This window comes from Ascidia mentula, chromosome 7 (assembly GCF_947561715.1).
Source record: "Ascidia mentula chromosome 7, kaAscMent1.1, whole genome shotgun sequence".
In the NCBI taxonomy this organism is placed as follows: Eukaryota; Metazoa; Chordata; class Ascidiacea; order Phlebobranchia; family Ascidiidae; genus Ascidia; species Ascidia mentula.
Window position 1 is genome coordinate 15793282 of NC_138572.1, and position 72089 is coordinate 15865370.

The 72089-nt window shown below is 38.6% G+C and overlaps 4 protein-coding genes and 1 long non-coding RNA gene across 7 annotated transcripts; 1 reads left to right on the forward strand and 4 right to left on the reverse strand.

Annotated features, from left to right (window-relative positions):
- Positions 1–30453: 30453 nt before the first annotated feature.
- On the reverse strand, positions 30454–32681 carry LOC145909074 (uncharacterized). Its single transcript, XM_082996395.1, has 5 exons — positions 32633–32681; positions 32479–32563; positions 31670–31743; positions 31421–31562; positions 30454–30720 (listed from the first exon to the last, which is right to left on the reverse strand). Exons 2-5 carry the CDS (start codon positions 32487–32489, stop codon positions 30576–30578), a joined length of 372 nt encoding a protein of 123 aa, XP_082852521.1. The 5' UTR covers positions 32490–32563; positions 32633–32681; the 3' UTR covers positions 30454–30575.
- A 2583-nt stretch (positions 32682–35264) lies between these two features.
- On the forward strand, positions 35265–35807 carry LOC145909672 (uncharacterized). The gene has a single exon (XM_082997027.1). It carries the CDS (start codon positions 35265–35267, stop codon positions 35805–35807), a length of 543 nt encoding a protein of 180 aa, XP_082853153.1.
- A 7115-nt stretch (positions 35808–42922) lies between these two features.
- On the reverse strand, positions 42923–50425 carry LOC145908043 (atlastin-2-like). Of its 3 annotated transcripts, none has more exons than XM_082995211.1 (11): positions 50278–50425; positions 50039–50223; positions 49685–49837; positions 49214–49369; positions 48899–48955; positions 48606–48840; positions 48368–48546; positions 48193–48264; positions 43759–43900; positions 43145–43695; positions 42923–43070 (listed from the first exon to the last, which is right to left on the reverse strand). In XM_082995211.1, exons 1-11 carry the CDS (start codon positions 50282–50284, stop codon positions 43038–43040), a joined length of 1770 nt encoding a protein of 589 aa, XP_082851337.1. In that variant the 5' UTR covers positions 50285–50425; the 3' UTR covers positions 42923–43037. The 3 variants fall into 3 exon arrangements, with proteins under 3 accessions (XP_082851337.1, XP_082851336.1, XP_082851338.1); XM_082995210.1 differs by lacking the exons at positions 48193–48264; positions 48368–48546; positions 48606–48840; ... (3 more) ...; positions 50039–50223; positions 50278–50425 and adding exons at positions 43961–44032; positions 44136–44314; positions 44374–44608; ... (3 more) ...; positions 45836–46020; positions 46075–47478; XM_082995212.1 differs by lacking the exons at positions 42923–43070; positions 43145–43695; positions 43759–43900 and adding an exon at positions 46081–48133.
- A 3407-nt stretch (positions 50426–53832) lies between these two features.
- Positions 53833–54666, reverse strand: LOC145907888 (uncharacterized). The gene is made up of 3 exons (XR_014402903.1): positions 54544–54666; positions 54247–54379; positions 53833–53946 (listed from the first exon to the last, which is right to left on the reverse strand). It is a non-coding gene; the product is annotated as an uncharacterized LOC145907888 (long non-coding RNA).
- Positions 54667–55364: 698 nt separating this feature from the next.
- On the reverse strand, positions 55365–60544 carry LOC145907887 (lysosomal dipeptide transporter MFSD1-like). Its single transcript, XM_082994987.1, has 13 exons — positions 60342–60544; positions 60011–60107; positions 59544–59671; positions 58885–59045; positions 57820–57913; positions 57380–57590; positions 57260–57316; positions 56958–57114; positions 56522–56619; positions 56334–56446; positions 56128–56221; positions 55995–56072; positions 55365–55774 (listed from the first exon to the last, which is right to left on the reverse strand). Exons 1-13 carry the CDS (start codon positions 60487–60489, stop codon positions 55720–55722), a joined length of 1491 nt encoding a protein of 496 aa, XP_082851113.1. The 5' UTR covers positions 60490–60544; the 3' UTR covers positions 55365–55719.
- Between the last annotated feature and the right edge of the window lie 11545 nt (positions 60545–72089).

Below are 72089 nucleotides of genomic sequence, written 5' to 3' on the forward strand. Positions count from 1 at the left end.
TCCAAATCTTTACTTCAACATCCTTTGTGTGTCTATTGTTGTTGTTTGTGACGTGAATATTGATAACAATGATGATTATGAAAGTAATATGCAGAAATAATTTGTGTCACACTGTCACTTTCGTTGGTACTGTTAGGGCCAATACATTATACTTTTCTGTCCAGTGTTTGTTTTATCCAATTTGTAAAGCAATAACGTTTAGTAGTCAAAATGATTTATTGTGAAACAAGTGTAAAGCTGCAAACATATCACTGCCGAAACAGATGTAAACTGAAATGAATTTTCTCCTGCTAATCAATACAAATGCACGTCTGAAAAAGGAACAAACTAATTTTAAACACTGGTTTAAAATTAGCGAAGGCACAATTACAATAATACAACTAACACAAATTCTTATCCTCAGATTACAGTACTACATTCAAATGTTGCACTATCATTTCAGGAAATAAAATATCACATACATCTGTTTTGCATATACATATATATATCGAAGAGCAGTTAAACACACACATTAGTATGTTTTTTTTCACATTCATTTAAAAGCTTTGGTACAAATCCTGCATTATAATTCCCATTTCCTTCAATGCTTTCATGTTACTAGTTGGCCTGAACTACTTGTGGAAAAGCTGTTCTTGAAGTTACAGCAGGTATTTTTCACTACACATAAATTGCAAAAATTATCGAATATTCTGCATCAGGAACACACTTCCATTTAAATTTTCTGCTGAACCTTCCTTCTTATATTTGTAGTTGACCATCTATTGCTTGACCACCTGAAAATAAACCTTGTGGTTTTAACGGTGCCCATGCCATTTTATTTCTTGTGTATATTGTTTATACATAGTTGTTTAGTAGCCAAAATACACATGATTTTTTTCCAATATTGGTGTATAGTATAAAAACTAGGATACTATGGATTAAAAAGCCCTCCAATTTTTACTTAACCTTGTTTATGTACCAACAAAGCTCACTTCAATGCACACTTACTAATGAGTGAAATATAGCTGGTGGCTTCCTAAAACATATTTTTTACATCATTTGGCTCATAGCCATCATTAAAAAAATTTAATTAATCTAAGACTCAAAATTGATCAAATCCGTGCAACAGTAAAATCATATTTGCCTCCAGTATCAAAATATACAACAAAAACTACCAATAAAACAAAATATTTCCACAGGATGATCGTTCACAAATTAGTGACCTATCACAATCCCACCTGGAAATAAACCAAGGCCACATTTATGCCAGGCTGAATACCAATTGTAGTTCGCAAAAAATATCAAGCCTTAATTAAAGAAGAATACATGCACAGTAAATTTATTTTATGAGGTACTGATATCAAATTTAGTTTACAACTTTTAGCAACAGAATTACCACAATTTTCTAAGCTTGTTTGTTCTTGTCCATACAGGCCCAAAACAGCTCAGCTCGATGCTTAAGGAAGAACAAACATAATGCAGCTCCAAACAACGTTTCCATCACAAACTATTGTCAAAATTCATGGTGACCTACATATTACAAAGGTTAAATAATAAGAAAAATTACCTGACTGTTCTGCAATATTGACATCACTAAGACTTTCGCATATGTAAGCATTGGGATACTGTAAAAAAACATCATTGCATTTACAGCTAATTAGCAACCCAAGTGGATAGATGGTTATGGTTTTATGATTCAAATTTGGGCTGCAACTCTCTATTTGCAGACTGTTGGTCTGTGAGACACATTATTGGCCCCTTGTTTGACCATACGTGGGCTGAAAGAGTAGCAAAAATGCTTTTTTTCAATTGTAATAAAAAATACACTCAGTTGCAATGTAGTGTCAATCCCAACTCTTTTCAGCACAATAACAATAAAAGTAGATACAACATATATACCTGGAATCCTTCTTCCATATGGCAGTTTAAGCTACCTAGGACTTTTCCAGGAAGTTGTTTTATATTTTCCAATGAAAATATTAGTGCCCTATCACGAGGTGAAACAGTCGGTACAGGTTTATATATGAGAATACCATGTATATTTTTACATTCCTGGTTCATGTAAAAATATACATATACTTGCCAGTTCCACGTTATATCTGTTATTTTAATTTAAGGTTTGAATTACCTGAATTAATTCATCGCCAATATTATTGCATTACACATCCACAGATATGACCGTTGACCATTAGTAAAATAGAACACGAAACGGTGATAGCGTCCAACAATAGAGCGATAGATTCTATTTTCCCGCTTTAAATCGCTAATTGTGTCATCTAACGAGCGCTATCTAACGACTAATTGTCTGCATTACACTTTTATGTAAAACTATGTCATTAGGTTTTTGATGTATAGCAGGACCTTTCGCCAATAGCTGTATTATACCTGCTTGTACCCTACCCATTTTTTTAATGGCAAAGGCTCACAAGAACATGAATCCATGGGATTATTCTTGCCTTTGGTTATTGTATTACCTCCATTTTTTTTTTATTGTTTTTTGCTTGCTTATGTGTTGTAAGCCATGGTTGTTGCAACCTATATGCCAAATGTTGTTAACTTAACGTTGATTAATTAACCATTGATAACGAAATCCTATTTGACTAATTCATTTGACATAAGGACATAAGGTTCTAACCGTTGCGTTCCTGACCTGCTTTGAATTGCAAACCTGATACTAAGAATACGCGATTATATTGAGGAGTATATCGAATCGAAACTACAAGTTACAAAAACGAGATAAACGCATAGCTGAAATTGAGACTAAGACTGAGCTTGGGTTAGTTGAGAAAGCATGCACATAGGTACACTAAAATACAAGTCAGTTCGAAATTACCATGACAAAAGCTATTATGTTATCTGATGGACAGCAGCCTATTCTCTTTTCATTAGATGAACCAGGGATATTATCAGATCTAACAGATACAGATGTATCTGCAATTATTCACTGGTGGGTTTAGGCACCTCCAATAGAATTGGCCTCTGCACAACGTGGGCACAACCGCTGGATGCTGACTTGGCGTCAGGTGGGTGGCGGCGTTTCCTCGAACTTTTGGCCAAGCTGGGGAGGGTATCGGAGGCACGAGATTGGGGCACCATGGGGGCCGGGTCATTGGATGCCACACCAATGGTTCATTATCGTCCTCTCAAATCCTAAAGTGAAGGTCATCCTCCTCATTAGCCTGATCAGAGTCGAAGGGGTGTTGGCGCAAGGGTCTTGCCAGTTTGACGATAGAGGTACTAAATTCCTACAAGTTCACCTGTAAAAGAGAAAGCTACAGTTTAAATCAACGTGCCTATGTTTTACAATTAGAGTCATATTATGATCGTTATTGTGTAACCGAATTTAGCTTGTCTCTAACCCGGCTAAGTCACACGACCAAGGTGGCTACTTTTGTAATAAAATTGAAACGCTAATAGGTATAAAATAGTATAGGTACGAATAAAACAACGGTTGTTCTATCACAAAAAGGACTTTTCGCTGCTCATAGCGTTCTACAACAATTCTTCACGTCACAACAAAAACAGTCTTTTCACAATGCCACCATCGGAGAACTGCCGGCTTTTTTGCTAATCATTTCTGCCACCAGCATTTAAACTAAACCAGTCACCGTTTGCCACGCAAGAGTGACTGCTCGGGCGTACAAAAACGAGTAAAAATCAAAGTACTTACAAATACAACATAAAAGGTGAGTGCGACAAAAAAACAAAGAAAAACATGTGAGTGAAAGTGAAAATACATGAAGAAAAGCGTGCAAAACAAAACGAACAAAGACGTTTGCAATTGCATGTTTGGAAACTAATATACCATTGATGGCCATGAAATTTTATGTTCAGCGTGTTCACTACATGTAACAGGTTACGACCGGATTGTCGCCTTTGGGCCTTGCACAGCAGCAGCACCGCGGTCTTTATTCCAGCAAGTAGGCCTGAGTTTTGGTCGTTGGCAGTTACACCTTTACAATAAATAAAAACAATTAAAGAACACATATCCTGAACTTCCCTAAACACACAGCGGTTACATTTAACTTTTAATATGTAGCGTGGGAATATTGTTGACTGTTTGTCATAGTTCATTGATTCACTTTTGGTGGTACCAGGTATGAAATTAAAATTTTTAAGTTGTGCATACAAAGATTCGAACCCATCGCACACCGGACGATTTTTAAAACAACACCGCCCTTGGTGAGGGTGACTGTCTGGATGTACAGAGGAGGTCCTTCTTCCAGATCCTGAATACAGACCACATGTTGTTGTTGAGTATCCCAGGTGTGTTTTATCCTCTCGTTGTTAAAGAGAGGCACACCCATGGTGTCTCTAACATGAAGACTTCGATGAGATGCCCAACGAGACTAGTATTATCTGTGTCGCTGGTTCGACGACGACAAAGTTGAAACTTGAATTTGAGTGCTCGTCAGATCATCAGACCTGAAAAAGGATAAAAACTAATCAGCAAGAGAATGTATGAGGAGCTAATGGATCAACCGACCGGCTCAACGTTTCTTACGAATTGCTGCGCTGATTACGCAAACTTGTGCTGTTTGGATTTCTGGTGGTCTTACTGCTGGGTCATCTATTTTTACTTATGTTTGCATACTCTGAACAGTTAAATAACATATTTGTATTTTTGTCAAGGCAGTGCAAAAATATACATTTAATACCAATTGTGATAGTTTGGCAACTCGGAGTGAGTAAGGATGACTTCACCCTTTGAATGCCGAAGTACGCTTTTTACGCTTCTTTTGTATTTTGGTCTCTATTATTTTTGTGATTCTAATCACCGTTCAGTTTTGTATGTCAACCATTATTCTCTTGTCAAGACTCACCTTGTAATCAAATTGTTATCATTGTTACTACGAATAGAAGACAAAAGTGAACTTATGTTGTTATGCAACATAAACAATGCAGTGCTTCTCTGTTCACTGGCCATTTTGTAAATTGCATGAAGTGGTTATTTCTTTCAAAAAGTCCTGTTTAAAGGTAATACTACTGCCTCTGCTGTGTGATGTACCAGGCCAGCACACAAGACAAAAGATTCAACAAATTATTTCTTCATTTTTTCATCGTTTCTATTATAAGAGCGTCACAACGAACAACAATTGACTTTGTGTTTAAACAACTAATGCGTATAATACGTGGTTAGTAACTGTTATCTTCAAAAATAATGTGACGGCAAAATTTTATTGGTTGAATGTCACGCGCAGGCCAACGCTATCGGTCTGTCTATACCGGGTCTTCGTTGGTACCAACGTCGGGTACGACGAGTCCAAAATTCACAACCGCACCCCAGTCTAGTCTCTTGGTTTTTAGTGAATATATTGTGCAGTGAAAGAACAACAAATCAGTACGCTAAATCGTTCACAGATTCGGGATAACAATCATACAGGGCATGGTCGAGATTTCTGAAGTTCACAGTACCACGTTTCTAAAGGCACTGTGAAGTTTAGCACGCCTTGTAGGGCAAAGAAATGCGTGCGATGATTTGATGCCAATGTGCACATTTACACAAGTAACATAAAAAGGTGCCAACTTTCTGTCCAAGAAGCCATTAAAATAACGTACAATGAAGATTGCAATGGATACACAAACACAACATCATAAGCACGAGCACAACCCGAACACGAGATAAGTTTTCACGCATGAGTCCAAGTAAACCCACAGAAATCATACTCCGTTCTGTCCGTTACATTTCGACCCAAAATAATAACCACATAATTATTTACAATCAATAAAACGGCAGAACGAACACTAAACATCACCACACGCAAGTTATGCTGCCTCCAGAAGACGGATTTTACGTACATCGCGTTTAAACACACCACGCGCAGTACGAACACACACTCTGCGAACAGATCCTTCCTTGTCTTTTGAAGACCTCTTCAATTATTCCTTTTGGCCAATCACCGCGTGGTGTCTGGTTGTCAACAATCAAAACTAAATGCCCAATAGCAAGGTTTCGCGAAGGATGCATCCACTTCTGACGCACCTGAAGCAAAGGCATATATTCGCGCATCCAGCGCTCCTATAACCGAGCTCTACAGATTTATCCATCGTTTCGCCAACCGACTTGTCCTCGCTTGACCTGAAGTGGATACGACTGACGTTGACGGCATGTTGACTTTCTCCAAGGCAGACGTAAAATCATTCCAACCAATCGGTTTTGCAGTCAGGCGCCGAGGACGCACAGCAGAGTGCACCAAATCCTCAATGTGACTGCCGTTGATTACGCGCCCTTCAATTAAAAGCTCGCCGGTTGGTGACAAAGTCCATCATCCGTATTGCTTTGTGTGGTGGAATCGACAAGTTTTTTTTTTATCAGGTATTTCTCGGTCGGACGTTCAGGTTTATTTTCGTCCTGCTTTGTACGAAACGTAACTTTTTCTTCCAGCGGAATGGACTCCGTCAAAATATCTTGGCCAACTCATAAATTTCTTTAGTGACCATAGTGCATGTGGCTTGGTGTTGCGCACAGTTTACACGATGTGTGAACGAAGCAAACCCGACCGCAGTAAAAAATTCTCCAAATTGGGTAAATCTTTCAATGTGACACCAGGAAAAATAGCGCTTTCTTGCCCAACGTGCTGCGAGGTTTAGGGTTTAAAAACAGTGCAAGACTCTGTATTTTGTGCTGCGTAAAGAGGCAATTTGACTCCATGATCAATAAGCGGCGATGATAAATAAACATACAAGGTGACGTTTGAAACCTCCTTCACTTTCCAAGAAGTCTGGTCGTTTCGATCGAACTTTTTCTTAAACATCCACCTCTCGCGAAGCGTCAAAAAACGCTAATAACTTATTGCGCGTCAAACACTTGGAAATTATTCGGACTCGAGTGAAAATAACGTGCATCTCAGGACAGATTTTCCAGAGAATACCCAAAACCCGCATTAGTACGAAATCTTTCACTTTTAGCAGAAATAACCTTGCATCGCTTCCACCACTTCTAAAACATTTGTTTCAATGGTCTGCTATATAGATACGAATTTACACATCACACACTTACCTGTCTGCGCTCTTCTGAAATCTCCGGTGAATATGAATCACACTTATTCTCCTCATCTTGACCCAAGGCTTCGTCGCTGGCAAGGTAAGAAAAGTTACTCCGGTTCTGCTTCAGAAATATTATCTCCACCGTCCATTATCGAACTGAAAAAAGAAACAAACACAATTTGTAGTGTGTGTGTCCTAGTTTCCATTATTAACAAAATAGTTTTACAGCATTTGTTGCAATTTCCAATGCCTTTCTCTCTTTCTTGTTTCAAAACTTTGTTGTGTTTTACTTTTAACAAATAAATACGTTACTTAAACAACTTCAGTTTCAGAAATAAAGACAAAACTTATACTATTATGGAAAAAAAAAACTGAATTGCTCCAGCTTGTTTCAAAATGCTATATGTACTTAAAATAAATTTCATCAAATTTACAAATACCATTGCAAAACATTGGCTATACTTTCATGGTCGTCGTCTACAATTACTTCAGCTAAAGTAAGTTCTTCATTGCTGCTCTCTGAAATGCAAGTAGATTTAATACCTAAATTTGATGCACAGACATATCAAAAAGTTTAGTACGATGGGATGATTATTTTGTTTCATGTGTAATAATAAAATCTACATGGATAAAATGTCAGCACGGACCTGATCGAAATGGAAACTCCGAAAGCGGTAAAGATAAAATTTTGTATTTAGTTGTAAGATCATCCTAATCCCTGCAAAAAAAATTGTGTGTTCAAAGCACCAAGAAAAGGAATTGCAGAAATTAAATCAAGTGCAGTCATAAGATGTCTGCTAGCTGCAAGTAATAAAAACATTGTTAAAAGGTTGTGATACAAAATTTCCTTTCCCGATGAAAGCGATCATTCTGGCCATGTTTTGGGTAAAGTATGTAAATTTTAATATTTATTGAAAAAAATATTGCATCTTGATACGTGTTACAGGGAACTGTTTTTTTACAACCAGTTCATAAAAGGCTAATCGAGATGAATTGGTATCTGAAGGTGTCCATTCTGTTGATGAAATCATACGGCATCTCAAATGTTATGTGCTTCATGAACTCTTTAAAAACAATGATAGACCAGCACCAACAAACAGGCGATTTTTTCCAACCGAAAAGGACATTCAGTCGCATTATTGAAAAGCTTTTACAAGGCAAAGACTTTCAAAAATTGAACGCAGGGCCTAGTGGATGAACGGCCTGCGTTTGTTTGGCAGGAGTAAAACCGAAATTCAAAAGCCTCAATGACACTTTTGGTTTCCACCGGAATGTCTCTGTGCACGGCAAGTAATGCCAGCAAGGTCAGGCGATCTTCAGGCATCGTGTTGCGCAAAAAATTGTCTTTGTACCTTTAAGAGCTGTCTTTACATTAGAAAAATCCCACCGTCTGCACTCAGATAACCATTTTCTGTACCAATGTTGGACTTCCCAAGGTCCTGAACGTGCATAGCCATGAATTCTGTGATGTTCAACTCGTTACGAATGTTGATAGTTTCTCACTTGTTTTTGCAACGAAACGACTGTTTTAACTGAAGATGAAAACCTTGCGCAAAGTTCATCATGCATGGATTTCATGAATGGAACATAAATATGTCTCTGGTGCCGCGTGGTCCGAATTTCGTTTTGCGGCAGGTGGTACAGACAGATTAATACCGTGCTCATTCCGAATCTTCGTCAGTTCAACAAACCTTTTGTTGTATTGAACACTTGCGTTTTGGAGCATATCTTACATTGTATCTTTTACGATACCGACCAGCTACCAAGTTGTTACGTTCACGTGTTCACGTAACATGGTCCATGTTACGTATATCATGAACATTGATCACAAATAGCCAAATTACGTCATTAAACTTCGGGACCTCTCAAATTTGGACTGTACTGCGGTAAAATAGGAAAGCGCATTCGTCGGTGACCTCATTTCCCAATTTACGGTAGAACTATGCTTTGCAAACATCGCACGCTATTTTCGTTGTTCTGTTTGATTGATAAGTGGTTGGTCACTTCTTGACCACTTTTCATGTCCGCACGAGATCTCACGCGATTTTTTGCTGAAGGTTCGCTTCTCACGTAATTGAGATGGGCTGTTGTCCATCAAGATAAGAATAGCTTTTGTCGTCGTAATTTCGAGCCGACTTTTTTCGTTGTCGTAACTTAGAACTGACTTGTATTTTTGTGTATATATGTGCATGCTTTCTAGACTAACCCAGTCACGCTTACTCTCAGCATCTGTCTAATTTAACATTCAATATAATCGCATATCCTTAGTCAGGTCAAAGGTTAGAACTCACGAGTGGCCTTATGCCAAATGAAATAGTCAAATAGGATTCTGTTATTAAGGGTTAATCAATCTTGTTAATATCCAACGTCTAGTTAACAACATTTGGCATATAGGTCGCAACACAAGTCAAGTAACCGCTAACATGGTCCATGTTACGTATATCATGAACATTGATCACAAATAGCCAAATTACGTCATTTAAGTTCGGTACCTCTCAAATTCGGACTGTACTGCGGTAAAATAGGGATGCGCATTCGTCGGTGACGTCATTTCCCAATTTATGGTAGAACTATACTTTTGCAAATGTCCCACGCCATTCTCACGCGATGTTCGTTGTTTTGTTTGATTGACATGTGCTCATTTCGCTGACCAACCCTTATGCTTGCACGCGATCTATTCTACTGACCAGCCTTTAAGCTCGCACGCTTTGTGTTCGCACAAGATCTGTACGCGAACCGTACAGTCATTGTTTGCAGAGGGTTCGCTTTTCACGTAATTGTCGTAATGCATCAATTGTTCTGGTTTGTCCATCAGATAAGTAACTTCTCTTTCGTCGTCGTAATTTCGAACCGACTTTTTCGTTATGGTAACTTAGAACTGACTTGTAATAACACTCAGTCCCAGTCTCAGTATCTGTCTACTTCAACTATGCGTTGTTTGTAATCAGTCTCGTGATCACATAACTTGTCGTTTCGATTCGATATACTCAACAATATAATCGCGTATCCTTAGACTAAAAGGTCAGGAACACAACGGTTAGAACTATTAAGGGTCAATCAATCTTGTTAATATCCAACGTCAAGTTAACACATATAGGTCGCAACACCGCCCTTCATTCGAGCATTACTTTTTTCACTGCAACTGTTTGTTGTGCTTGTACAATAACTTTAGATTGGAGAGCAACTTGACGGGGTAAAACACTACAAAATAATAAATAAAATTTATTGAAAGAATGAGAATTTACCAAATAACTGTTTTATAGTGCAAAAAAAACAGCTAATCTTTCTAGGATTTAATTTTGTAGCCAGAATGCTTGGTAGGAAGTAGTAAACTTCGGTTTAAGTTCAAAATCGTTTTGCAATGTCACTAATTCTTCCTCGAGGATTCCACATTCAGATACATCACTAAATGGGCTAACGATCCAATCCGGAATTTCCAATTCAAATATATCCTTGAATCTCACTTGCATCCTTATAATACGTGTCAACATCCGATACGTCGTTGTCATAAGTTTTAAAATTGGAAAAATTCTCGTCTTGATACTTTTAACGAGTAAAAACGCGCAAGGCAGTTTCGCTTGCAAAGCCATCTTACTTTGGTGTATAGTAGTAAACGCTCGAATGTCTTACATTTTGATTGCAAATAAACGTGAATTAAGAGCATGGGCTTTGATTTTATTAACTGCTTTAATGACAGTCCTCAAAGATAGATCGAGTCGCGCACTCATAGCTTTTGCCACCAAATGCTGTCGATGAATTCCGCAATGAATTGTAATCACATTGGTCAATGGAATTTCGTCATGTTCAAAAAAATCCTTAGCAACTGTGTCCAAAACCTCCTTTACCGATGGTAGAATCCATCGTCACTTTTGTGTGAAGTGTTTGTAAACATAGAGACCGCGTTTTTTTTCTTTTTAAATGTGTCCCAAAGTGATTGAAAGTATGTTTTATCTTTGTTAGTTTTATCTGGATGAACTGTAGTCTAATGTTCTGCAAGCCTAAAGTTGAGATTTTGTATCGATTGTCCGATTTTACCGCTGTTTCCTAAGACCCAGTAATTGGGAAATGCAGTACTTGGAATGTGGAAACTCTGTACACAAAACGGAATTATAGTTTTATATGGTTTGTTGACAGGAAATGGTAAAAAGTATTTTAAATTGAATTGTATTTTCCTGTAAGATGTTTTGCAGTTCAAGTATTGAAGCTATCCAGAATTCGAGTGAAACATGTATGGTTCCTTTATTTGTGTAACATTAAAATATGCTCACTGTCTTTCCCATTACAAAAAAGATTTATGCTTGATTTGTGTGTGCAGCCAAATTTATTTTCGCAAGTCTACATAGTTTCATATTTGTTTCTTTCCATGCAATAAAACATTGGTATTTCATTTTGTCAATCACAAAAGCTGTCCTGTCCTGCAAGTAATAGTCATTACAAAGCCACACAGTACAAGAAATAAGATGCTGAAAATCAGAACAGATATCACTAGTAACACAACTGGAAATGGAATAATTATGATAGCAGATTGTGCTGTTGGCTGTCTATAGCTTGTCACTGCATCAGTTCCAAACCACTTAAGAATACAGAATCTCTTCTGATAATGAAGAAATCAATTTATGTACAAAATTATCAAACATATTCATTAAACCTGTTAAAAAATATTAAGTCTTTTCCAGCCTAATTTTGCTCCCATAGCAAAAGTTTGCTCACCAAAGTTTAAAATGTACATTTTCGAAGCAACTTACCACTGTTATTTACATAACTACATTTTCTGCAGCACAAACGTTCCACAAACTAGCACTTTACACCATCTCCAGTGAGAATATTTGCAGTTATAGTTGGTTTTACAGGTAGTTTACTTTGCCTGGACTCGAGGACGCGGGGATTTAAGCGGGGTTTCTGCATTCCACCCCCGGAGCTGGTATAAATCCATATTGAAGATAGTTAGTACTGTAGTGTCTACACTTTCGTTTTGCCGCCATCCTTTTATATTGCAATGGCAAACTCTTGATACATTGTGACATACATAAAATTCGTTGTGACGTTCGAATCAATAACTTCTAGTTCAGCACGTGACAAGGCCCTTTTTGGAATTAATCACTTGTGCCAGTGATTCCCAACCTTTTGGTGGTTGCGTACCACTTGGAGGTAAAACAATTTTGACGCGTCCAACTATCGAAAATTTTGAGATCACTTACAATTTTTTTACCTGTGCTTGAGGTGAAGCGGAGTTCGAACTCATTTTTCTACAAAAACACCAAACAATAAATCTCTCATCTTGCATGTATACGGACGCCACGTTGCGTTAAGTTCCAAGAGAGAGAGAGAAAAAGGACTTCCCTTTAAGTGTGCTAAACAAACTTTTTCCTCCATTGGTGTTCGCAACGTCTGTCATCGATAGGCTTCGCTGCCATTACTTTGTCGAGAAACGACGGCCTTTTTGGACTTGTTGGTATTGCCAATAACTCCTCTCTCTTCGGGCTTTTCTTCTTAGGGAGGATACTTTCTTCGTCCGAAGTTAAATCCTCGAATATTGGGAGGCGGCGCTTCAAGGGCGCGCCACCTTTCCCTCTTCGCGGACTATCCGCGGTATGGCATTGAGCACACATCAGCTGGTTGCCGTGAATACAACGTGGTGCCGTGTCACAGTTAAACACGCCGTTTCCATGTTGTTGGCTGTCGGCTACTGTCTCGTTTGCCATCTCGTCTTCCTCGCTGTCTGATGTTTCTGCAGCGAGTTGGTCTACAAAATCACGGATATAGTCCGCAATTAGGCACAGGTCTTCATCTATCGGTAGACCATCTTCTATTTCCTGTGCCATGTCCTTGGCGAGTTGGATGACGATATCGTCGGTTACTGTGCCTAGTACCTTTTTCTCTGGCCCTGTTCTTGGAGACTCTGCCGTCTCGGGCCATTGCGCCTCCACAAATCGCCTCTCCATTGGAGCCTTGTCTTGAAGTGTTGACAGGCGGGTAATATTGTCCGACAGGTTCGTCGTGATGAAACAGCAGGTGGCTTTGTTATCCTGCCGGTCCCCGTGGGTCTTGGCGCTCCAGTTATTATGAAACATAAACTTGATCGCGGAGATCAGCTTATCATCGTTGAATAGAGCTGACCCCGCGTCGTCTATTTTCAACACTTTGTGTTTAAACCGGAGCGCCATTTGGCCCACCCCCGCGCTGTCGTTCGTCATGACTGACGCTATCTCTGGTGGGAAGAGGAATTTGCCCAGCAGTGTCTTGCCTTTGCCTGCTTCCCCGTGAAGCACTATGTGGGGAGCCAGAGTTATTCCATCTTCCTCTGTGTTTCTTGCTTCTAGTGCCGCTTGCACGAGTATGAGCATCAATTCCTTGTGCGTCAATTTCACGCCGTTCCAGCGTATGTTCTTCGCCTGTGCGACTATTTCCTTGATAATTTTGACGCCTTCGTCCACCTTCCACGGCTTGCATTTGGTCGCCATCTTCCTGAAGGCTTTTTTCATTCGCCGAGACTGCACCCCGAACACTGCGGTCTGATAGGCTCGTTTCGCCAGTAGTTCGGGGTATGAGAAGTCTCGCGCGAAAAGGGCGGCCTTGAAACCGTTCATCGACGGTTTGGTGTCGAACTTCTTGGCCACCTCCTCTGCTATCTGGGCGTAGTGGCCCTTCTGCCCGTTGGCATATTTGGTCTTCTTCGCTTCCGCTTCGAGCTCGGGAGGCACCTCGTTCTGCATGTTTTTGTACATGTACTGTATGTACGATGCGAGATCTTTTACTGCAGCTAGGTACGAGATGCTGATCCCGAGCTCTCTTAGTCGTTTGGCGACGGTCTTTTTGGGCACGGGGTTCCCCGTTCTGGAATTCCCGGAGCTCTTTGACATATAGAGCCCATGCCGATGATACTGGGCCGAATTCCCTTTCTCTTGTGGCCCGATATATATCGTAGCCGTCGGGGTCTGCCATGTCCCGGACTTGCCAGTGTCCGTGGTGAAAGCCCATTTTCGCCCTTTTGGCTGGACACTGGCACTCTCGTTCGTAATTTCTTTGTTCGGTCTGGATGATGTCATCCCGGAACTGCTTGCGTTTCCGCATACTGTCGCACTTGGTGTCGGTTGGGCACACATTTTTAAAATAGTTATCTACTATTAAGTCAAGATCTGATTGAAGCATCTATAAAGGAATACAAGTTTTTTGGCACGGCACAACATATATTAATAATTGAACGTCAACATAACGATAATAAACCACAAGCTGTGCCTAACGAGGCAATGACAATTCGATGTCCACTTCCATAGTGTACGGTATAGCAATGAAATTAGCTGTCTTGCTGGCGTAATCATCGTCTTCACTGGTATATACTTCTGCTCTGAGGTCTTTCTTGATGCTTTCTTGGTACACATGCATTTGTGACCACATCTGCTTGCATATAGGTACTAACGCGTGTATGTCGAACCACGGCGTCTCAAAATAATTCTGTACTGTTGTTGCTTCGTTGTTGGTATCACTCTCGCTGATTCTGTGTGTATCCCTTTGCAGGAATTGGATCGGTATCTTTGTCACGCTGTCACCCAGTTGGTACCGTACTGCTGAATGATTTGACATGAGTGGCATCTGCCAGTTATATTGGCCTGCACACGTGTTCTTGGTGGTTCCCCTATCGAACCGCTCTCCTCCTCCGGTGATGGTATCTTTGTCCCAAGCTATGTCCAGGTATAGTAGTGGTGTTGACCTTCCTGTATCCTCTTGTCTGTTTATAGCTGCACAAGGCCACATGTTTAAGTGCCAGTTTTTGAAGCGTATCATCTCGTAGTTGGTGAATGTAGTCTTGAGGCTTGCTAGGTCTGTGATCCCTGTGTCTCTTCCCCTGTCTGTGTAATACCTCCAGTTGAGGTATGCTGGTGCTATTGTTCGTAGGAGGCTCATCTGCCTCATCACCATTTGGCTGCTTACTATCATGCTTGCCGGCTGGACTGGGAGAGTGAAGCCTTCTATCTCCCCAGTGTTGTTCCATGGTACCCATGGGTGGAATGAGAGAGTATTGGAAGTTGTTAATGAACCTACTTCTGTGCCATAGTTGGCATACATCATATGGGGTCTTCCAACTGTCATGGTCGGGTTCCTGCCCCCTCCTCCTCCGGAGCCTATTGGTGCTATTTCATTGGAACGCATTCTCTTTGCTGGAGGTCCCCCATCTCCGCCACCTTCTTCATCTATATCGTTTAGCCATTCGTCATCATCGGACATGTTCATCATGTCTAGTTGGCTTGTTGGTGGTGTTGTCCTGGGGCTTGTCCTCTTACGATTCATTGTCGGTAACGTGGAGGACTGTCCAGTGTTAGACCCAGCTCCCTTAGATCGTCGATTCTGGTTGACCTTTGCAATCCTTGCGAAGTTCTTGGGTGTAGGGGACATTGAAGGTAATATCTTCTCTTTACCGCGGAATATAGCACGAACAATGCCAGCACTAGGCCCGCTGATATCACTAATACGTCTAACCAAAGAACTATCTACACTATTAAACTTGTAATAGGCTTCTGGGCCGAGCTTTTCGTACTCCAAGTCGTGGTCTCTACAGGCTTCGTCCAATTCATTGACCGGCTCTCCAACAGTATTTCCTGGTCCACAATGTGGATATCCCGGTAATGTTAATCCTCCTGTTGCTATCTTCTTGGTTGACCTGAATCTCATATCTGATCTATTTTTCATTAGCACCTGCCTTATATACCTGGTCTGGACACAGGCACAGCTTTTACTTCTCCCTCCTTACGCTGTGCCTCCTACCTATACTGTGCCAGGTGATTAGTATAGGCTGTGCCGTGCTAATTCGATTTTATTGTTTACTTCATAGTAGCTAGTTTGACCCTACAAACTCCTTTATGTGCCCTTGTGCCTGTGCCTATGACGTCACAATTGCTGCCGAAGGCGATGCGGCTCCGCCGCGCCAGCGAAGCTGGCATCAGCATTGTGACGTCATAGGCACAGGCACAAGGGCACATCAAGGAGTTTGTAGGGTAAAACTAGCTACTATGAAGTAAACAATAAAAAGGAATTGGCACAACACAGCCTTACTATTCACCTGGCACAGTATAGGTAGGCGGCACAGCAGAAGGAGGGAAGAAAATATGCTGTGCCGGTGTCAAGACCAGGTATATAAGGCAGGTGCAAATGAGAAATAGAACAGATATGAGACTGAAGTCAACACAGAAGTTGGCTACTGGAGGGATTACCTTACCTGGATATCCGCACTGTGGACCTGGGAATACTGTAGGAGAGCCAGTAAATGAATTGGACGCTGCCTGTAGAGACCACGACATCGCATATGAAAAGCTCGGACCAGAAGCCTATTGGAAGTTTAATAGTGCAGATCGTGCTTTGGTTGGACGTCTTGGTGATATCAGCGGGCCTAGTTCTAGCCTTGTGCGTGCTATATTCAACAGTAAAGAGAAGGTATTCCCTTCGATGTCCCCCACCCCAAAGAACTTCGCACGGATTGCAAAGGTCAACCAGAATAGACGATCTCAGAGATCTGGGGCTAACACTGGACAGTCCTCCACGTTACCGAGTATGAACAGGAAAAGAACCAGTCCGAGGACAACACCTCCAACTAGTCAACTTGACATGTTACAAATGTCCGATGAAGACGATGGTTGGATGAATGATTTCGACGATGAAGAAGGTGGGGGAGACGAACCCCCAGCAAAAAGATTAAGATCCGGGGATACACCGCAAGGCTCCGGAGGCGGAGGGGGAAGAAACCCAACAATCACAGTAGGAAGGCCGCGATTCACACACCGCACAGCCCACATTAAAGGTGTCAGACGTGGCATAATGATGTTCGGAAACTACGGGACAGAGGTGGGAGCTCTAACTTCAGCGTCAGTGCTATCATTCCATCCATGGGTACCGTGGAATAACACGGGCGAAATAGAGGGATACACCTTACCTGTGCAACCAGCATCAATGATTGTAAGCAGCCAGATGATCATGAGGCAAATGAGCTTGCTGAGAACAATAGCACCATCCTACTTGAACTGGCGCTACTACACCGATAGAGGGCTGGACACAGACATCACAGACTTGGCAACCCTGAAAACAAACTTCACGAATTACGAAATGATCCGGTTCAAGAATTGGCATATGAACATGTGGCCGTGTGCAGCAATCAACAGGCAAGAGGACTCAGGCAGGACAACACCGTTGCTATACATTGATATCGCCTGGGACAAAGACACAATTACCGGAGGGGGGGAGCGGTTCGATCGAGGCAACAGTAAAAACACGGTGGCCGGGCAGTTCAACTACCAGATGCCGCTGATGTCCAACCACTCAGCACAGAGGTATCAACTCGGAGACAGTATTACGAAGATACCTATACAATTCCTCCAGAGAGACCAACATCGGATCAGTGAAAGTGATACGAATAACACAGGCACAACCGTACAGAACTATTTTGAAACTCCTTGGTTTGATATCCACTCACTGAGCCACGCACCGATCTGTAAACAAATGTGGACGCAGATGCACATGTACCAGGAGAGTATAAAGAAAGACCTACGTGCAGAAGTCTATACGAAGAACACAGAGAATTATGCCAGCAAGACCAGCAATTTTATTGCAATTCCATATACTATGGCGGTGGATATTGAGATGTCGCTACCACGCTAGGCACAGCCTGTTATTTATTATTGCATTAGCGTTGTGTTGATATTATGTTGTGTTGAATTTATAATATATGTTGTGCCAGTGCCAAAACTTGTATTCGTTTATAGATGCTTCAAGCAGATTTAGATCAAATAGTTGATAATTATTTCAAACCTGACAAAAATGATACGAAATGCGACGCAATGCGAAAGCGGATGCAGTTCCGATGGGATATCCAAGACTCAGAAAGAAGAAACTTCGAAAGAGAGTGTAGGCGACCCGCAAAAAGTGGGCCTTCACCACAGAAACTGGGAAGCCAGGGGTGTGGCAGAGCCCCCATGCAACTATTTACATAAGGCCCCAGGAGAAGGGCAACAGCGCCAACATTCATCGGGATGGGCTCTTCATCTCAAAGAGCTCCGGGAGTTCGAAAACTGGGAACCCCGTTCCAAAGAAAACAGTATCCAAACGGTTAAGAGATCTAGGCATCAACATCACATACTTGGGCACGGTGAAAGACCTAGCAGCGTACATCCAATACATGTACAAACACCTGTCCAACGAGATACCACCCGAGCTAGCAGCAGAGGTGAAGAAGACGAAATTCGCCAACGGCCAAAAAGGGCATTACGCCGAAATCGCAGACGAAGTCGCCAAAACGTTCGAGGGCAAACCGTCTATGAATGCATTCAAGGCGAAGCTCTTCGAACGAGATTTCTCCTATCCGGAGCTTCTGGCCAAGCGGGCATATCAAACAGCGGTGTTCGGGCGACAATCGAGAAAGATGAAGAAGGCGTTCAGAAAGATGGCAACCAAAAGCAAGCCATGGAAGGTAGAAGAGGCGACGAAAGTAATCAAAGATATCCTGGCACAAGCAAAAAACATAAAATGGAACGGCATTAACCTGAACCATAAGGAGCTCACAATCATATTAGTGCAAGCTGCACTTGAAGCCAGAAACGAAGAAGAAGACGGGATTACCTTAGCCCCTCATATCATACTCTATGGAGAAGCTGGGAAGGGGAAGACACTCATCGGGAAGTTCTTGTTTCCACCTGAAGTCGCAAGTGTTATGACGAATGATAGTGCGGGTGTGGGTCAGATGGCACTCCGATTCAAGCCAAGTTAAGAAATGCCGCCAAAATTTTAAATCATTCAAATGTTGGTGTTTTGAATTTGATTGGTAGTTGGTTAAACCGCACATCTGTTTAAAACGAATAATCGCAAAAACCTTAGTTTCGGCCGAATAAATTCGGCAAACCGGACTTTTGCATCCCTACCTTACAGGTTACAGATGTGGATGTTAAAATTTACACAAAGAGAAGTGGCATTACAAACTGTCCAAACTTGGGCTGAAGGACTACTTGAAGAAAGCAGTGCCATTTCTGGAGCAATCAGGTCTACTGCAGTATTTAGACTGGCCATGGGATTAGCAAACCCATTTTATGGTGTTATTGTATCAAGTTTTATATATCATTAACTGTAGTTCAATGAAGGCAGTTGTCACCTGAATATATTTCATAAACAGAAACCCTGAAAACTTTATTGGAAAACTCTACTTTGCACCACCAGGTAAATAGCATAATATGTGTGCTATACTGTGTTTGACATTAAGCACTCGTGTTGTTTAGAAGCCAAAAAGTTACGTTTGTAAGAATTTCTCGTGCACTTTCTCCCCACAAGTTGTTCAATATGACGTCACACTACTTTTGTTGTGTGTTTTGAATGTGATTCTATTTTGATTGAGGCTGTAATTGGTAGGCTGAAAAACAGTGTTTAAACCGTTTTCCAATCATTGAGGAAGATTTCGACTTGGAAACGAGTAAAGACTGCAATAATCAGGTACAGCCCCGTGGCGCGGCCGATAGGTTTAGTCAGCCTCGATTAGTGGCCCGTTGCAACGTTATTACACTACTGTGAAACAGATGGAAAGAAAGCATACTAAAAACGTCAACTTCTTCGAAAATTTGAACATGGGAAGCATGCTAAACAGTATGACATTTTTTCAAACAAAACACCTATTTTGCGTCTATTGTTTTGTTACGATGGTTCTGAGGTATAGTAAATCCGATTGACTGAAAAACTGGCACACATCACATGGGTATGGATGGTTCAAATGACTATGCTAAATGAAAAAAAAACTCAATTCATAATTCTGAATACTCCTGCGAAATTAAAATTGGGAATGAATTGCATATTTTTAACACAAATGACATAAAACACCCACAGTTGTGATGGGAAAAAATTGTGTGCAAGCAAGTCAACCAACAAAATTCAGTGAGCTGCAATTACTCAAACTTCACTTAGGATGATGGAGGCAACTGGTGTCAAATACCCATTCAAATCACTATATTTTCACCCTGTGGAAAATTATGCAGCAGACATCCATTATGATTTGTTCGAGGGGACAATACCTGTAAAACCATAAAATGTATTTTTGTGCACCAGTTTTACTGTTGAAGTTTAATTTCTTTTCAAACTGTTACACTCGAATGAAAAGATTGAATGCTTTGTGGTTTCACATTCCAAATTAAACGTTTCCGCCAAAATGGTAAACCAGCAGAGATTTATTTCCTCTAAAACCAATACTACATTGTCTTACTGTAGCATCCCAATACTTGTTTAAACTATGCTGGTTGGAAACTATATACCAGAAGATGATGAACCTTTGAAACTGTACTTATTGTTTCTAGATCAGTGGTTCTCAAACTGTGGTACGCGTACCACTAGTGGTACGCGAGAGCTTTTCAAGTGGTACGCGATTTAGTTTACTCTATACAATTTGCCGCACTTTGCAAAAGCCCAAACCTCTGCAAATACATGATGTCGGTTTTCTTCATTGTGAATTTGTGACGCAATAGTATCAACGTGAAATTGTTGCACTGTTGAAGTAATTCTAACATCGTGTATTTAACTGTGCAACAATTTCACGTTGATGCTATTGCGTCACAAATGCACAATAAAGAAAACCAAGCAACTGGTGATATTGGCTAAATTGTTATTCATTGGTGTTATGTCATAACAGTTATGGTATAGTAATACGGTGGTACGCAGTGTATTAAAAAACAAATGAGCGGTACGTGATTGGAAAAAGTTTGAGAAACACTGTTCTAGATGCAAAGCACAAACATTTAAACAAACCAATGTTAAAAAAAGGTCTGTTTTCATTTGATTGCAAATTATGAAGTTAACTACTTTTCGTGTTTGACTTGCGTGGAGCACGGTACTTTGTCGAGTTGCTTACGCGTTTGTGGGATAAACTGTGTTATCGTTAACCATGTTGTACCTTAGGTAAATGGGTATGGACAGGTTAGAGTTTTCTTGCCATTTAATCAAGTGGTGGTTTGTGTCACAACAATTGGTAAACATTGTGTGTGACGTCGTAGCGGCAATTTGTGATTATACATTGCTAATTTGTTTAGGCGTGACATTGAACCAGCAATTTATTCGTTTTGTATGCCGGCGCCGAAAACAGTTGGTGATCCAATATTTTATTTGTATAGAAACCGTCTTCTTTGTCCGAATAAAAACTGCCAAAATATTTGGAGGAAGTTTAGGAGACGCGTTGCTTCAGGTCAACTCATTTATGCAGAACAGAAGACAATTGTGGCTCATCAGTTGGATATCAAATCATGTTGTGATCACTGTCATGGGCTATAATGCAAACGGATATGGCAGAATGCGTGCAACAGAAGGTTTTAATATATCCTCAGCCAATGTCAATATACTCCTTTTGGTTCTTTTTACGAATTTGAATATACTGTGTAAATTTGTTGGGTTTTCAGTGCACCTGCACGTCAGCTTTAGAATATAAAAATCGTGAGGTTTTTATTCCACGTCCCAAACAGCTTTCTAATTGGCAACTGTGTGAGTGACTTCATCAGAAGCTATACAACAACAGATACAAACAGACTCGACAAGGTTAGCAACGACACACACAATTTGGATAGTAGACCCTCCAGACCTGCAAATCAATTTTTCCTCTAAATGTGCAATGTGTTTGCAGATGGATAAGTTGTAGACTCCGCTCTTGTTAAATCCGTTGGTTGGAAACGGCTTCAGTTTTAAACACCATGAACAGTGTTAATAAATTAACACAAAAACTACAAAATCTTACCTTTTTCGCAATGTGCTCCGCTGTATCCGTGGCCACGTGAAAAATTGTAGGAGCTTTTTGTGTCAATGCACGTTCCATTGTTCTGGCAAATACCAGGATTTTGTGCACAGAAATCTGTGTCCAAAAGGAACTTTGATTTTAAGTTCTGAATTTATATTCTTACTGGCAGGAAAGATTTGAATACATTAACTGCAGTAAGTATACCCAAGGCTAGCGCGAATTTCATCTTTAATTCTCATTGCAAATTATTTTTTTACCAATGCCTTGCATTTGATTGGATTTAACACACCATCTGCACATCAACGACTTACGCATCCTTAAATGAAGGCCATCAATTTTACTTTCTCAATCGGCCGGTACACGGTTCGAGGCCATGGGGTTGGAAACCCTGTATTTGAATATTGTAAAAACGTCAAACTTACAACAATCGATGCAACTTCCGGTGTAGTTTGCTTTGCAAGAACAAGAACATTGAAAACTGCCGATGATGACAGTTGTGCATTACTGTTGTACATTCGTTTACGTCTGCTTCTCACTCCGTTCCTGTCCGATCCTTTATATTCATGTATTGGGTCACTTTTGTATACTTCAAAGTAGCCTCCATCGTCGAAAATATTTGGTTTGATATCAAAGAAACTCCGTAAAACCTATTAGATATATTCATGCAGCTGGCATGTTTAAACTATTTTCAATGTAACTTACTATCCATCAGTCCTGCGTGCATTGCAGCCAGACAAAGGGGAACTCCAGCGTAATCATCAGTTTCACACAAATCCGAACAATTGTTTCCAGCAGTTGGGTGGGCAGATAACTTTTGAAATTAAATGTTTTAAAACTGATAACAGTAAAAATTTTTAAACGTAGCTTACCTATTAACGAATTGCATTGATTTGTGGATTGCAGATAACAAAGCAGGAAAGCTTGCAAGGAATACTTTAACATGTTTGCTATTCGAAATGACACCAACATACGCTAAAAGTAAACATGAAACTTAAGAATGTAAAGCAAATTAAACTTAAATGGAATGTTCCGCTCAAAAATATTTCTGTTTATAAAAAGCTCTGCACAGTGAGTTCAATAAGTTCCGTATCTACTGCCAAAACCTCATCCTACTAATATCTGTTAATTTGTTTCAATAATTTTTACCGTTTAATTGCTATGGTTCATAAAGAAGAGAGACAACCAAACCATTAATAGGAAAGCATAATTAACTCTCACTGGAATGGTTAAAGATCACTATTCAAGTTTTCGTGAAAAATATTTGATAAATAAATGATGGCCAAATAAAAAAAAATTAATAAGTTTAACGTCCCACAATTTATCATTCAGCCAAGTCGTCATACGGCTCAAGACTGGACACCTTTCAACACACGTAAAGGCGCTGTAATCGGACTAAAGCGGTGTCTGTAACTACGCAATTACTTTTTAAGATTAAGTGAATTCACACAAATATTAAATATATATACATATATATATTGCGGCGCCTTATGAGATAATTTTGGGGCGATTTTGCGCGAATAAAAACGAACCCCAAATATCCAGAAATATAAAATAGCTCAGTGTAATTGTAATCCTCAAGAATATCCATAAACTTGTGAATCGTTGCTTGTGAAGTTGAGTTGGAAAGTTACGAATCGACCCATGAAGTTATTCATGCCTGTATACCCAGCGCTAGTGTCATTCGAAACTGGTTTCACCACCAACATTTACGACAATATTTTACCAGAGAATTCGACTGCAACGTTGTCAAAAACGGATTCTCATTCATTCAAGCTTTAGTTTCAAACAAATGTTAAAGTTGAGTTGTGAGTGGAATAAAATCAATTGTAAACGAGAATGCCCAGGAGAGGATAATGGAAAGGATGACAGTTTTCAATTCCGGTTTCAAGGATGCATCGAGAGGCTGAAACAAAAGAGAACATTCACGTGTTTTCATTAAAAACAATAAGTTTTCAAGCTCGGTGGTTCTTTCAAATCGAGGGATGGGGAACATAGTTGTCAGTTCGAATCCCATCGGACTGGAAATTGCTCCCTCTTTCTCTACCATGTAGTTCCAAAATTGGGCACAACTGTGTCATTTCAACAATATTCGTTTCAGTTTCGTTTCTCGTGTCAGGCTTAGATTCTAGCGATAGTCCTAATAAATAAATTTCTGGAGATAAAATATTTCCAGAGAGAAAGCTGTCATAAACTTTCGGAAGGGGCCGTCACCGGTTCAACGAAGTTGGCAATAGCTGACTTAACCAAATACAATTGTTTCACTTGCGTTTTTCACAGCATACAGTCGGAATATGGTCAACAGAACCATTGTGAACACCAAGGTTTCGCTTGAAAGCAAATTGTGTTGCAACTTCCGCTTGATCTCCATATAAGGTCATGGGCACAATAACTTCGACACACCAGCGGCGCCAGCATTATCAGATAAACCCCATGAGTAGATCGGAAACGGATAGATTCAAAACGAGCAGATGATTTGTGCGAAATGGAGCAGATTGTGATTATGTCGTCGCCAACGTTTTACCTTCCAGAAGGAAACCAAGACTAAACAAACTTTGTTTTATTTTACCTAAGTTGGTCATATTGGCGTCCGTAAACAGCACAATGCGAAACTACTGTTTTGTATGTAATTGGTGCACAACAGAAATATGGACATGGTCAAAAAATGTGTACTGCAATATACATATGTAGTTTTGGGTACGTGGAAGGCGTGTGACGCGCTAATTGGCTAAAAAACTGGCGACAAAAATACCAAATATTTGGTAAACTGGCAGTTCTCATCTGGTGGCAAACGTTGAGGTGTGCTTGTGTGGTTAGGTGTAAAGAACATGATTTGTGCAGTGAGTCGCACTTTATCGTTTGGTATTTGTCGTTTTAACATTAGGCGCTTCTAAAATTTCTTTCATATTGACATCATTTTTCTTTCTTAACGAACAATGGATCTTTGTTTTCGCAATAAAACCTTCCGTCCTTGCAGTTTATTTTGTCACTTTGATCATCGCAGTTAATTGTGAGGTCAGAAAGATCCGATTCGTTGACAGAAATCTGTCACAGAAATCAAGGAAATACTTAAACCGTCTGTGTGGTCAACTGTGTGCGAAGATTCTAAAGGGCATTACGACAAACAATACTGAACAGACACCGATACCTACTTGCCTTTTATAGTTAAAATCGCTAACTCTTGCAATTAGGGTGTCTTTAATTTTTTGTGGTTTTGTTGACAAGAAATAACTTTACTTTGGCTCCATTTAACGCTGGGCAGTAGAATCTTCCTTACCGTCGCATACTTTGGACATAGGAATATTGAGAAGTTCGTCTTTTGTGTCGCTGTATTGCCATGTTTGCAAATTTGAGGATCTTCATCGTGGACGAAGAATCGACCTGTGTCAAAACTGTGGATCTGAACACCACAATCCCGCCTCCCATCGCACAGTTGTTTGTTGTCGAACCCCACCCACCTCCACCTATCCTGTATAAAACACATCACGTGGTTTCTGGTATGTTTTTGTGCGAACGATTTGTTGCTCATGCTGGAATATTTTTGTTATTATTTTAAACGAATCTTTTATTAGTTATTGTAAGGCTTGTCAGGATTTCGTGGCTGTTCTATGAGGTTTTGTCATTGGTAAGTTTTGAAACAGATTTCTCTACCACAAAATCTGTGAATCCGGTGGCGACAAACCAGAAGTGACCTTAAACTTTGTAACAGTGCCCATGTGGGACACCCAGAAACAAAGCAGTGACAGCAACAAACGTCTTGATAGCAAACCTGTTCGATTTCTCAAAAGTTTTGTTATAGTTTTTACATCAACCAGGTAAAAAACAAAGAAAGTAGCAAAATAAGCTTGACGAACTAATACAATTTGTGACAAAAGCGAGAATTAACTCTCAAACGTGTGGAATGTGATGACGAAATTGACTTTTTACGCGACTCCTCTTTCAAACTCTCGCCGTGGTCGCAGTACTTTTAAGTAACCACAAAAGTCTGCGTCTTATTTTTGTGGCAATGGTTAAACATGTAGGTATCACATATCAGTACTACATGCCGATTAGTGCAACCCAAATACCACATACGTCAACGTTGCACAGGAAATGTCTGGAGAACTCGGTACAAGCATGAGTTCCAACTGTTAACGACCTTGGAGGTATTTCTTTAGTAAGGTAATAGGATTTTGTAAATAATTATTATCACGTATTAAGGAATTTGATTGAAAATATCTAAGAACTCGCGATAAAAGTATTCAAACGAATCCGTAACGATATTACGGGGATTTTTGTCGGCTACGACGGGGAAGTTCAGTATTACGAAGTGGTTGAGACACCGGGTTCGTACATCGTCCGTGAAGATAATGGCAAAGTGAGATGCGGCGGAAGCCATATCCACCCTAGAGCAGCCGAATGCAACAGGCTTTGGAGGAATTAATTAAATCCTGTGTTTTGTAGCAACGAAGTAGGTGTAGTGTGGTTATTGTGATGATGTCAGTGAATGTTGCCCACCGATATATAACAACGTTTGTATAACGTAATCTTTCTACATGCAATAGTGTTTGAAGTGGTCGCGATGGCGCCACAGACCGAAACATTTTGAATTGGAATAAATGGATGGTCTTGGTATTGTGTGACATTGTCGTATCTAACACAAACATCTTCGAGACACAGTTATTCATGTAATTGCGCAGCGTGACGTAAGGCCGGGTCCACACTCGCGCTTTGCGCCGGCGGATTCTTTGTTTGTTTCTTTATACGCCGGCGTGCGGGCGTACGCTCGGGACAGTCAAACAAACAAAGAATCCGCCGGCGCAAAAAACGTGAGTGTGGACCCGGCGTAAGTTACCGAGCGTAAACTTCTGCGCAGTGTGACGTTATTTGATCTTATACGAATGAAGCATCGTATAAAAAAACTTTCCGTTGAACAAGTGAAATTGCAAAACCACAACATTGTTTGTAACTCGCTCCATGTCTCTGAGTGTTGGTTTGTTCCACAGTAGTTTAGAAAACAACAGTAACCAAACCATTGAGGTAATAATTATTCACGTTTTTACGAAGTCAAAATCTTTGTAAGTTCGTGTAATAATTACGTTCGACTGCGTAAACATTGTTGCAAACTTTTGTTTAAACTGGAGATTGTCCTGCAAGTGAGTAAGTACATTGTGTTGGTAAGAACCTACAAATGTACGTAAACAATAAGTTATGCATTCCCACCTCCCCTGTATGTAGTTGGTTGTTGTTGTTGAGCAGTCGTTCTTCACTTCCTCATCAACACTGAAAATATTTAAATGTTTCGCGTTTATTTTATAACTAAAAACTCAAATTGAGTGCAGATGCGGTTTCCTTGCGACAAACATTTATAAAACCCGTACATGGGAATTCAACTCAAAACTGACCCAAAATTACGAAAGGAAGTTTAACCTCCAAACACCTGATGCACTCCACTGAAGCAAAAATGCCCCACACTGGATTTGTTACAACATCTTGTCATAACATCAATAATATGTCAAGAAATATAAACAATACCAAAGATTCGCTTTATCCTAAACTTAGTATTATGAAAATTTCAATCCGAATGTATTTCTTTGATAATAGCGTCGTATTAATGATCACCATTTGACGAGATGGTTTATAAGATACAAACGTGTTTGTTCTGCCTTTAAATCACAGTACGTCTAATTATTTAAACCAAAATCAAACTGGACAGTTAGTTGTTTTTCATCGGAATGGCTACAAACATCAGTGATTTTAGGTATTTACCACGTGGGGTACGTCACATTCAACCGCGTGCCAAAATACTTTCCGCCCCCCTATATTTTTTTTAAAATCTCTGTATCTGTCAAGAATCTAGTGCTGATTAACGAGAAAACAATTAAATCGGTACAAATCCCAGTATTCTATCAGAATGACTTCAAACACAAGCGATTTTCGTCTTTTGCTAGGTGGTACGTTACATTCAACCGCGTGCCAAAATGCTTTCCGCCCTCTATAATTTTTTTAAAATCTCTATATCTGTCAAGAATCTAGTGCTGATTAACGCGAAAACAATTAAAATCGGTACAAATTCCAGGTATTCTATTTACCCTCTCTGTCAACTTTTTAATTATATTCGTTCAGACGTGACAGGCAAAGTGTAGCCACATACAGATGGCCACTGTTGCACCTAGTTTGGTTCCCAACGGATGACGGTGATTGTATAGTTACCACAAAGTGCAATTATCAAACGTGTGTTTTAGTCTTTTGTATACAAGCTAAATTCTATCAAATAGGCAATCTTTTGTAAAAGACTTGTTTATTTACACCTGACGAAGCGAGGGAAATCGCGAAAGCTAGTGTAAGAGTGCCAATCAAGAGAATTTAGCATGTACACAAAGTGGAAGTCTTTGCTTGGCCGTTTGGTCAGTAAAGTTGTCTGATAGTCACACAAGCTGCACTGATGAGACCTAAAACGTCGAAACAGTGGCCATCTGTATTCAACTTACACAACTCAGACGTGACAGATTGGTTAAATCGATGGATTTTAGTTCAAAGTTTTCAATTGCAATTTCGTTTTGATTTGTTGTATATTGAGGACACTTTACGTTATTAATATTGAACGCTAAGAAAACTTTATAGTTACTTGTGAGAGCAATTTTGATAAAGCATGGACACATTACGGAAAACGTAATTGCTCTGCATCACCTACAAAATCGAATGGATTAGCAAAAAAAGTGCCAGCCATACCACATCAAGTCGACTTGAATCTGTATGTTTTTGTATAGAAACAATTAAAGCACACAAAACTACCCAATAAGACCATTAACCGCGAAATAAAACCCATGACTTCAACGTCAAAAACTGTAAAATATCTTTGTCAGAAGCCCCCAATAAAATTAATGGTCTAAAATATCACATCAAATCGAATAAAAACAAGGTATGTTAATATAAGGTGTAGATTTTTCATTGATTATGTTACCCTAACGCACAACACACAAAAAATGCAAAACGATCATCATTTTCGGTCGTTAAATATTTCTGCGAAAAACTGGTTAAAACCATACAAATACATTAGGTGCGAAGGGGAAAAAACCTGCGTCACAAACGGTAATTGTGACCGACCTGGGATTTGTACCGATTTTAATTGTTTTCCCGTTAATCGGCACTAGATACTTGACAGATCCGGAGATTTTAAAAAAATTATAGGGGGCGGAAAGTATTTTGGCACGCGGTTGAGTGTGACGAACTCCACGAAGTGAAATACCTAAAATCACTGATGTTTGTAGCCATTCCGATGAAAAACGTGAGATTTGCTGCCACCAATTTGTTTGTACTAACTGTCCAGTAAACACGTTTGTATCTTATAAACCATCTCGTACACATATGTACATGTTAGTCTTGATGTGTGCTATTGATAGCCATGCACGATTGTGTATGCAGACGTGTGAATAACAATACACAATCTACGACTTCACAATAATTTAGCGTAACATCTGCTGAAAAAAACCCAATAGAATGCAAATTGGAGCCAATATTATAAATTCTGTGGGCTGTAAACAATTGACCATTGTTTCGTACTAGAAGGTCTCATCCACCCCAAAGTCAACCATGCGGGACGACGGCATTACCGAATATATGCGAACCAACAAACGGAAGAAAACATCGTACTGCCACATTACACACGCAACATCAGGCAAGCATCTTTAAATGTCTATGTGACGAAGTACATTCAAAATACCGCTGTGACGACTGGGCTCCAGATGAAACCTATCCCGTTGTAACAACACAAACTGCCTGTGTTTATTGATTAGTTGAACATGTGGCACATGTTACAATCTAATGCCCAATGATAAGGTTGTGTGTAACTTATAGCTTGTAATCCAGCGAAACAGGGACAACACCTTTCCTGAAGGCGTCCTGGCCGATGTCAAACATTCTATACATTACAATTAATTAACCTTCTCTCCACCCCATTCTTACATCCGCAAAACTTAATCCTGTGCCATTACATAACTTGTTTTTTTTTTGTTCTTCACGTTTAACATAACTTCCTCTTTCTGGCGTCTTTTTTCCCATCTAATATTATGTATCATGAGTTTTCCGTTTTTCGCCATCGTTTCGATGATTTCTGTTTCTTTTGCTTTGTTTTAGTTTTTGTGTGATATTCGTGGTGGCGGATTAGTTTTCCCGTACAAAAAAGAAAAGAAACAGTGGCCATTTGTCTGCAGCTCACAGAAAGAACCCAGGGTATCCCGGCCACAATCACTTTTTTGGTATGGAGGGGTGGCCAACTTGTCAGTGAAAGCAATCAAGCTTCTGAATAATCGACTCACATGCGACGGGAATATTTAAATGGTGGGCGAATTTTAGGGAAGTTTCCTGTATATTTTTACAGAACCATGTTTGCTGCTTGAGTTCGAGTTGGGCAGAAAACCTACGTGGGGTTTGCGTAGTTTGGTTGGGTTACCGAAGAAATAAAATGCGCATTTCACAAACAAAAGCTTTTACGTCGGTACGTGCGCCAGGTACTGAATTTCCAAGAAAGTAATTCAGAATAACATTAAATACGTACCTGTTGTAAGTGGGTGTACACTTTTCGTGCGCTATAATAGTCAGTTCCTTGCAAAGTTTTAGAAGTAAATGCATTATGATTGTAACGTATTTATACCACCTACAATATCAAAAATATTTTAACTTTCGTTCTGCGCCCAAAATGTTTCACTGAGGAAACTATAGTGACCAAGAAACAGAATGTTTTTTCTTCGTATTGCTGAATAATACCACATGTGTCGTAATAATACCACGTGTTTGGTAACAATACTCAATTTAAAAACAATGTGTTAAACTGGCGAACATGAAAGTTTTAGTTTTTTCCGTAAATTATGCATAAAGATTGACGATTACGTTTATTTCAATTTTTTTTCGGACACTGGGAGTGGGAGGGGCAGAAGTCACACAGTGTTTTTCCAACACATTGGATCACTCCTTTGCAAAACTCCTTCACTCTTAGGGCGCATACTCTGTTTGAATTTCTGTAGTCCAACTTATTGTCGCAACTGTAACAAAAGTAATGTATTAGGTCATATAACAATAGTTTCGGGAGATATTGTGTTTGTAATAAGTCGTCATGGCTGATCATCTGTAAATGTTAGGCTTGGTTTTAAATAAACCAGATTAATGCCAACTAGTCATGCACGATTGTGTATGCAGATGTGTGAATAAAAATACACATACGACTTCATAATAATTAAGCGGAAAATCTGCTGAAAAAAAAATAATAGAAAGCAAATTGGAGCCAATATTATTAATTCTGTGAGCTGTTAACAGTTGACCACTGTTTGTTTTGTAAGGTCTTATCCACCCCAAAGTCAACCATGCGGGTAAATTATGCATAAAGATTGACGATTACATTTATTTCAAATTTTGTGAAGTCAACGCAAACTGTGATGCGATCGACGTGTTGGCCACCCCTGATATAAACCTTTACTTATCTTAGATTAACTCTTTTTGCCTCCCACTGGCCACTTCTTACCTCAACAACATTATTATTACGTGGGAGTGTTTCGCAATCAATAATTCCCTTGAAATATAAAGTAAAAACACTGCTGAATGCGTGGGGTTTTGAAACTGTCTCCGACTTTAATATAAACTATTCAAAATTTGTTACTTCCAGTAAAGTCAAACCCTAAAAACATCGTCTATTGGTTGGTTAACACTAATACAACGAATGTAGGGAACCTATTTAAGTGCTTTCACCTCATGTAAGGACTGGTGGGGTTTTCAGGATAAGTGGGAAAGTTGGCCGGTTTCTCATCACTTCCGTCCCAGCAATCGAGTTCACGAGTACCATCACAAAACCACGCAGCCCCCATCTTCCTCCCATCATCGCAAGTGAACTCTGCACAAAACACATGAACGTAAATCGATTTGAAATCCATCAAAATCTGTAAAACTAAAAATATATAAAGTTAATTGAGAGATTATGATTTGTAACAAAATACTTACTTGCGCCACGTTTATACCCTGCTGAAGCAATTGTGATGAAGGAGAGCAGGATTCCAACCACCTTCAACCAATACCTGATAAAAACACAAAGATTTTATATCTTACAATGATATATTTCTTTAGCACAGGGGAATGACGTCATGGTGAATTTTAGTTGAGTGTTACAAACTTTAGGTCCAAGAAACACTTCAAAGTTATTTAAGCTAAAAGTAACCGCCAAAATTGGCTTTTTATATAAACTGTCTTTATTTTTTTCGTTTTTGTCTCCGCTTGTTGCGCAAACGCTTAGAATAAATATTCGGTAGTTTTCGCCAAATCTCAACAGCTCACTGAACCATTCATATTTTTTATAAACTTACATTGAAGGGGTTTTATTGTCATTTTTGGCAAAACAAAAGTTTAATCACCACACTGGTTTAACCATATGTCTGATATAAACACTTCAAACCACGTTTAGTTTACTCCAGCACATAAAAAGGCGCGATATTAACCGACCAAAATTTCGTCCTGCACTCACAGTGCGCCTGGAGAAGCGTGAGACACCGGTCAAGTTTATGAGACAAATTGAATATTCACTTTGATTCACACACTAGGCCGAGTTTAACGTTATTTAACAAACCCTAGTCTTAGCCATGATAAGACTTTGCAGAGAAATAACAACATTAAATAGTTCAAAATGTCCGCGCTTGGCTTGACCAGGGAGAATATTTATTTTCATTATTATCGCGCAAAATGTAGGATTATTATGGTTTTTCCGAGAAAAATGTGGCTATTTATTAACTTGGAGATAATTTAAATAGCTTACAAACCTTGCTCCCATTTTTGGTCTGGGGTCAACACGACGGAACCTGCACTGATCCGTCTTAAATCCACCCTCTGACCAACCAACAACTTCTGCAAAGCCAACGACTTTATGATATAATGTTTGTTGACATGGATTTATTACAGCCAAACTACCCATACCTGAAGTTTGTTTGCAAACAAGCTGGCCTAAATCACAGCAAAATATCCTAACTCTGCAACAAAAATATTTGCAGACGTTTCACAGGAAAGGGAAATCAAAATGAATATATTTATTTTACTAAATAGAGAAGCCTAGTTTGTATTTAAGCAACCTTTCTACTTAGGTTTGAGTCCCCACCCTATAGACGGCAATTAAACATATCCACATATTGCCGCACTAATATATGGATTTTACGCATTCTTCCTTTATATTCTGACATTTAAAACTGACAGTTTTTGATCCACTGTCTTCACGCGTTCTAAAGACATCCTGTGAAACAAACGTCATTGTGTGAAATTAAAAAATCCAAATTATGACAAACGTTGAAAAGGATTTCCTCGATTAATGCAGTCTACCATTGCACTCGCTAATAGAAGGTATGCATTCATTTTGGTCTTTTTTGGTGTGACTGAATTAGGTATCATTACACGTATTTATTACCCGTTATAAAGTTGGATTTTGCAGTGACAACTTGTAATTATATTCTACATATTTGTTGATACAGCAGCTGTCATTGATCAGTTGAGTTGTAATCGTACAAGATATTGTGTATATTTGATTGAATAAATATCTTATACAGTCAACGTACATCTGTTTAAATCAACACAGGCTGAACACGAGCCAATACAAACTATTTGACATCTAAAGAATTCCTCCCGTCCCTAGAAAAACGAAACGTGGATGTGTAAAATGAACATATTTATTACACTAAAACATTCCAACCGCTACAAACCTCACTTATATGTTCCGGTGTTGTAATATTTTAAAAACTAAGACGCAACGAGCAACAACTTAAAGCACATGTGTTTTTTTTTCAACTAATTTTAAAAGAAAAGCATTGATAATTATGCGTTGGGGTTTCTACGGTCAACTCACCATTACATTTCCTCGGTTTTGACGAAATAAAATCCTTTCACCACCCTGCAACAATTTCGGTTTAAAAGTCAAAATAGAAGATAATATTATATAAGTTAATAAAGAATATTCACAGGATGGGCTAATTGTTGTGTGGTGGCGCGGATTGAAGTAAATGCTGTAAAATAACTGTGTTGACTTCTTCCGTCTCGAAACATGCATCGTATAAAGTTAAAGAATCAGGGCAGTGTATAATTTCAACGTTGGGGAAGATCTTACCTTGCTTCCCGCAGATTTTTATTTTAACACTCGGTCTCCTTCTTCAACAGCGTGACAACCGATTTCCTGCTCAGCATTTAATTATTTCCATAATCATGACGTTGCAACCATGGTTGCAAGTTGATTGACAGTTTCTTGAGCTGCGCTTCTCGCGTGTCGATAAATTATTGACACGTTGTCTGGAAATTTTTATTTATTCGCATACATCGAACGGGAAAACATAGCCATATTACCGTCCAGTCATCGACTTTTTGTGTGTATAACCCATAACCCAATAAAAGAAAAGAAGGTAGTTAACGAAGATATATGTGCATTTTTTGGCCCTTGTGGGATTGAACTTTGGGTTAGAATTCATGTTTATTTCCCTACGGTTTAAACTTGGATTTTGCCGCGACAATGAGACTGTTTCCGTAAATGGTTTCATGGACCCATGACATTTTTTGTTTCATATTTGTTGTTCATTGCGTGCAAAATAAAAAATCCTTTAATTTGTAAGCATTTCGTGATGATTTCATGATTCAGTTACATGATTTGATTCACTTAGATGATTTAGGTAAAATGTAATCGTGCAGGATATTGTGTATATTTGACTAAGTAAATCGCTTTCAATATCAATGGACTTATGTCGCACGCTGATAAAAAAACATCAAAACTATTTGACGGCGATCGGGACTTATGCCATATTTTGCACCCATTTTATTTGCCACCTTTAGAAAAATACTGACATGAAAACGTCGTTGTGTCAAACGTATGCATATATGTGGAAGCGACATAGAAGTTAACTGCGCTGGTGACCGAACAAGAATACTAAACACGCCCGGTTTCTGACTACAAATATACAAAGTTGATTTTTGCTTTGCAAATGGAAGCAAAGTCTGACAAATCATCATCGAGCAGCCATTGCCAAAAAGATACAAAGGTTTCTGTTGTATGTTTGTTTAGTGTCTGTTCAAAACGATATAAGTTTGTTGGCTGCCCGCACTTTTCACAATTTTACCTAATCTTTTAATTAGGCGGTCGTTTTATTGCAGAAAAACCGCACTAACAACGGTTGTTGAACTTAAGTGCAAAGCCAAGATGTACAAACATACCGCTCAGCGCTTACAAAGTTAAAGCTTCAGGACATAAAGTTTGAATCCGGTTTAACGGTCCTATGTGACTTGTCAACCGGTTCCCCTCAACCAATCATTCCACAACCATGGCAACGTCGGTTGGCGCATCCTTCTCAAGTAAATTTGTCTGGCATGGCACGAATAAGTAAGTTCGCACGTGGGCTCAATAGTATAGTGCTTGCCAAAAAATTTGGCAGACACACGCGTGCACCATTGAAGCATTATCATACAGCAGCAAGCCGTTTTCAACACATCAACGTTGACATCGTTGGGCCTCTTTCACAATGCCAAGGTAACAAATACTTATTTACCATCGTTGATCGTTTCACTACGTTGCCTGAGGCCGATGCTACAACAGAAACTTGCTCACCATTGGATCGCCCGATTTGGCGTTCCATCGCAATTTACATCGCATCTGTGGGCGACTGTTACCAATGTTATTGGCATTAAGCGCAACTGCAAAACAGCTTTCCCCCCAGGCAAATGGTCTTGTGGAACGTTTTCACCGCCACTTAAAAAGTTCCTTAATGGCCAGACTTCAAATTGGATAGATGAGGTGCCATGGGTGTTGCTGGGAATCAGGGCCATGCCGAAAGATCGTCAATCCTCCAGCGCTGAGCTGGTACATGGCGAACCGATCGCAGTACCGGGTGATTGCATTCCGCACACCACCACTGCCGTCGAACCCTCGCAATTTCTTAAAACGCTTCGCAGTTCCGTTTCTTGTGTTCTACCTGTACCGATGTCCCGCCATCGAACTTATCGTACTTTTCTTTCTGATTTGCTTTTTACTTGCGAGTATGTGTTTGTTCGGAAAGATGGATATCGTCCTCCTTTAAATTCACATTGTAAAGCGCAACGACAAATATTTTGTGTTAGATATTTCTGAAACTTGGAAAACAGTCTCCATTGATCGCCTTAAGCCGGCCTTTATTGATGCAACACAGCCAGTTCTAACACCAAAGGCTAAAAAGATAGGCCGACCTCCAAAAAGTGCAAAACCCGCTTCCAGGGGGGAGTAATGTAGCGACACAATATGTTGTAAAGATGTACCGTCGCGGGTTATGTGAGTTTCAGTGCGTGTTGCCTTTATCTTGCGACTCTCTTACGTGTCATGTGTTATGCCATGTGCGCATCATTCGTTTTACTACGAAAAAAGAGAAAGCACGCCACAAGCTTGATACGGCGACTGGTTTCTAAAATACAGCTGATTAAAGTTGCGCTAGAACTGTTGCGAACGAAATCGAGATTATTGTTGCGTGGCGTCATAGAAGGCGCTTTGGTCGTGCAAGTGCTGGCAGCAAGCCTTATGCGTAGTAATGGAAAACATTTTTAAACTGGTTTAGTACAGTTTGCATTAAACAGGGCACAACAAGTGCAAGAAACGGTTTTTGATCTTAATTTGTGAGAGAGGCGAGAAAAAAAGGTCGTGCCTTTTTCTTTTTTAACCGAAGTACGGTTTCATCCTGCGCGTGTTTCATTGTGGTAGACCACATGTGATACGTTAATTACCTTTTTATATCATGGTTTCATGTTTAGCTTTAGTTTAAGGTAACTCGTTCATTAAAAATATGGCGACAATTTAATCGATCGCACTTTTTCGCCAGAATGGATAAAACAAAACGAACAATGGGATTGTTTTTTGCACGCTTTTTACCCAGGCAAGCAGCTGTGTTTGAAAACTGTACGTGCAGCTTTCGGTAAATTCGTCTTAGGGACACTTTATTCGCAGTATTATGATACGTTTGCCTGCTTAGTAGTCTGTGTTTGATAAATAAATTAGGTTAATTTTATTCGACCGAAAATAAACTTAATTACACAATTTTTCACATCCCGCAGCGTCCATCTCCATATTTCTGAGTACGAATAATGAAGTGTGATATGTACAGATCTGAAACAACAGAAAGTGACATCATGTGCTTATTAGCACGACAATGTGATATTGCACCACAAGCCATTTAAATAAAAAGAATGTAAATAAAAAGAATGTAGCGGCCTCTCTCACGTTTGCGCTCCTACAGCGAACCGGACAAATTGCCTTTTTTCTTTATTCTCGTCCCTCGTGGTTTATTCGCCCATTGTTTCAGTCTTGTAGTTCGTACCTCGAATAAACACCTCGCTACAGTATCAACATTGTTTTCACTCGTTGGAGGCTACTCTGTCCCTAATTTTGCTTGAAAAAGGGCTCACTGGGGGATTTTAATTTGGCAATATATATTTATATCTGGTCAATTTACTGGGTCAATTAAAAAAGGTTGGATCACCGCTGCTGTAAATAAACGTGTAACACTTCTGGTATTTGTGCGAACATGGCCTTTAATTAACGGCAGCCCCAAAATTACATCGTTTGGGTAAAGACCTGGAGGTATTTTAAAAAATAATGTGTATGAAACGTTTTTAAATTATCTCTTTAGCAGGACACGCCTGGTTGCCCAAAGACTTATTAGAAAAATATGACATTTCAAATGGAACTCTGAATTTAGTAAATTTATGTATTTCTAAGCTTGTTTTCAAGCTGCTTCAGTCACTCATGACCACCTAATGACGTAAAGGTCCATCATGTTATATTACCATAGACATGCGCCTTGTCGCAGGCAAGCAGATTCTGTCGCTGATGCACTTTCTAGTTTTCCCAGCGACGCGCTTTTATTAGCTGGATCTCAACCTTCTGGAATGCAGTTTGATCCGAAGTCTCTTTCTGCGGCACAACAAGTAAGAAAACAAGAAATGGCAGATTTTCGAACGTCTATAACAATTCTCCACTTTAAGGTGCTTAAATTTGAAAAGAATGGTAGCGATATGTTTTACGACACTAGAGTACTGCGACCTGTAGTGCCGACAGAATGGCGCAAACACGTGTTTCATGCACTGCACGACATTTCTCATCCATCGGTGCTCATTACATTACGTGTGGCATGGAATGCAGAAAGATGTTGGAAAGTGAACACGGCAGTGTCTTTCTTGCCAACCCTCCGAAGTACAACGCCATGTACGAGAAGAATTCCACAGGCATATGAAAAGTGCTCTTATGGCAATGTCCAAGGCAAACTGGGTTGACAATTTGCCTTGGGTGCTTCAGGGCGATAAACTCTCAAAGAACTAAAACTGCCCGAAACTAACTTAAATTCGACTTAACAACAGCACGTATGTGCTCGTTAAACCGTAAAATTGACCACCATGCATCACTTATGCTTTAAGGCGTGCTCTCTTTTTGAGACAAAACAATTTTCAAGAGTGACAATTTTCGCTGGCCAAACTAGTTTTAGTAGAAATACAACTTTGCGCCCTTCAAACAAGGGACTACCGGAAGAAATGGTGACGTTACAGAAACAAACTTAGTGCATGGCGCCGAACTATAACCAACTCATCAGATCGCTTAATTTTGTAATAGTGTCTCTCCCGCCTCCCTCTCACGTCATTCGGGCCATTAACGAGCACCTGGACGGTGAAACAAAATATGCCGAAGCAAAGAACAAAAGAAAAACAACAATGCAGGTCCATATATAGAAAACACTTTTACAGAGTTTTATTTTTACCAAAAAATGTGTGTACATAATATTATTTGCTCAACTGTCCAGCAGAACTACTACACAAAAATATTGTCGTAAATCGGTGCAAGCGGCAACGTCAAAAATTGATCGCGCTTATATAGTGAATACATGTGACGTCATGTTCACTGGGGTGTTACAGCCAATAAAGCATTGCACGGCATGTGGAAAGCTATAAATGAAACTTGAAACTATCGCATTCTTCACTAAACCCAACGAAACACTCTTTTATTCTATATGCTGCCGTTTGTTTCGTGCTTCCTTCTTTTCTCAAATTTTCTCTGGTGCTCTTTTGATTCGTCGACGAGCTTTTATTAAATTACAAAAAACGTTTTTCGGCTATGTTTGTTTTGCATCTTTTTTGTGCACGTATTACAGATATCACTGAAAACATGTTTAAAATGAACGATTTTTTTCGCAGCAACACGCTTATTCTACGCATGACACAAGGATTTTTTCTTCTCTAGGTTTTCTCCAATCAGCATCGGCAACGATTGTATTTGTTCTGCTTTGAAAAAAGGCTTGCGTTTGTTCTGGATAAAGGACAACACATAACTGACATTTTACAGATTGACTGTAAAAGCGTTTCTGTGTTGACTACAAACTATTTTTTTTGCTTATATTTAAAACTTGTAGGCCTGCTCTTGTAACCTACTTTCTTTGCATTATATAAGTTATCGTCTGTGTAATGCTGGTGTATGCTACAAAGCTGAACAACGAAACCTAACATTTACATATTTTAGGAAACTATAGATGATTTTTTTAATGACAAAACTAGAGTGACCCCACTCCAAATTCGTAAGGTTTTTGCGCTGGCGAAGAACAACCAGTTTGATATATTTACGGCAATGACAGGGGCCCTATAGTTTTTAAATAAATGGTAGAAATCTCATTTACAGTAACTAATCACTCTTACATAGGAAAAGACTTCGCATGCTGATCTGTTTTGAAAGCAACGTGATCTGGTAACAAAGATTTCACAGCCACGTACTGATAATCAAATTCTTGAAAAGACTACATATACAGTCAATTGCCATGTTCATCGCAAAATGCTCTCAGCATTCGGCGCGTGCTGGCGCGTACAAATGTAACAGGGTTTCTCGAACAATGTGCCACAAAAGTTCCAAAGCAACTGAATAATAAACTGAATAAATTCGACCGAACAAACCTAACATAACTTTGGTATCCATCTTTTTGAACGCAACAAATTGATACAAATCATGTGCCGAATGGAATCTAACATAACATATAGCTATGGATAGGTTTATTGAATATTCAGCCAATTTTTTCGCGCATACAGGTCCGTAATTTACATCAAATACTGTTGGGTACAAGTGTGCCGTTACCATAAAATGTCTGAGTAATGGGAAACCGCAGGTTACAGCTGTGTTCAAGATTGTTTTTTTTTGCAAAGATATCCCAAAGCAAATCAAGAATGTGCGAGGTTTACTGTATGTTCATAGGAAACTATAAACCTTGACAAACAAACCATTGGTGACCATTAATATACAGGTGTATAGTTTGTGTTTTTACAATCACTCACTTTCTATGGAATCTGCATTGCTAAAGGTGCTGCTAGTAAGGATATTTTGGAGAAGTTTCCAACACTGGGTGAAATCAATCTGGTAGGTGTATATTTTCACAATGTTTTAATGTAAATCTACTACCTAAATTGCCATGTTGTGCAAATTGTCATGCAATAATCTGGATTCTTTAATGATTGTTAAAGTAGATGTTTTGGAAACATTCATGGAAAAATTTCGTGATACAAAAATGCTTCGAAGGCGGGAAAATCTTGTCAAACCGAATAACCAGTTGCATTTCACAGGTACCTGTCTATCTATATTTAAAAAAACAGGCGTGAGGTTTAGGCAAATACGTAAGAATTGAGTTTATGTGGTGTTTGTAACATATACTTCACATTTAAATTTGTTTCATTGGCCTGTCACATGGCATAACAAGTAAATAGTTAAAATAAAAGGAAAAATCTGGCTTGTGGGGCAATTAATTGTCGACCTCATATTTTAACAAATACTTATTCTTTTTAGGAAGAATGGAAAAAGTCTTGTTGCTTTGGCCAACTATATTGAAAGAAAATATTGCATTGTATTTCTCAACAAACCAGGTCATTGCATATATTTTTACTATTTGCTAATCAGACTGAAAAAATATGTTTGAAACAGTTATGTTCATTTAAAGTTTAATCTGGTTTGACGCTTTTTGGCACATTAAGCTGTGTTGGTAATACCTATTATCTTGATATGCAGGAAGATGAAAACATGTTTCCACATCTATTTATAGAGAAAGACCAGTACTCTGTGTTTGTAGATGGCATAAAGTTATGTGTTGCATCTAATTTGTCAGAAGCCGTGGTTGCAATGATATGCAGTTATTGGGTGTTCAATATTTGTTTTCCAAAACAGTTGGTAAAGTCTCTACAACTTTATTGCTGTATTTTGAAATTACCAGTGAAATATCGCCATATTTGTGTACAGCGTGTTTTAAACAAGCTGTAGGCGACAGGTGCAAACTGTGCGATGTACAATCGCCAAGAGCGTGCATGAGAATAAGATTTGTGACACCTTGTTTTGCACAAAACAAGCAGTGTCAGTTTAGCCGCAGAAACACCCTTGGGTGGTTCAGAGAGCTGAGTGGTAGTTACCACCAAGGGTGGTGAGTTCACATCTACAATGGTGGAAATCATAGGTGGAACTGACCACCTCATTTTTTTAGAGGTGGGAAGCGATCCCACCTTACGGTGGAGTTAGTGGACCACCATTTTAAGTGGCAATTTCCACGAATATCATTTACAGTGTATATTAGTGTATCAGTTTGCTTTTTCTTTGATTCGTCAGACAATTTAGACGCCGATCTGTAGCGTTGAAACCTGCGAATCCATGTCCTCCAGCTTTCCGGCTTGTTGAAATCAAAGCATTCCGGCGGTGATATCTGGAAGGCCATACCTTCTTTCTCTTAAATAGTGGACGAGGCAAATATGTTGAAGTCCTCTTCTGACACCATCTTCTGACACCATATTGTTGTAGTTAATTACACAACATAAACGGAACGGAACAGCGGTGCACACTAACGTAGGTTGCAATAGAATGCCATTGACGGCACAGGTGATCACTTATATAAGAGGGGGGTCACGTGACACTACCACGTTGTACAATCACTCATGCGAAACACACTACATTTATGACATAAGCACGTGTGCAACTCAGAAAAGCAAGTAAGGAATAGGGAAAGCAAGTAAGGAATAGGGTAATCCCCATTAGGAGTTTACCACCTGACTGTGCCCTGGTGTCGTAGCATCTACCGCGACTTGCCGCTGAGCGTTTTCACCGGTGAAATCATTTTGATTCAGCTCCCGCCCGCAAGCTTTGGAAATAGGTACGTTGAAGTGTAGGTTTTATGTTATGTTTACTCGGGATAACCCAAACCCTAACTATGACTCCATAAAGACTCTAACACTGTGTAATTAGTAATTACTGGGTTGTAATAAAATTAGTAAAGCATTCGAATACTCACAATAAAAGATGTAATTTTCAATGAGGCAGTTTAAGTAAATCCAATGATGCGTATTGAGACAGTGTAAAATTTCGATGTTACTGTTCAGAAACTGTCTGGCTTTACAGCCCAAACAGTCAAAATTCACATGTTGCTTATTTAAGCAACATCTTGAAAGAGATGTTACTAGAAGGCGACCGTGTTCGGCCGAAAACGTCCAAAGTCTGCAAAAACAACACGTTGCTTATTTAACCAACATATTGATTTAACGAACGTGTTCATTCTGACCCTTCTGGCTCGCTTTGTCAAGTTAGTAACCTTTAACCCTGGCTAAAAAACTGAAAAACTGATTATTATTCAGCAGGCCTGGTACACTGTTTAATAAAATACAGACAACGAAATATGCAAGTGAAATAACCCTAAACACAAACTCGTAACTTAATACGTTTGTTTCCAGTGAAACGTTTCAGGAAAAGCGTGGTCCTCTTATATAATGTTCGATTTCGCGCACCAGAAGGGTCAAAATAAATACGTTGCTTATTTAACCAACATATTGCTTGAATAAGCAACGTGTGAATTTTGACCCTTCTGACGCCAAGTAACATGTAGGCTAAATAACCATAACATGTTGGTCCAGACGAATTATGACCCTTCTGGCCGCCCATAATGATTTTCATGTCACAGCGTCACTTCATTTACCGCCTCCGTCTCAAGTGATTTCGATTGGCCAATGACTGGATCACAAATCCCTCTTTTTTTGGTTGGGATTTTAGAGCTACATTTTTTAAAGTGCACTGAAACTCAGGGCAACTTCCTTGTTGTTAATGAGTTTTCAACAATCGTGCTGAAACGCGTCAGGCTTTGTGTTTAGCCGTCCTGGAAATCTATGCGTTGCTTCAAAAAGCACAACATAAATAAAACAACACACTTATATTTTCTGCTAAAGGGTCTACTAATACGAAAACGAAGAAGGCCAAACAAGCGAAATGATCATTTTGGGGAATATTTTCAGAGATAAATTAAATTATCAGTGCAAATATATCACGGTTTTCCTTGACGCTTCAAGAGATTCTGCAGACACGCTCTTCTCTTATCTACAAATCATAAAAAAATTAGCAAGCAGAAAAAAAACACCACAAAAGGTGAAAACAAATCTAAACACACTCACCTCTATGGAAACCTCTGATTGTATTTCTATTTGTGTTTCCGGCTCAAGATTGTGAATATCCACTTCCACTTGCCTCAATAATTCAAGCGCGTTTCTTTTATCCTCGCAAATTTGCCTATCTCGCTCAGCATCCTCCTTGCCTTTATTCTCCAGTTGCCGACATCTTTCTTCCAATTCTTGAAGGTGTTTCTTTCCTGCCTCCACTTGTTTCGAGTTGTTATCCTCCATTCTTCGAGTTAAAACTTTATGCTCTTCAAGCTCCTGTTTCGCTTCCAATTCCGCATTCTTTCTGGCGATTGCTGCTTCTGTGTTCAGTCGTAGTTGTTCATTCAGACCCATTTGTGACTCTTCTATATCTTTCTGCATTTTTTTTTTATCTTCACTAAATTTCTTCTCTTGTTCGTCCATACGCTTTTGAATTTCTCTCGTTTCTTGAGCGTGCTTCTCGGACATCTCAGCAATTTCCTCCTTCTGCGTCTTCATTAATTCTTTAAGTTGGTTTTCGCGAACGTTGGCGATCATTGCTTCCTTTTCCCGTTTGTTTTCCGAATCTTTCAGTTCAAGCTTTTAGGCATAATACGACAACATGACTGAATAAATATGGACAATGTTACCCTTAAGCATGTTTCTGTATTCAGTGATAACTTTCTCTCTTCCAAACTTCGAGGTGTTGTAGAATCTTTCCAATGATTGATCAAGTAGGCTTTGGTGATGCTTTTTAAGATCTTGAATCGAACCGGTAAATGTATCTACAAACTGTCAATACATGGTTACATATACTACTATTTACAATATGGTCTGTTGTTTAACACTTACTTTTCTTATTTCAGACCTGTAATTTTCCTTTTCTTGTTCCATTAGTTTTCCCAGTTGAAACTTTGCGACCGACTGAAATCAAAAAATCTCTAATCACCACACCAATAACCAAATCCAAACTTTAAACAAATAAATGAAGGATTGACGGTTTATGGCATTTGTGCCGTTTTCTTACTTCGCCGATGGAGTATAGGTCTGGCATTTGGTCGCTTAGAAGATTTTCACTGCAAGTGGAAACATAATCGAAAAAATCCTCCCCAACCACTGGCTTCCCGTTCAAATAGAGAGGTTTTATGTTGGTTAGTAAGTGCTTGTGCAGTTCCTGTGCGTATTTCAAAAACTCCATTCCGACATCTGTGAAGATAAAAAACTTAAAAGGGAAAAAGGAAACCGCAAAATATACATTCACTCACTATTTAAGTTAAAATCCTTGTCCTTCTCCTTCCTTGTCTGTACACTTTTGTCAGGAGCGGGCATACCAAACGCTTCCACAGACGCGAAAACACGTCTCAAATTACGGATACATTCGTTCACAAACGTAGCATTCTCATTCGACTCCGCAAGTTCCTTCTGAAGGTAACTTCTCCCCGCTTTGATGCCAAATCCATAATCAGGAAACGGGAAATCCCTTATCAGGAAAAGCAGATTCTGTGGAAATCAGGAAAAGTCATCAGGTTTTAACATTTTGTACAATCAAAGAACACACCTGGAAAATTGCTTCTTTATCTCCGCTGTTTGTGTATTGTGCTGCTTGTGTCCAAAACTATTGCAATATATAGAAGCATTACATAACAAGATCACACCGAACGTAATAATATGTAAACATGAGTGGCGGATCCAGAAATTGTCACTTTTTTACTGCGATATTTTTACAGTTATAACACATTCTGGTGGATGGCAATCACCCTTACCCCCTCCTAGATTCACCCCTGCTACAAAACTTCCTAAAAACGAATAATTTGATACAAAATATTTTTCATTTACATTCTTTGTGTCCGAAACCCATGTAAGTTTAACTTACGTCAAGATATTCAAGGTCGTTCGCTTGTATTTGACGCATCAGGTTAAACACGAGGTGTGAGCTCATGAGAGTGGCGAGAGCAAATATCTGAGAACATTCCTTTTTCGATGTTTGGTTGTCAAACATTCCTTGTGTGTCCATAAGGAATAGCGCAACCTATTGAAAATAGTAAGTCGTGTTACTCCTCAAAACTAAATATCTCATAATAGTTCATAGCTATCTTATAAATAAATATGAATAAATGTTAATCTCTTGACACGTCACTAGGTTGTAAACAAATGGATTGAGATGTAACGTTTTCTAAATGATATCAACAATCGTCATTCAAAATTTATTATTGTAGTTTAAACATGTTGTTGATCGTCTGTAATGTTGGATATCTGACAAAAAAGGACAGATAGTTAACACCAAGCAGAACAAACTGACTCTGTCGTCTTAATCACATTTTCCCTTGCAGTTTAATCATCCTTGCTGATTTTTTCTCGCTTAATTGTATTTTAATATCTCACCTCGCCATTTGAGGTTTCAGTTATGATTGGTTTATTTAAGATCCAGATTCCTTCAGTGTTTCTGCTTGAGCCTCCTCTCCATTCGAAAGCTGCATGTAGATCAATCTTACCTCCAAACCAATAGGAAAAGGAAAATCTGGTGGGAAGCTTTCCCTGTTGAAATTGTTTTACTTTTACATGAACGGCCTATCAGGAAAATTCCTGCAATAAGTAAATCCCCTGACTCTCATTGATAAAGCTTTATCAGTAATAATAATTTTAGGTCTGTACAAAATCTATTAATTATAGAAAAATACTTGGCAATGAAATAATAGAAGAAAACAACAAATACAAATACGTTCTTACATTGGTAAAGAGATGCAAAAGTAGGTTGAGCATAAACGATTTTCCCTTTCTTTTATCTCCACATATTGCTATGATAGCAACAGGTAGACCCCGCGCTTTGTTTAGAACCGTTTTAAGTCCTTGTTTGTTAAGTTCTAATATATCATTCGGGCCTTTAACGAGCACCTGAACGGTATCGTATTCGTCTGCAAACAAAATGGTTAGGATTTTCGCAATAAAGTAATGAAATATGTTTATACCATTCATTTCTTCTGATTCTTTGATAAACTTGATTTTAAAAAATTATTTTCTGTATCAAAATACAGTGCTTTCATCACAGCACGTCCTTCGTCCTTGTCAACGCTAACATACAACACTGGTGTTGTGACATTTAAACTACATGTGAGTAACTGTCGACCTCTGTGGAGGAAACAAAAGTTGGCGATTCAGCATCAAATGTAAAATGATCCAGGAACAAATGAAATAAAATAAGTCGAAAAGTACAAAAAAAGAACAACGTAGGCCCACATAAAAAACATACACGGTTAAAAAAGTATTTGGAACAGTTCTCTGCCAACAATAGTGCAGGCCAAGGATTCTCAAGCATTTCAGGGTTACGGAACGCTTGGAACCTCCTAAATTGTTTGCGGCAAACCAAACTTGGGTCACTTCAAGTATTAAATGTAATGAAGATATAATGAGGTGAATAAATTGCTTGGATTCCGGGCGAAATATGTAAACACACGCTCAACTGCAATTAATTCACAGCTTTTCAATTCTAACTAGTTCATCCTCAAATTCAAATAGTGACTGATCCAGGGCTTGGCTGTGATGGCAGCGAACCGTAAAATTGAGATGGTGTAACGAATGAAAGGATGATTATGTCCGGTGGTAACACAGCAAACACTTGTTATATGTGTTTTGCTATTTTTTGCACAACATATACAAAAATTTTACCATTGGTAAACATTTCGCGTCACCCTGTTTAAAAAACCCAGTTGAAGTTACTTTTTATGGTCAAATTTCATAATGGTTTGAGACTAACGGCATCTATTTTTGCAAGACTGCCCGTATGGCTTTGAGGAAACAGTAAGAAAGAATTGGCGGAAAAGATGCTGATTAGCAAAAGTACAAATAACCCTGAATAGGTATAATGTATACCAAAACAATTTAAGTGACCAAATACACAATATTTTTGAATGATACGCGCACGTTGACTTGCTTTAGGAAAAAAATAATTATAAGTTATGGTTAGAATCATTCTGCTTTAGGAAAGTGTACATTAGTGTCTCAACAACCGTAATAAAACAAGTGTGGAATTTTTACCAAATAATGTGTGTACAGTAATTGATCGGAAACTGGTCGTGAAAACGTAACAACTAAACGTTGTCTAAAAAATTATGTGGCCAAATATTCGGCAGAAATACTACACAAAAATTGTCGTATATCGGGCCAAGCTGCAAGGACTCATGTTAGCATTGGTCTCGCATATATAGCGAGTTTATGTTACGTCATGTTCACGTGTTTAGTCGTAGATGTTTCAAAATCATTTGTGCCTCTTTTATATCTTTGTGGATTTGTTCTTGAGCTTCACGAAAGTTTTTCTCTTGTTCGTCCATACGCCTTTGAATTTCTCTCGTTTCTTGGGCGTGCTTCTCGTACATATCAGCAAATTTGGCTATCTCGCTCAGCATCCTCCTTGCCTTTATCCTCCAGTTGCCGACATCTTTCTTCCAATTCTTGAAGGCGTTTCTTTCCTGCCTCCACTTGTTTCGAGTTGTTATCCTCCATTCTTCGAGTTAAAACTTCATGCTCTTCAAGCTCCTGTTTCGCTTCCAATTCCGCATTCTTTCTGGCGATTGCTGCTTCTGTGTTCAGTCGTAGTTGTTCATTCAGACGCATTTGTGACTCTTCTATATCTTTCTGCATTTTTTTTTTATCTTCACTAAATTTCTTCTCTTGTTCGTCCATGCGCTTTTGAATTTCTCTCGTTTCTTGAGCGTGCTTCTCGGACATCTCAGCAATTTCCTCCTTCTGCTTCGTCATTAATTCTTTAAGATGATTTTCGCGAACGTTGGCGATTATTGCTTCCTTTTCCCGTTTGTTTTCCGAATCTTTCAGTTCAAGCTTTTGGGCATAATACGACAACATGACTGAATAAATATCGACAATGTTACCCTTAAGCATGTTTCTGTATTCAGTGATAACTTTCTCTCTTCCAAACTTCGAGGTGTTGTAGAATCTTTCCAATGATTGATCAAGTAGGCTATGGTGATGCTTTTTGAGATCTTGAATCGAACCAGTAAATGTATCTACAAACTGTCAATACGTGGTTACATATACTACTAATTACAATATGGTCTGATGTTAACACTTACTTTTCTTATTTTAGACCTGTAATTTTCCTTTTCTTGTTCCATCAGTTTTCCCAGTTGAAACTTTGCGACCGACTGAAATCAAAAAATCTCTTTTCACCAGACCAATAACCAAACCTAAACTTTAAATAAATAAATGAAGGAATGACGGTTTATGGCATTTGTGCCGTTTTCTTACTTCGCCGATGGAGTATAGGTCTGGCATTCGATCACTTAGAAGATTTTCACAGCAAGTGGAAACATAATCGAAAAACTCCTCCCCAACCATTGGCTTCCCGTTCAAATACAGAGGTTTTATGTTGGTTAGTAAGTGCTTGTGCAGTTCCTGTGCGTAATTCAAAAACTCCATTCCGACATCTGTGAAGATACAAAACTTAAAAGTGAAAAAGGAAATCGCAAAATATACATTCACTCACTATTTAAGTTGAAAGCCTTGTCTTTCTCCTTCCTCGTCCGTACACTTTCGTTGGGAGTGGGCATACCAAACGCCTCCACAGACGCGAAAACACGTCTCAAGTTACGGATACTTTCATTCACAAACGTAGCATTCTCATCCGACTCTGCAAGTTCCTTCTGAAGGTAACTTCTACCAGCTTTGATGCCAAATCCATAATCAGGAAACGGGAAATCCCTAATCAGAAAAAGCAGATTCTGTGGAAATCAGGAAAAGTCGTCAGGTTTTAACATTTTGTACAATCAAAGAACACACCTGGAAAATTGCTTCTTTTTTTCCGCTATTTGGGTACTTTTCTGTCTGTGTCCAAATCTATTGTAATATATAGGAGTATTAGATAACAAAGGACCACACCGAACGCAATAACATGCAAACACCAGGGGCGGATTCAGAAATTGTTATTTTTTTGCGGATATTTTCCAGTTATAACACATTCTGGGGAAGGGCAATCCCCCTTTTTTCCGATCCTAAATTCGCCCCTGCTACACGACTTCTTGAAATGGATTATTGGAAACAAAATTTTTTTCGTTTGGAATGTTTGTGTTCAAAACCTTTGTAAGCGTTACTTACGTCAAGATAGTCAAGGTCGTTCGCTTGTATTTGGCGCATCAGGTTAAACACGAGGTTTGAGCTCATGAGAGTAGCGATAGCAAATATCTGAGAACATTCCTTTATCGATTTTTGGTTGTCAAACATTCCTTGTGTGTCCATAAGGAATAACGCAACCTATTGCAATAGTAAGTCGTGTTACTCCTCAAAATTAAAAAATACTTCTCTTGAAACGTTACTGTAAACAAATGGATTGAGATTTAACGTTTTTAAAATGATCAACAACTGTCATTCAAAATTTATTGTCGTAGTTTAAACATGTTCATGATAATCTGATTGTCTGTAATGTTGGATATCTGACAAGAAAAGACAGATAGTTAACACCAAGCAGAACAGACTGAATTTGTCGTCTTAATCACATTTTCCGGTGCAGTTTAATTATCTTTGCTTTTTTTCCCTCGTTTAATTGTATTTTAACATGTAGTATATCACCTTGCCATTTGAGGTTTCAGTTATGAGTGGTTTATTTAAGATCCAGATTCCTTCAGTGTTTCTGCTCGAGCCTCCTCTCCACTCGAAGGCTGCATGTAGATCAATCTTACCTCCAAACCAATAGGAAAGGGAAAGTCTGGAGGGGAGCTTTCCCTGTTAAAATTGTTTTACTTTTATAACGACTTTAAATTGTAAATATCGAGAAAATTCGTGCAATTGTTTTATCCTATGATTCTCATCGCTGAAGCTGTATCGGTAATAATAATTATAGGTCTGTATAAAATCTATTAATAATAGAAAAACAGTTTGTGATCAAATAATAGAGGAAAACAGCCAATACAAAAATGTACTTACATGGGTGAAGAAGTGCAAAAGTAGGTTAAGCATAAACGATTTTCCTTTTCTTTTATCTCCACATATTGCTATGATAGCAACAGGTAGATCCCGTGCTTTGTTTAGAACCGTTTTAAGTCCTTGTTTGTTAAGTTCTAATACATCATTCGGGCCTTTAACGAGCACCTGAACGGTATCGTATTCCTCTGCAAACAAAATTGTTAAGATTTTCACAATAAAATAGTGAAATGTGTTTATACCATCCATTTCTTCTGATTCTTTGATAAACTTGATTTCAAAAAGTTCTTGGCGCTATAAAATTGCAGAGCTTTAACACGTCTTGTCCTTGTCAACGCTAACATACAACACAGGTCTTGTGACATTTAAACTACATGTGAGAAACTATCGACCTCTGTGGAGGAAACAGAAGTTGGTGATTCAGCATCAACCGTAAAATGATCCAGGAACAAACGAAACAAAATATGCCGAAGCAAAGAACAAAAGAAAGAGAACAACACAGGTCCATGTAGAAAACACTTCTGCAGTGTTAAATTTTTATCAAAAAATGTGTGTACATAGTTATCATTCGGAAACCGCACTTTAAAAATTAACTACTGAACGTTGCCCAAGAGATTATTTGGTCAACTGTCCAGCAAAATTACGACACAAAAATATTGTCGTAAATCGGTGCAAGCGGCAACGTTGAAAGTAATCGCGCTAATATAGTGCGTACATGTGACGTCTGGGACGTTACAGCCAATACAACATTGCAGTACAGTTTTCACTTTTGCCATAGCGGCCATGTGGAAAGCTATAAACGAAACTTAAAACCATTCTTCACTAAACCCAACGAAACACTCTTGCGAATAAACGCACTTTCATTCTGAAAAATAGAATGTAGCTCAATAACCTTCTGAACGAATAACTGTTCTGTTTTTAGTCGTGTATGCCTCTACATTTCTACTGCCGGCGAAAACCAACTGCCCGTCCTATCTTCCGATCTTTGCTGTTTTTTGTCACGCTAACTTTTGTTGTTGTTAACTTGCTTTATCACGGGCTCTTCGTTTTCTATGTATGTATGTTTTTTTCGCGTAATTTACGCAAAACCGGTCATGAGTTTATTTTGTTTTTAACTTTCGTTATTTTTGGCGTTACTCGACTTTTTCCTTTCTGTTTTTCCTTTTTGGCATTTGGAGAAACTGATAATGCCTTTTTTAGGCGAAATATATTTTTCTCATTAGAAAATCCATCTGAGCTGTCCACAGATCGCTTTGTGGAATTTAATTTATAATTATATCGATACCGCGTGCGCAGGGTGTCGATTTATGCCTTTTTCGCCATTCTAAGTGTTCGCCACGCGACGCCACTGTTCGACACAGGCGGCGTGAATAAATGTTAAGTTACCGGTATAGGGGAGACCGGGGATAGCTCGAACGGTTTTTGAAAAAATTGCTCATATTTTTTAAAATTATGTACCACATTCTTAAATTTTATTTTGTTGTAACTAGTAAAGCATTACTCAGAAAACAAAAGGGTTTTGGTTCGTTTTAGCTCACTTAAAATGATCATTCAGCCCATTTTTTACACAGGTCTCAAATGTCCGAAGTCACCCCGGTACCGGGGTAACATCGGACATGACTGGGGATATCTCGGACAGCAAGTTTTAACAGACGTTTGTTTGTTTATTTAACAAATAACTGAAATCAAACTTGGCGCAATATTAGCATCTGTTTAGATTGCTAAATAAACGCAACCGCAATAAACTTTTGGACAAAATCCATGCAAAAACCAGCCAACACTTGCTTTAACGTTCAGCAAATAAACGCGTCAATTAATAACCATTGTTTCCGAACATGGAGCATTATTACCGAAAACGTGGCATTGCTACCAAAAATGTAGCATTGTTACGAAACAAGTACCATTTTTCGTTCAATCGGATTTTAAAAGAGACATAACAGCCAACAACATGCCAGGTTTTTAATTGTTTTGTCGTTATTTCAACGTGTATTCTAAACTTATGTAAGTACAAGAATCCTGTAATAATCAAGAAATCCTGTAAGAATCCGAAATAAGCCTGGCCATCATTCTCATGCGTCAGTCACCAGATACGACATATTTACTATTCGACACGCACGACAATTTTTCTTAAGATGTTCGACACGCAGAAAAATATCGATGCCCTGCGCGTGCGATCGACAGCCTGCCAGGGGCCTTTGGTTTTTAAACTGATCCAGTTTTTTTATTCATTAATCACATATATTAGAAACTATATTTATGGTTGTATTTAAAACTTGTAGGCCTGCTCTTGCAACCTACCTTCTTTGCAATATATAAGTTATCGTCTGTGTAATGCTGGTGTATGCTACAAAGCTGAACAACGAAACCTAACATTTACATATTTTAGGAAACTATAGATGATTTTTTTAATGACAAAACTAGAGTGACCTCGCTCCAAATTCATGAGGTTTTTGCGCTGGCGAAGAACAACCAGTTGATATATTTACGGCAATGACAGGGGACCTATAGTTTTTAAATAAATGGTAGAAAACTCATTTACAGTAACTAATCACTCGTACATAGGAAAAGACTTGCTGATCTGTTTTGAAAGCAACGTGATCTGGCTTCGAGGCTACGTTGTGCTTCACAAAGGAACTTGGTGAGATCGAAGTGGGCACAAAGAATTACTAACAAAGATTTCACAGCCACGTCTTTTCACAAGTTGAGCGCGAAGAACCTAATCATCCAAATACACTTTTACTGCCACCAGGCTTTCAGGTAATTTACTAAATATTTTGTATGTGGTCATTCTGTTCAACGTCATTTTCGCGTCATTTCCTTGTCTTTGGGTTCGCTACTGTTTTTGTTTTATTCCCAGAAGAAGCCTAGTCGTTCGTACAGGCGAAACGTCAGAAAAATACAATACTTTTAAACAAAAGCTCACAGGGCCTATCCATGAACTGTTAATGCTAGCACCAATAATTTGTCCGCAGCCGTTAGGCTTGGAACCTCTGCACTAAACTACGTTTCGGTTACATGTTTATTTACAAGTGCTGATAATCAAATACTTGAAAAGACTAACATATACAGTCAATTGCCATGTTCATCGCGAAATGCTCTCAGCATTTGGCGCGTGCTGGCGCGTACAAATGTAACAGGGTTTCTCGAACAATGTGCCACAAAAGTTCCATAGCAACTGAATAATGCACTGAATAAATTCGACCGAAAACCTAAAATAACTTTGGTATTCACCTTTTTGAACGCAACAAATTGATACAAATCATGTGCCGAATGGAATCTAACATAACATGTAGCTGTGGATAGGTTTATTGAATATTCAGCCAATTTGTTCGCGCATACAGGCCCTTAATTTATATCAAATACTTTTGGGTACAAGTGTGCCGTAACCATAAAATGTCTGAGTGATGGGAAACCGCAGGTTACAGCAGTGTTCAAGATTGTTTTTTTTGCAAAGATATCCCAAAGCAAATCAAGAATGTGCGAGGTTTACTGTATGTTCAGAGGAAGCTATAAACCTTGACAAACAAACCATTGGTGACCATTAATATACAGGTGTATAGTTTGTGTTTTTACAATCACTCACTTTCTATGGAATCTGCAAATGTAAGCACTGTTTTATTTAATCTTTGTTTATGTCCTATTAGTTATTTGGCCGAAACAAAAGTGGTGCCAACGTGTCATACTAGTAGTAAACCATAGTAAACCTCAAAGAAAACTCATTCTTGATTACATTTTGGGTACATCACATTAAGCGTTAATCAAAACTTTGTGAAGTCTGTGTTTGACAACAACAAACATTTTCAGTTTAATTTTATTCGACCGAAAATAAACTCAATTACACAACTTTTTACACCCGCAGCGTCCATCTCCATATTTCTGAGTACGATTGATGAAGTGTGATATGTACAGATCTGAAACAACAGAAAGTGACATCATGTGCTGATTTGCACGACTGAAAACAGTTAAGAACGTGATATTGCACCATATGCTATCTACATAGAAAGAATGTAACACACAACGTTCCCAGTATGACGTCAAAATCTCGTCATACGTGGCCACAGCTCCGCGGAAACGAAACTTGACGACTTAGTTTGTCAGAACATTTGCCACGTGACTAGTCACGCATGATGACGTAAACTACCACGTAGTACAACAAGCGCAGTTAAACCTTAAACTTCTAACGCAAGCAGTTTTCATTGCTTATTACTTACGAAAAAACACGAAAGGCAGGTGAACCTCACTTGCACTTGCACCCACTGCACCCTTTAGTGCACTTGCAAGTGTCAGGATTGCACTTGCAGTTGCTGCAGTCACTGCAGTTGGCACAGTTGCACACACCGGTCTCTGAAAAACAACAAACATAAGTTTAAACTTACTTCACAACCTTAATAAGCGGGTTTTGAAAACAACACTGTTACAAAAATGGCCGAATAGATCATATATGCATACATGGTACAAAAGTTTAAATTTTCGGATAATTATAACAACGTATATAAGTGTTTACTTACCAGCACAGTTGCAAGGATCCATTTCTTGTATTTCTGAAAGTTTTCAGCAAAAAAATTGGCAGGAAATTAACGTTTTAACAAATCCAAATCTATGAGCGTTTCGAAAGAAATTTTACGCATTTATTATTGTTTTGCACACGGCACTGTATTAAAGATGACCTACAATCTTGGTTGTATTTTGTAGTTTTAACGTTAACATAGCGATTAATTTATTGTTTAATTTAGTGATGTTTTTAGTTAAATATTTTAGAATTTTATACATTTTAAACAATAAGCAAAAGCTTCTGTGAAAAAAAAGCTTGACAGGAATTGTCAAACAATATTTCCAGTAATTAGGGAGAAATAATAACAATAAGTTGATTATCAATTTCAAAGTTAAAAATTACATTTTGGACGGTATTTACTTAAATATCGCATTATGTAATAATAATTTTCAAACATCCTTTATGTTTATCACGTGACCGTGACCAAAACTCGTGCGCACAGGTTTTTACACACGGCACGTGGCTGTGTTGACTGTTTGGATGAAGATCTACTTGTTTTTGATGGGGGGAGAGGGTCGTGGAAATTTCCGCTCTTGCAACATATCCCAGGTTATAACAATTTCACAAAGACTCGCTGCTGTACCTTTGCCCTTGTGTTTTAGAATAAAACTTTGTGCCAATTGTACTTTGGACACAACTAATGGAATTAGGACACTACCCCTGATTTGCTGTTCTACGCTATTTCGCATGATACGTTTTCCCCAAATAGCCGTTTTATTCACGATTGTTTTTGCCCATGTCGTTTGTTCAACATCATCAGCGTCCAAGTTATGTGAAGATATTAAACAGCAATTGTTTTACTTGTTGTATTTTCAGTGAAAATCAAAATGATAAAAGCGATGAAAAGAAACAAGAAAAAGTACAGCTGTTTTCTTCATTAAAATCACAGTTTAAAATACTCGAGGTGAAATGCACAATTATACATAGACATTCCATTCTCAAATATGTGTGTGTCCAGTCAGCTTTATGATTTAAGTACGTTAATAAATATACACAACAAGTACAACAGTTTGTGACTAGAAAGTTTCATTGTAAGGGATATTTTCGATAAATTAATAATCACCAAACATCTCAGAAATAGAAAGGAAAGAATGAAATGAAATGTGGCACTTAATGATAAATAAAACTTTGATCAGACGCACACTTTTGTTGTTGCAACTAAATGTTCGGGAATCTGCGCTCCGATTCTACAAAATATCAAAGATTTCATTGAAGGCCGAGAAAAACTAGGTTAACAGATTTTTAACCAGTTTCTGTACAAAACCAAAGTTGTTTGTCCAACAAGGTCTTGATTTGATACATAAATGTATATATATTTGTTCTGCTTGGGCTATATTTAATAAAGAGGTTTTATGTAAAAACTGGTTACATTCAACAGCATTTAACAAATTGAAACAAAATCCAAACCTCGAGTAATATCTGTTGCGAATCGCTTCCAATGATTTTGGATCGAACTGTCGTGAACTACGAGAAAGCTTCTTTTGCCTAAAACAATTCATACATTAGGTTACATTTCACTAAATCTTAAAACTGTTGTTACCTTTCGATGTTATCACGGGTCTTAGTCGTCCAATTCAAACCACTTTCTCTCACTTTGTCCACCAGAAGGAGCAAGAGAGTGGCAATTAGGGCAACTAAGGTAAAAACATTATTTTTTAATACAAACACTTGCTGTTTTATACAAGCAACACCACTACACACAATTTCAATCTAAAATCAACAAATTAAATATAGTTTCAAACAAACCTCCAACACAGGCACTGAAAAAAAGCTCTAGCATCAAATATCCACTGCCGTCCAATATTACACCAGCAAGTAAGGAAACAACAGCCAGACCAAGATTTTGCAATGATTGCATGCTGAAAACCATTAATATGGTATTTTAAGCAAAGTTCTCAACAAAATTTGTGGCACACAGTAAATGCACAACTCACAATCCGTAAGCTGTTCCCAACTGACACTTCTCCACTATCAGCGCAACCATCGGCCACAGTGCACACGCTAACAGTGAGTAGGAGACGCCGATAAGACACTGAACATAAAAAACATGCTATGTTGAATATGACACTAATGATGCTTTTAAAGAAAAAAATACTATTCTTCGAAAGACAGATTTTAACCTGATAAAGATTTCCACCCTCATATGTTTTGCAACAATTTAGAGGAACTAAAAGTTGTAAAATACAGGGTGTCAATATAAAATATTGTGGGATACTGGGATTTTTTACATACATTTGCAAAATATTTGGAATAAACCTAACCTAGAATGATGCAAGTAAAACACATTGTACAACTCAAAACTTTATCAACAGCATTCTAACTTTGCCACAAAAACATCACTGGAACTACACTGCACTTACAACAACTTACCATTGAAAACCAGGGATTGACAAATGTGAATGCAAGAATGATATGGCTTGCCAATGTGCCAATAACGGCCACCAAAACCCATGTTACCTGGCAACCGACTCGATCAACCATGAACCCAAAGACTGGAGAGCAAGGAGCCGACAAAATATAAACAATACTGAAACAAGAAGTATTAAAGTTAGTCAAAAAAAATTATCTTGCTTTGAATACATGACACATTTTCACAAAACTGCTGCATCTCAATCAAACATAAAAAGTATACTATCTAATTATTTATCAGCACAAAATAAAATCATCGGTACCTGTTAACAGCACTTGAGGCAGCAGGAGTAAAAGCATATTTTTCTTCAAAAAATATTCTGTAAAAATATTTTTTTTAAATTTATTCGATCAATCTTATGCCTAACTGGTCAATCACTTACTTTCCAAGTCCGATGAACGGAAAAATTGCCACATAATAAGCGACGCAAATAAAAAATATCAGCCACAGTTGCGCGGGAAAATCTTTGACATCGGTCAACTTGATTGTTTCGTCACTTTCTTCAGTGCTTCTTGCCCCGACCTTCTCTGCCTTTTTGTCCATTATTCCAATCGCAATTGCACAAATCAGTGAAAAAACACATGTGGAAGCAGCTAAAAAAACAAAATAGTGTCTGACATGGATTAAACTTTCACATTTGCACAAAATGTTTCCTTTACTGAATACAAAAAATCAACAAAACTGGATTAGTTTCATAAAATCAATGCTTGAATGTTGACAGCCAATTTTTTTTAATTTACTTTTTGTTTTATATATTATATATTTTTAATTTGAAAGTTTTTAACATAACATATAATTTAAAACGAACATATTTTAACTTACCTAAAAACATGGAGACACCAAGTGTGTGATCTGGACTAAAGGAAGCGACCCAATTGTAAACAGGCCCCATAATATTCATGTTAACTGTGCTTCCCTGCGAAGTTAAAAAACATCAATTAAAAAACAAACAATACCTTTAACCAGGGGCGTATCCAGGAATTTCTAAAGGGGGGGGTCCAAATTTTTGTAGGGAATTCCCCGATTTTCAGGTATAAACTATTGTGGGCGAGAATCGCAAAATACGAACGCCGGTGTTCGCGCCAATCGTCATATAAACGGTGGCTTTCTGGCTTGCGCAATTGTGTAACGCTATGGAAAGTTTAACAACTAAACTAATTGACTTTCACGCAAGTAAACCGCTTGTCATTACAACGTGGCCACTAAAAAACGATGTTTCGTCCATGAACTGACGAAAAATGACACTTGTTTCGTAACAATGCAACATGTTTGGTAACAATGCCAAGTGTTCGGTAACAATGCTCCCTGTTTGGAAACAATGGCGAATGCAAGCACGATGCGGTTTTTAGGTCAACGTCAAAGAAAATTTCTGGTTTTCACGCGGATTTTGACAAAAAAATACAGTGGCGTTTGTTTAGTTATCAAAAAAGACCAAAATATTTTACAAAAGGGGGGGGTCCGGACCCCTCGGACCCCCCCCCTGGATACGCCCATGCCTTTAACAGCTAAGTTAATCAGAGACACAACCAAAGGACATAATGGGCAGTAAAAATAACACTGAAATTGGTCAGTACAAAATTATCATTTACATTTTTTTTACTTGATAATTTTTTATCCATCTACTTGTACCCTTTCGGACACTTCTTTTGGGCACTCCTATGCATAATTGATTATTTGTAAAACATTTACTGACAAGCTGCAGGAGGATTAATCTCTTTTTATAACAATGTCCCTTTATAAACTTGACTGTTCATAAAAAGTAGATACTTGGCTGAATTTATGAGAAATTATTTTTTATGTTTCTCCTCAGTAGCATATAAATGTTAATTACTCAGACTATTAGGGCCAGAGTACGACAAACACAGAACAGTTATTGTTCCCACTTACAATTCTAGCCATGCTTAACTGAAGCCCAAACACAAGGTTGAGATCTGATCCCTGAAACCAGAGAACAGCATAAGTGTTTTGTGCAACAGCCAGTGATTCTCCGCCGATTCCGATGATAAAACGTCCAGCGTCCATCAACCAAATCTCATTTAAAGTAGCACCTGGACATAGAAAATTATGCTGATATGAAAACGTTAGTTTTTTTGTTTAAGTTAGTTTCATTTAAATAAGCACAGACTGCGATGCCATCAAGGCAAAATTAATATTTCCATGCCTGTCTAAGGACGAAACGTTGTTTTTTTAGTGGTTACATTGTTGTAATGGCAAGCGGTTTACCTGCGTGAAAGTCAATTAGTTTAGTTGTTAAACATGTTGCCAATATTATGCATGTTGAAAACAACTGTTTGCGCTCGCATAGGTGCAAAGAGGAATATAAAGCCATTGCTTGGAATATAGTCTTTATTTGTATGTTTTCTTGATAATTTAAAGCCCACATTTGATCCCTTTTGGTTACAAATATATTGAAGCCTTTCTTTCAAAGTAGTAGTAATAAAACTACGGCGCAAGCACTACTGCAAAAATTCGCAAAAGGTCGCATTGATGCTGATCGTCCATCACGTTATGTAAGTTATTTTAGTTTCTGCATTGTTTAAACTTACCGAGTGCAACAACGAGTTGACCGACGAGTACGAAGGAACTGAACAAAATGCATCCCAGTCGAATCCCAAGAACTCGATCAATCAAAAAACCACCAAAGAAACACAAAATAACATTTGGCCACGAATACCTGAAATGTAAACACCTTTTGTACACCGGATTGAACGGATTATGTAAAAACAAAACTTGGGAGAACCGATTTACAATAAAGGTTTACAAAAAAGTGCTTACACAACTCGTGAATAGGAGATAATAATGCTCAGCTATGCATACATACTGTATTTCAACAAATCAGCACATTTAACATTTTTATTGCCCACCAATGTACACATTGCAGTAGGGGCACTTGAGAGTTAATTTTATATTCTACTTTAGCTTACAAACAGTCCCATACAGTTTCAAAAGTGGCAAACGTATCACACATAAATAATCGTGTTTGTCTTGGGCTAAATTAAGGATTGTTTCTCACCAAGAATACAATTGCATGAATGTTGCCTCGTTAATGTTCATGTCAGACCGAATTTGAGTGTGGAGAGCTGCAGGAATGTCATAACAAAAATAGCTGCCTACAAATTAAAAATAATTGGTATTAATGTTCCTGCAAACAATCTTAATATTTGGAGTAAAACTGTAAACATCAATAAGGCAGACAGCTCTAACAATGTTTACTAGCAGAAACCTCTTATCTAACAATGTTTAACAGCAAAAACATATATTTGCATTCGTACAACTTGATCACTTTTGCAGACCAAAATTACAGAGAATTTAGCAAACAGACTTTACCAGTAGACATAGCTTACCGAATCCTAAAAAGCACATTAACACAAGCACAATGAGTCTATATAATGTACTGCTTGGATCTCGGATACTTCCACATTTAATTTTCCACCATCTTTTTTTAGGTTGCTCTTCCGTTGCCTCCAACAGTGGAGAATCCTCATTGTACATCACAAATACACACAAAATAAAACTTTCAGCTTTTTCTACTTTTAATGAGGCAAAAATATCTGCAATCAGTGCAATGTGTTTTATAACCTATACTGTTATATGTTCATAAAAGTGCTGTATATAGTGTGTGCAACATAGTTTATGTTTAAATACGCTATTTAGGCCTATTTTACTAAATATACATAATAATATAAATAACCTTTAACACTACAATTTACTAACAATGTTAAAATATTTGATTAAATTCACATTTGTTTTTCAAAAAAAGTGCAAGAATGCGATGTAATGAGCGGTTACCAATAAGAAATATTACACATGTTTTTTTTGTCAACATTTTTGCACCAGCACTTTAAGCCAAAAAGACTAGTTTATCCAACCTTTCACATAAATATAAAATCTTGGTGTAAAATTACCACATTATCGCGGCCAACATGCCAATGTTGAAAATACTGTGCAGTGCAGCTTAAAAAGAAAACGTTTTGAATATTCATGGTTCTGGCGTCACAATGCTGTTGGTAAAGATTGGCTGAAAATGCATTGGTTTAGATAGGAGTTATTCACTAAAACGCCTGTAGCGCACACCCTAAATCCTTTTGTGGGAAAAATTTTGCATTTGGCAAAGCAGAAACTGCCGAAAAACATTAGCACCAAGCACGAAAATTTGCGCTTAGGTGAAGAAAAACAACTGGAATTGACAACTAGCGAGCATGGCAGCAACTTGGCTGATGTGTGCATTTTTACTGTGTCGAATACATCCTGATCGTAACAAAACTGACAGCAAACTACAGACGGGTCTTTCGCAGAACTTTCTAAAGTGACCTAGATAATTACGAGAACACATTTATAACAATATAAGAGTCTTTTATTTCATATGCTGCGATTTTCCCTACTAACGAGGATTTTTTTTTGATACTTAAATTCTACAACAATTTTTGCTTTGACTAAACAAAAAAAAATTCCTACAAATTGATTTACCGCACGAAGTAAACGCGTGTTATTGTAAAACTCCTATCTAAACCAATGCAATGATGCATTTTCCGCCAATCTTTACCTGCAGCATTGTAACCTCAGACCCATTGTTGACGCGAAGTCGAAACCATGAATTGTAATAAATTTTGACAAAGAAATTCGAAACAAAAACACTTTTGCACCAAACTCTTTGTCACGTGACAAAACAATAACGTATCGCATGACTGCGCACGGGTAAACCACCGATTTCTATACAATAGAATACAGTTCTCAATCTCAAACTCCATTTTCCTCGAGGGCCAAATACAAACTTACGAAGTAACTTCATGGCTTTCTAGGAGTGTCAACAAATAAACAACAACCTTTATAGTTGATGTAATAACAAACTAATTAGCTTGTTAAAAAACCTGTTCACAAAAAACATGTGTTTGCAAATATAGGATGTGCACAGAGATATAGCAAAATGAAGAAATATTGATAATCGTTTCAAATTCTCACATGTTTGAATTCCCTGCTTAGAACTACAAAGCAGGGAGTCAAATTAGAACCGGACCTATTATAAACCCTCAATCCGGTTTGAGCGGCTTATTTTTGTAAACCGAAGATGAAACCAGTATTTTGTAATCTAAAAAAACGAACCGAAGCTGAACCAACATTTAGACTCCTAATTAACCGAAACCGAATCGGTTTCGATGATATGTGTCTTTATGAAGTTCCTTGTAGCTAGGCTGAATATGCCTGAGTTTATGCTCTTGCCTGAACAGTTAAATATTTCATTCATGACATCACACAGTACTCATACATTACAAAAGCAAAGGATTAACCAGGATTTATGTTTACTTGATGAAGCGCTTGTTATCTTGCCCATGCAGTGGCTTATGGTTGGCCATCGGTGTCATAGTTCGTCATATTGTATGCGTACCTTAGATACTTTGCGTGTACCTTATTAACGAACGTGCTCGTTATTTAAAACCTGGCCAACAGTCAAAATCCGAATAAGAGCGACATCATGTGGAATAATAAGGTAGGCGCGCTTTAACAAGCAGCACGTTCGCTGTTAGTGTACATGCACCTTAATAGGATACGTTTCATGGCCAACCGTGTCATAACTCAAACTCATGTACGCGTACCTAATTAACGAACATGTAACTAAGTAACGTGCGCGCATGTTAAGTTGGCCGATAGTTTCATAATCTTAGTGATAATTACTTGTGCTGTCATCAGCTTATGGGCGTCGACATGCTCTTGTTTTCTGCTTTTACTTTTGCAAATATCACTCATGTTTATCCATCTAGTGGATATCTGTAGTTCGCACCGTTTACTTTGTTGTCTCGCAACCCTAAAGACAACCTGCAACATGAGGTTTTACTGCAATCAACTCTGCTTTTGGCAAACTTAACACAATTAAATTGCGACGTAAAGATGCAAACTTTGTAAAATGTCAACTTAACATGTGCTAAAGGAGACTAAATGGGCACTTACCCTTATAGATTAAACCAGGGATGAGCAACCTTTAGCACAGCCGGGCCAAGGCTGCACTTGATTTGGTTGCCTTTGGTGTGTAAACCTCACATTTATGAATCGCTTGATAAAAGATATGTGTAATTTAACTGCTCTATATTGTCAAACTAGGGCTTTAAGGCTAAATACATCGGAATTTAATTGTGTTGAGTTTGCCAAAGGCAGAGTTGATTGCAGTAAAACCTCACGTTGCAAGTTTCTGTTGGGGTCGCAAGACATTAGGAATATTTTTTGTCAGTCGCACCAAATAATAATTCCGGACTGGTCTAGACTAATGTACAGTTGATTGTGCTGTTTTACCAGCTTGACAAACCAACCTGCACTATATTTGGGATATGTTATATTACTGACAAGACGCTGCGGTGGCCGACAAAATGATGATTAAGATTGATATTAAAGCTTGTCACTGGCGTGCTTTGTCCGGCGCAAGCATGGCTCACCTTGCGACCAAATCGCGGCTATTAAGGGGTAAAGGTTTTGTTTAGGGTTGCGACACAACAAAGTAAACAATGCGAACTACAGATGTCCACTATAGATGGATACATGAGTGATATTTGCAAAAGTGAAAGCAGAAAACAAGAGCATGTCGAAGCCCATAAGCTGATGACAATACAAGTAATTTTACTTAAAATTATGACACTATCGGCCAACTGAACACGCGCGCACATTACTAAGTGGTACGTGCACATGAGTTTGACTTATGACACCGTTGGCCATGAAATGTATCCTATTAAGGTGCATGTACACTAACAGCGAACGTGCTGCTTATTAAAAGAACCAGTTGATATTGAGTGCCAAACAGTAATTGATTGTTAGAAAAAAAAACTTCAAACAAAAATCTTGCTGCTGGACATTTGATGCAATGTTAACGGTGGAATGTGAATTATGATGCGATTTACACAGAGAGTTTGTCCTGCCAAGAATTTTACGACATTTTGTTTGCAATAAAATATACGTATCATTGATATACAAAATACACAGGGCGAGGTTATATGTACAAGGCGTGTGAGAGGGGGTTTTGAGGGTTATTTTCAACTCATTTTGGTGATATTTGAAGGTAGCAGATTATATTTTCATCTGTCGATAGTTTGTATCCCATGAGTTCATTGCATGGAATGTTTCCAACATCATAATATCATATTTACAAGTAAACGTTGATCCAGAAACAAAATGTAGTTGGGAAGTCACTGGAAGCAAGGGGAATCACCGCATGATTGTAATGTCCAAAATGATTCTACCCAAGTTGATGTCAAGCGTTCCAACACTCACACATAATAACAGTGTTCATGTGTTGGATGACGTGTGAATGTGGACGACGAGTCCGATCAACTCATCACGTGACTCATACCATGGTACATAAAATGATGACTCATAAAATACAACCGAAAAGCATGACCGGACATTAAGGAAACCACCAAACGGTTTGGGCAGACTACATCTGGCGTCTATGATGTTACTTTGTCACACTTGAGAGATGTTGAATCAGAAAGATGTCATTTGAAATATCAATTTTGTGTTCGAATTACTCTGCCATCACAAATAGAATTCTACACATGAAAGGTAAGCGTATGGAGTCAAAATACTATTTTGGTTCTGTCCATTCCATGTCAGAAAAAAAGTACTTCATATTTTGCACAAAACTGAATGCAAGGTTTGTTTACAGAGTGGTTTCTGCTTCAACCACATGTAAGTTTTCTCGGTTAGCAACCACAGCCACATTTTCCTGTTGCTCTTCCTGTGGCTGGCGCCTGAAAACACCACCCAGGCCATCTCGGACTTTATCATAAAGCAGTTTTGGTGCGTTGGAGTAGATGAGGGGATTTAGAGAGCTGTTGATGGGGAGCAGGATGATTGCTGACACAGCGTACATCACTGGAGGCATAGCGACTCCACCCAAGTTTACAAATGCCATGATGGAAATTGGAATCCAGCAAAAAAAATCGGTAATCATCAGTCGAAGGATTTTCTTTTGCATTTCTGCCGAAACAAACAACATTAATGGTTTAGTATGTTTGCAAATACAAATGTGCTTACCTTTGTTTTGTGTTGCAGCCCTTCCACTTCTTGGTCTCTCGTTCACTTGCCTGGCACTGGCAGTTGACTTCTTGTAAATCCAAAAATACGCAATTGCCACAAACATGAAGGCCAGGAAATTAAGAGTAATGATGGCGATTGAATATCCCCATGCCTTGTCGTTGGTCGTGACATACAGTTTGCTGATGCAAACGCTGCTGCTGCTGCTGTAATATCTAAACATAAACAATTTTGTGGCGATAAAATTGAAGATTTTGCGCGAATAAAAACGAACCCCAAATATCCAGATATATCAAATAGCTCAGTGTAATTGTAATCCTCTAGAATATCCATAAAATCCATCCAGGAATTAGCATCATTCACTCGCATGAGGACAGTGTTGAGTACTTGGGAATCGTTGCTTGTGAAGTTGTGTTGGAAAGTTGTAAATCGATCCAGGAAGTTATTCATGCCTGTATACGCAGCGCTAGTGTCACTCCAAATTAGTTTCACCACCAACATCAACGACAATTTCTTACTAGAGAAGTCGACTGCAACATTGTCAAAAAACGGATTCTCATTCATCCAAGCTTTGGTTTCAAACAAATGTTGAAGTTGAGTTATGAGTGGAATAAAAGCAATTGTAAACGAGAATGCCCAGGAGAGGATAATGGAAAGGATGACAGTTTTTAATTCCGGTTTCAAGGATGCATCGAATGGCTGAAACAAAAGAGAACATTCACGTGTTTTCATTAAAAACAATAAGTTTTCAAGCTCGGTGGTTCTTTCAAATCGAGGGATGGGGAACATAGTTGTCAGTTCGAATCCCATCGGACTGGAAATTGTGTCCTCTTTCTCTACCATGTAGTTCTCAAATTGGGCAAAACTGTGTCATTTCAACAATATTCGTTTCAGTTTTGTTTCTCATGTCAGGCTTAGATTCTAGCGATAGCTGTGAGAGTGATAATAAATAGGTTTCCGAAGATAAAAGATTGACAGAGAAAAAGTTGTCATAAAATTTTGGAAATGGCCGTCACCGGTTCAACGAAGTTGGCAATAGCTGACTTAACCAAATACAATTGTTTCACTTACGTTTTTTACAGCATACAGTCGAAATATGGTCAACAGAACCATTGTAAACACTGATGTTTCGCTTGAAAGCAAAACCAATACCCCCATAGTGGTGCAACTTCCACTTGATCTCCAAATAAGGTCATTGGCACAATAATTTCCGGAGTATCTGACACCAGCGATGCCCAGCATGATCAGATAAACTCCCATAAGTAGATCGGAAACGGATAGATTCAAAACGAGCAGATGGTTTGTGCGAAATGCAGCAGATTGTGATTCTGTCGTCGCCAACGTTTTGCCTTCCATCACCATGACAACCTCAAAACAAATTAAAGGAATATAACACGTGTTCTTGTTGTGCAACCAAGACAAAACAAACTTAGTTTAATTTACCAAATTTCCGGCAATGGCGAGCATACCCATTATCCACACAATGGCTCGTATAAATGGGTTTGCAATCAACTCGTATCGTGATGAAAATATGTTTTCGTTGATCACTTTTGTATTTGTTGGGCACTCGTCTGACCAATCAGAGCAGTCGCCGACTCCATTGAATTTCTATATGTAGAAAATTAAAGAAAACTTTGTAGTTAAGTTGGTAATATTGGCGTCTGTAAACAGCACAATGCGAAATTACTGTTTTGTATGTAATTGGTGAACAACGGAACTATCGAAATTATATAAAAAAATGTGCACTGCAATACATATGTGCAGCTAATTGCCCAGAAAGTTGGCGACAAAAATAAGAAGTAATTGGTAAACTGGCAGTTCTCATCTGGTGCAAACGTTGAGGTGTGATTGTGTGGTTAAGTGTAAAGAACATGATTTGTGCAGTGGGTCGCACTTTATTTTTTGGTATTCGTCTTTATAACGTTGGGCGCTTCTAAAGTTTCTTTCATATTGACGTCATTTTATTTAATTATGAAAGTAGCCTCTGTAGTTCGGCTCCCAACTTTTGTTTTGACGGTGAGCCGTTAGTGCAGGGTGAACTGAGCGTTTACCATAGTTGAGGTTGGGAAATTAAGCGCTTAAAAACGGAGAAAAGGTCTTTCTTAATCGGTCCTAAAACTTCCATATCCGCCCTCCCAATAAGTTTAGTGCGAATTCGGGTTCGCTGAATTAATTTCGGTCACAATACTAACACGCACGTAATTAAAACATCTTTGCCACAGGACAAAAATATTGTTAACATGTGTTTACCTTCTCCTTCTTAACGAACAATGGATCTTTGTTTTCGCAAAAAAACCTTCCGTCCTTTGTGCAGTTTATTTCGTCACTTTGATCATCGCAATTAATTGTGAGGTCACAAACATCCGATTCGTTGACAGAAATCTGTCACAGAAATCTGGGAAATACTTAATCCGTCTTTGTGGTTAACTGAATGCACAGGATTCAACAAAGGGCATTATGACAAAAAAAATACTGAACAACAGACACCGATACCTATTTGTCTTTTATATTTAAAATACAGCTTTGAAGTGATTTTACTCTAACCCTTGCAATTAGGTGTCATTAATTATTTGTGGTCTTGTTGACAAGAAATAACTTTACTTTGGCTCCGTTTAACGCTGGACAGTAGAATCTTCCTTCCTTTGTGCAGTTTTGTTCTGGATATTCGTCACTTTCATCATTGCAATCGATGAAACCGTCGCATACTTTGGACATAGGAATATTGAGAAGTCCGTCTTTTGTGTCGCAGTGTTTCCGATGTTTGCACATTTGAGGATCTTCATCGTGGGCGAAGACTCGACCTCTGTCATGATTGTAGAACAAATGAAAGCAATCCTGCCTCCCATCGCACATTAGTTTGTTGTTAAATTTCCCCCGCTCACCCTGTGCAAAACACATCACGTGGTTTCTGGTATGTTTTTGTGCGAACGATTTGTTGCTCATGCGGGAAGGAATATTTTTGTTATTATTTTAAACGAATCTTTTATTAGTTATTGTAAGGCTTGTCAGGATTTCGTAGCTGTTACATGAGGTTTTATCATTGGTAAGTTTTGAAACAGATTTCTCTTCCACAAAATCTGTGAATCAGGTGGCGACAAACCAGCAGTGACCTTAAACTTTTTGCTTACAATCTCAATTTGTCAGGTAACAATGCCCATGTGGGACACCTAAACACGTCCAACGACACATCGACAGCAACAGACGTCATGACAGAAAACTTGTTCGAGACTTTTATACCTGGGAATGTGATCACTATGTGATTGTTATGCATTACAAGATGTTTATGTTTTTAAGTTTTGTTAAAGTTTTTACATCAACCAGGTAAAAAACAAAGAAAATAGAAAAATAAGCTTGACGAACTATTACAATTTGTGACGAAAGAGAGAATTAACTCTTAAACGTGTGGAATGTGACGACGAAATAGACTTTTCACGCGACTCCTCTTCCAAACTCTCGTTGCAAAGGTTTCGTAGTTTTGGCAGCATTTTATAATATTCTACCCTCTGTGGTCTTAGTACTTTGAGTACCCACAAAAGGGATATGTCTGTTATTTTTGTGGCAATTGTTAAACATGTAGGTATCACAAATCAGTACTACATGCCGTGTTGGGTGGTTTAGTGCAACCCAAATACCACATAAATTCCACGCACGTCAACATTGCACAGGAAACGTCTGGGGAACTTGGTACAAGCACGAGTTGGAAATATTAACGACCTTGAACGTATTTCTTTAGTAAGATGATGAGGAATCTGATTGAAATTTTTTTATATGTGCCAGAAGAACAGATTATTAAGTTACAATATGCCTGGCAGCAACAGAAACATTATAATATCTTAATATAAGAGGTTATAACTCGCGATGGAATTATTCAAACGGATCCGTAACGATATTACGGGGATTTTTGTCGGCTACAACGGGGAAGTTCAGTATTACGAAGTGGCTCAACCTCATGAGACACCGGGTTCATACATCGTCCGTGAAAATAATGGCAAAATAAGATGCGGCGGAAGTCATATCCACCCTATAGCAGCCGAATACAACGCGCTTTGGAGGAATTAGTTAAACCCTGTGTTTTGTAGCAACGAAGTAGGTGTAGTGTGGTTATTGTGATGATGTCAGTGAATGTTGCCCACCAGTATATAACAACGTTTGTACAACGTAATCTTTCTACATGCAATAAGTGTTTGAAGTGGTCGCGATGGCGCCACAGACAGCACAAGTATTCACGTTTACACTGGAGTTTGTCCAGCAAGTGAGTAAGTACGTTGTGTTGGTAAGAACCTACAAATGTACGTAAAAATCTAAACCACTTATTTACGACAAAACAATAAGTTATGTATTCTCGCTTACCCAACACACCGACCCCCCCGGTATGTAGTTGGTTGTTGTTGTTGAGCAGTCGTTCTTCACTTCCCCATCAACACTAAAATATTTGAATGTTTCGGCTTATTTTATTGTAAAAAACTCAATTGAGTGCAGATGATATTTACTTGCGACTCCTGTAGTTGTTAAACAAGCATTTTTAAAACCCATACATGGGTACTCAGCTCAAAACTGATCAAAAATTACGAAAAGAAGTTTAACCTCCAAACACCTGCTGCACTCCACTGAAGCAAAAATGCCTCACACTGGATTTGTTACAACATCTTGTCATAACATCAATAGTATGTCAAGAAATATAAACACTACCAAAGATTCGCTTAATTTTAATTGGTTGAAAACACGGTAGCTGAAGAACACAAACATATTGAAACCACTTTAACCCAACAACCAAAACTGTCAACTTAGTATAAAGCAAATTTCCTATGTTTGGTCGCCCACTATTGAAACATTGTTGCGTCACAAAGGAAGGCTTGCAATGTACAGATATGCGATGACTTGCATTTAAAGACTTTTTCGACTACAATACTTTGTAATCAAGGTCAAAAACGTAATCGACATTAAAGGAATGGGTATTTTCCTGTAGCGGCGAAACACATCCTTAACACCTGCATTAGTTTATGAGTCATGCCAATGAAATCAAGTCATGTAGTATTTACAGACACTAAACACATCTTACACTATTGCAAGTCATAGATTTCTGGTGACGCATTGGATGTCAGTGGTTTTAATCCAAAGAATAAACTAATACTTTACCACTTACTAATGAAACTTGCCACAAGATTTGATTTTCCCAGATTGACAAAAACATTCGTCACTTTTATCGGGACAGTCGATGACGTGATCACACACACTTGACCTTGAGATGATCATTGGGTCATTTGTACATTGGAAACATGAACGATGATTAAATGTACTTCGAATGTCTCTGCAAATGACACAAGTCAATTCTGCCTTATCACAACGGAAGGATTTTTTTAACCAACCACAACATTTCACAAATACCTGACATCTCCATTCTCCGAGGTGTAACACAAATCAGATTTATCATCACAATCGGCAATGTCGTTCCATAGAAACATTTGCGGAAGATTGCAATTCCTGCCATTCCGAACACATTTGAATCCATGTCCATTTTTCCAGTGTTGGAAAGCTGGGCAGTCATTGCAAGGATCGCCATCACAAACAGTCGAACGTTTCCAACAAGCTGAATTCGGACACTGGAAGTGGGAGGGGCAGAGGTACTCACATGGGGTATTACCCAGACAATGAGCAACCTTGTCGCAGATTTCATTTTTTGAATTACAGGAAATGTTGGTTTGACCCAATGTGTTGTAACAGACCCCATTATTGTTGAAACAATTACAACTTGGTGTTGAACTAAATAAAATCAATGGATAATTTGCATCAACGAAATAAAAGGTCTTTTCAAAACTACCCAAAATACCCTTTATTTTTATAGCTGCACTGCTCATGGAATTTTCCGTTACAACTGCATTCATCACTCATATCAGGGCAATCTATGACGTCATCACACACACTTGACCTTGATACTATCATGGAGTCATTCGTACATTGGAAACACAATCGTTCGTTCAGGGATGAAGAAGTACGAATATCTCTGCAATAACAAGTTTGTTTACAGATGCAATATTTTACCACAAGCAAGAAGTTATCGCCGTTCTTTTTAACATTTATAGCCATAAAGCCACTAAGCTCATTTGACTAAAACTATATTCATCTTTGCAAATGTTTTTGTATTTCCGTTTTCACTGCAATTGGAAGAGTGACGCCGAATAATAGTAAGATCAGGAGCACAGAGAAAGAGGTGAGTATGGGGCAATGCTGGCAAGTACGCATATACAAAACAAAATAACGAAATACCTGACATCTCCATTCTCCGAGGTGTAACACAAATCAGATTTATCATCGCAATCTGCAATGCCGTCCCACAGAAACATCTGCGGAAGATTGCAGTTCCTGCCATTCCGAACACATTTGAATCCATGTCCATTATTCCATTGATGGAAAGTTGGACAGTCATTGCAAAGGTCTCCATCACAAACAGTCGAACGGAAGTGGGAGGGGCAGATGTCACACAGCGTTTTGCCAACACATTGGATCATTCCTTTGCAAAACTCCTTCACTCTTAGGGCGCATACTTTGTTTGAATCGCGGATGTCCAACTTGTTTTCGCAACTATAACAAAAGTAATGTATTACGTCACATATCAATAGTTTCGCGAGATATTGTGTTTGTGAATGTTTCAAACATGAAGAGTCGTCATGACTGATATAACCTGTAAATGTTAGGTTTTAAATAAACCAGATTAATGCCAACTAGTCATGCACGATTGTGTATGCAGATGTGTGAATAACAATACATAATCTACGACTTCACAATAATTTCGCGGAACATCTGCTGAAAAAAACCTAATAGAAAGCAAATTGGAGCCAATGTTATAAATTTTGTGAGCTGTAAACAGTTGACCACTGTTTTATAAGATATCATCAGTGCAGCTTGGTGCGACTGTTGTAGACGATCATGCCGACCATCCGGTCAGGCAAATACTTCCACATTTTGGTGACTATACAGCCACCGTCATCGGTTGGGCACCAAACTAGGTGCATCCATACGGAGGAAACAAGGTGGAAGAAAACAATTGGAATTATTCGTGTCTAGAACTCTGCCAAGCA

Excerpts from the sequence above, each read along its gene's own strand:
- LOC145909074 (XM_082996395.1), bottom strand. Across the intron at positions 31,563-31,669 it reads AGGGTATAAACGTGGCGCAA|AGTTCACTTGCGATGATGGG; the intron begins GTAAGTATTTTG and ends TGTTTTGTGCAG. Across the intron at positions 30,721-31,420 it reads CCCACCAGTCCTTACATGAG|TTGCGACAATAAGTTGGACT; the intron begins GTGAAAGCACTT and ends CTTTTGTTACAG.
- LOC145909672 (XM_082997027.1), top strand. The coding sequence starts at position 35,265 with ATGCTACAACAGAAACTTGCTCACCATTGGATCGCCCGATTTGGCGTT.
- LOC145908043 (XM_082995211.1), bottom strand. Across the intron at positions 49,370-49,684 it reads CTGAAACCTCAAATGGCAAG|GTTGCGTTATTCCTTATGGA; the intron begins GTGATATACTAC and ends CTATTGCAATAG. Across the intron at positions 43,696-43,758 it reads ATACAGAAACATGCTTAAGG|ATTCGGAAAACAAACGGGAA; the intron begins GTAACATTGTCC and ends TTGAACTGAAAG.
- LOC145907887 (XM_082994987.1), bottom strand. The coding sequence starts at position 60,489 with ATGTACAATGAGGATTCTCCACTGTTGGAGGCAACGGAAGAGCAACCT. Across the intron at positions 57,591-57,819 it reads TGGTGTCTCCATGTTTTTAG|CTGCTTCCACATGTGTTTTT; the intron begins GTAAGTTAAAAT and ends TTGTTTTTTTAG. Across the intron at positions 56,073-56,127 it reads ACCCGTGATAACATCGAAAG|GCAAAAGAAGCTTTCTCGTA; the intron begins GTAACAACAGTT and ends GAATTGTTTTAG.